The following is a 72,089-nucleotide window of genomic DNA, read 5'->3' on the forward strand; positions in this document are numbered from 1 at the left end:
GTTTATCTTCATTACGATTTCATCTTCTTTTAGATTGCTCGCGAGATGGCAGCTGTTCCTTCATCTTCTCTGATACAATCCCAATTTTGGAGCTGCAGACCTTCCAAATCATGTAAGTTATTCCTTGGTTCTAATTCTCTATACAAGAAACATACAGTGTATACCTCAGGAAAAACGGCTGGTTCCCTACTTCATTCAGACACAATTCACAACAGGCGAATGAAATTGATAGCGGCATCTGTTTCTCAAACTGAAACAGGATCGCCGCCGGCGACTTATCTATTGTGGACGGAATACGGCGGTCCTGTGAATGTTGTCGTCGCGAAGAAGAATGTCAATTATTCTGTATACATTGAACTTTCATCATTACAGATATCAGTTGATAAGAAGAAGGATAAACCATTAATCTGTTGGAGTATATTCAGATCTGATTCATCAGACAAATCTCGAACTATTGAGACTGCGTTTACAGAGAAATCTTTGGGCAAATTTACAGTTGAATTGGAATTTGAACCTAGCTTGGCCCCTTTGTACTTATCCTTCCTAGTGAAACTTCCAACGAATGGAAAATCAGAAACCCTAGAAATAAAAAGCCATAGGAAGACGCATTTCTGTGTGCCTGTAGGCCTTAAATCAGGACATCCTGCTCCTTTAGGGTTTACTGCTTTATATGATGATTCTTCAATCAATTTTGCCCTATTTTCTCCAGCTGCTGAAAGTGTGATTCTGTGTTTATATGATGATACCTCTACAAGAAAACCAACCCTAGAAATTGCTCTTGATCCATATATCAATCGAACAGGCGGAGTTTGGCACGTTTCTTTTGACAGTTCATTTCCCTTCACTAAGTATGGTTATCGGATTTGTAATGGAGATGAAACCCTAACTAGTGGTGTCCTTTTAGATCCATATGCCAAAATCATTGAAACAGTCATTCCATCTAGTTTGCTTCCAATCAGACTTGGAAAGTTAAGCAACGAACTTCCGTTTGATTGGAATGGCGATGTTCCCCTTTCCTTACCAATGGAAACGCTGTTTGTTTATCGTCTAAACGTCAAGAAATTCACAATCGATAAGTCGAGCAACCTTCCGAACGAAATTGCAGGGACTTTTATGGGGATTACAGAGAAGTTGCAACATTTCAAGAGTCTAGGAGTGAATGCGATCTTGTTAGAACCGATTTTCCCATTCGATGAACAACAAGGACCTTATTTCCCACTTCATTTCTTTTCTCCGGAAAACCAATCTTCCATCAACTCTATGAAAGAGATGGTGAAGACGTTGCATGAAAATGGTATCGAAATCCTTCTCGAAGTTGTTTTCACAGAATCAGGGGCGTTACAGGGATTCGATAACGATACATATCTTCGCGATGGAAGACATTTGAATTGCAATCATCCTATAGTTCAGGAATTGATCTTAGACAGTCTTGGTTATTGGGTAACCGAATTTCACATCGATGGATTTTGTTTCATAAACGCCTCGTCGTTATTGATGGGTACGAAAGGTGAAATCCTCCATCGCCCTCCTTTGGTCGAGGCGATCGCGTTTGACCCGTTGTTACATAACACGAAAATCATTGCAGATTATCGGAATCCTTTCGAAACAGAAACAGAGGAGAAATTGAATGTTAGATTTCCGCATTGGAAGAGATGGGCAGAGATGAACGATAGATTCCGCGACGACGTTAGGAAATTCCTGAAACACGACGGTCTAGTGAGTGATCTCGCGACGAGAATATGCGGGAGCGGCGATATCTTTAAGAGTGGTCGAGGTCCGAATTTCTCTTTCAATTTCGTAGCTGGAAATTGGGGGCTCTCGCTGGTAGATTTGGTTAGTTTCAGTAATGGGAGCGGTTTGGTATCCGAAATAAGCTGGAATTGCGGAGAAGAAGGTCCGACAAAGAGCTCGATCATCTTACAAAAACGGCTCAAACAAATCCGTAATTTCCTCTTCATCCAGTTCATTTCGTTGGGGATTCCTGTTCTTAACTCTGGCGACGAGTGTGGACAATCCTCAGGAGGCTCGACAAAGTACGCGGATCGAAGCGCGTTTAACTGGAGTTCATTAAAAACAGGATTCGGAATTCAAACATCTGAATTCATTTCGTTTTTGACTTGTTTAAGGACGAGAAGGAATGATGCTTTTCAAAGGAGTAGTTTCTTGAGTGAAAAGGATATAGAGTGGCGTGGGAAAGATGGTAAAACGCCGATATGGGAGGATCCGATGAGTAGATTTTTGGCTGTGGTTATAAAAGTTAGCAAGGGAGATATGTTTATTGCGTTTAATGGCGGTGATCGGTCGGAAAATGTGGTGTTGCCGACGACTCGGGCTGGGATGGAATGGTTTAGGTTGGTTGATACGGGTTTGTCTTTTCCGGGTTTCTTTATGGAAGATGGAGAAATGGTAATTGATGAAATGGTTGATGAATTAGATGGTTATAAGATGAAATCACATAGTTGTGTTTTGTTTGAAGCCAGGCCTCAGAAAGATGCTGGTCTTGTAAATTCTCTTTGAGCTATCTTAAACTCCAATTACTCTTTGTATAAATAAATAGTCTTATGGAAAAAATTAGTTTCCTCAAATCTTGTGAAAATGGCTTAAAATTTGTTTTTTTTTACTTTGCATTCCATATTAAATGTACTAAATTAAGAACAAGAAAAGAGGAAGTGAAGAGATAGGAAAGTAAAAAAATATAAGTAGAAGAAAAAGAAGAAAGTGGGTCTGATATTGAGTCATTTTCATTAATTCAAGAAACAAATTGAAGCATCATCAAATTTGAGGAAGCAAAATGATTATTTTTTCTAATAAAAATTGGTAATCATTTTGACAATTTTCAGATTTTGAGATATTTTAGTGTATAATATTTAGTAATTTCTTTTAAAATTGTGTTAATGGTTTTTGAATATTGCATCTACCTATCTGATATTTATATATTAAAACGACAATAATGTAAATCTATGTTACTAGTATAACATGACAGGGACATCTGAAAAAAAATAACAAATAGAAGAAAAACATATCAATAATATTACTAGCTTCTTTCTTCACTCTTTTTTCTTGAACGAGGTCTAACTCCAAACATCTCTCATAGAGAGATTTGAAACCTCGAGACTATGGAACTAGTTGAATAAAGGACTTCGGCATACATTCAATGATCGTATTTAACTGATGCGTAAAATTCATATCACTATTACGATGACATTATCTGAAATTCGTTAGGAGTCAGTTGAGGAGATAATCTCCTTTCTAAAAAATCTTCGTGCACGTTAATTATTTGATTGTGCGTACCATTTTTTATTCTCTTTCTCCCTTTTTTTTGTTTTTTATTTTTATTTTTTTAATGTTATACTTTATTTCGTTTTACTTAAAAGAATTCCATTTTAAATTTCAGACACATTTTTAAAAAAAAAATCTAGAAGTGTATCATGTATAAAAAAATTCAGATTTAGTGTTGAAGTCGATATAGTTCAATATTAACGTAAGCTAAAGAATTGATGAAATTCAGATTTAGTGTTGGAGTCATCCACAAAAATGTTTTTAGAATTCTAAGATATTTAATTTGCCGTTTAGAAAGATGTTGAAAATACTATACATGTAATTATTATAAGATAATCAACATTAGAATTAAACAGATTAGTTTAGAGACTCGATTATTCAAACACCATGTTAAGAAGTGAGACAAATGTCGTAAAGTTTCGTATTTAACAACTATCAATGAGTTGTAGTCTATGAGTGCATAAATTAACATGCATGCTTAATAATAAATGTGAGTTTAGTACAAGCAATTGCTTAAATATTAAAGAGATTCATCAATATTATCTATATATATAATGATGCTTAATTTTTAAAGTGTCCGAATTGCCGGGTCGAGAGCTGTGGTTAATTTGGATATATGTGAGAGTAAATGGATATTTGGGTCGGATTGTGGGTTGACCCGCCCATAAACTTAAAACGGTTAAAAATAAAATTAAAAATGTTATATGTATGGTTCGAACTTGTAACCTAACAAAACAAATACAACCTTTTAACCAACTAGGCTAATAACACTTTATATTTTAAATTCAACCCAAAATTTGATAAACGCGTGACATTTTAACAATATAAGTTCAATTTTTTAACTAACTAATATATATATATAATGATGCTTAATTTTTAAAGTGACCGAATTGCCGGGTCGAGAGCTGTGGTTAATTTGGATATATGTGAGAGTAAATGGATATTTGGGTCGGATTGTGGGTTGACCCGCCCATAAAAATTTTACCGTAATATTTTTTTCACGATTTTTTATATTATTACTCGTGCAAATGCACGGGATACATGCTAGTGATATATAAGAGGTCTATAAGAGGATCATTAAACATAACATCTTAACTTTGGTAATAAATGATTGATCAGTTACTATCCAAAGAAGAAAATAACTAGACATGAAAAATATTAGAGAAATTTTTTTCTTAAAATCCACTATTAAAGAAAAGAAATAAAAAACGATTTAGTTTGCCAAAATAAAAATCATCAAAAACATAATGACTCTCCTAATAGAAATATGATCACAAGAAAGGGTGAACAAATTATTGTATTCTTATGATCAAATCTTTAATAATTGAATTTTTAGCTGAAAATATATATTATTTTCTAATAAGTTGAATTGATGGTGAAATAAATGGATCTGTCCATTTATGGGCAATATTAAATTCTTTTGGTTAGGGTAGAGAAGTGCAATAATTACTACTATTTGTTTTAACAACAACATTTATTTTATAATAACAATAATATAGAAAACATAAAATCCTTAAATATGTGCAGCATTTATTTTGGTCACGTATTCACTATGACCATATAATAACATTACAAATTTAAACTTTTAAGAAAATGAATAAAGTCAATAGCATGTTGAATTCTGTATTACATATGAATTGCTCAAATCATTGATTAAACTTTAATGGGCTAAATAAATTAAATATATCTTATTAATAACTTAAACCATATATTAGATTTTAATTCATATTCAATTAACTAACTCTATCAATAAACTATTAATGTATTTGTAGAAAATTAAATAATATATTGAACTATTTTTATTATTCAAATTTTTTCTATATTTTTGTAATGAATTAGTGAAATGGATCGGTCCTTCCAATAAAAGAATATTAAGATATAATAGGTTATATGAGTTTATTGGATATGTTTATTGGACAAAGTGCGTTATTTCAAAGTATAATGAATGAGTTTAATTTTTTTTCTACTAGTTCAATACACTATTTAAGTTTGTTTTGTTAACTAATTACCAAAATCAATCACATTATTAAATTTAAATTTTGGGATAACAATGAATCACACAAATTTTGTAGAAAATCAAGAATAAGATTAGTAGTTAAAACTTAAAACTTAGAAGGGCGCTAATTAATTGATTAATTATTAGATTATAATTAGTTTCTTTATTTGGAAAATATAACAAACAATGTAATAGCAATTAACAATATGACTTTGTAATTTGAGATACAAATTTCATTTCATTTTCTTAATTTCATCAAAATTTGATGTAGATATAAACAAACATCATTGTATATTCATTTTTTTAACTTTATTTTGTTGTAATGACCAAGAGCAACCAAATCAAGGAATAAAAACTCTCTATGTAAACATTTTAGATCTTTTTGAAGACTTTAATGCATATTAGTTGCATCTTTTAATATTTTATTAGTTTTATTTAGGTCTTATTTTCATTTCACAATTTAAGAATTTTATAATAAAATGATCTTGAAATGGGTGAGAGAATATTAGTTATACTTACTCAATCTACAAATTGGGTTGTCCTTTAATGAAATGAAGTATTTTTATTGTACATTGTCATGTGATTTGAATTTCAAGTCTTACTCAACTTATAAAAGAGTTCATGATAATTTGAATTTCTTTTTTAGTATAAAACTACAAATATTTTATTTTAACACAATTAAATCCTAAAGTTGTTGACTTAACAATATGCAATGAACAAGTTGCCAAGATATGCTAATTATTTAAAAAAAAAATGGAGAATATGCATTTTTAGTCACTCTTCAATTTCTATTTAAGAATAAAGAGAGTATATGCATTGGGGAGACCTATTATTCCAGTACATAAATAAAATGGAATGTAAAAACAAGTTGATTTCTTTTTATGAGAAAAAAATAAAGAGGAGAATTTGTTAGATTAAAAAATAGTCTTGCTAAAAAAACACCTCAATTTGAAGCTCAAACTGAATTTAACAATAAAACTTGGACAAATTTAATTGAAAAATCTTTTTCATTTCAATATTAATTTAGACGAAATCATATTTTATAATATCTTAATTATAAATTTATTAACACCTTCTTGTTCATAATAAAGGTTAGCTTAACTATTTATAATATATATTTATAATAGTCTTTCTAAATTACTCTTTTTATGTTTGCTTCTATGTGAGAATTAAATAAAATAAAGTAGAAAGAAATTGTACAATTTAAATGGTTAGGGAAGGTAGATTCAAAACATTGTGGGCTAAACAAAATCGATTGAATCATCAAATTTAAATAAATCGATCAAAACGAATGATTAATAATTTTTTAAACCGATTTTTAATAAAATTACACCAATCAATTATAGGTAAAATTAAAAAAATAGCATATTTCAATTACACAGAAATAGAAAAATTGATACCTAGTCACTTAATAGTTAAATAAATTATAATAAATATTATTATTAATAATAATAATAAAAAGATTATTGTAATTCTTTTATTTATACTAAACTAATTTTTAAATAATTTTATTGTTTCTACTTTTTAAAAGTAATTTTAAGTATATTTTTATTATTGTTGTTATTTGTTTTGTAAATAAATTTTAGACATAATTTGTATTGTTTAACAAAATTTTAATTATTTTTAAATCAAGGACATCACCAGTTTGATTTTACAACTTATCAATAAAAGCCAACCAAAAACAGTTTAAATTATTTTTAAATAGAATTATAGAATCGAACTAAAAGTTACATCATTCCAAAATAAATATCAAACCAACACCACTTTTATCACTATAAAAAATAACATTTATTAAATTTGTTAATATATATTATATATAAATAAGACTTATTATATTCGGATCAATATTTTCAAACTATTTGATAAAAAAAAGTTTGTAAATAAATTTACAGATAAATAATAAAATTTAAATAGATTAAATAATTATTTAAAAATAATAAATTATATTATTAAAAAATTATAAATATTTTATTATTTTCACTAATTTGTTCAATGCTTCTATTTTAAAACCTTGAAAATCCCAAAGTTTCCATTCTTGGCAGCATTAGTTTTTTTATAATTTTATTAACATAGACAAACAAAAAAATTAATATTGTTATTTTTTTCTATTTGAATGAATATGATACAAATTTATGTTTATTATTTTTAAAATTTTTAATAAATTTAAGACACTAGCACAAAATTTAAATAGACCGTTTCTAATGAATGACAATTTATGACTTATTTAGTTAAAATTATTTAAATAATTCAATCTAGTTAAATATTATTTTACTTTTCTTTAAATTTATCACTTAATTTATTAATAAAAATATAAAAATATTTTTAAAATTATTATTTTTATTTTATCATTATCTATTAATACTTTTATAAATATTTTTAAATGAATCTACTTACTTTAGTAACTTAAACAATTGAAATAAAATAAATGGTGGAAACCAAGATAGAAGATTAGGGGAGGGTAATTTGGTAACTTACTAAGAGAGAGAGAGTCGTGAAGAATTTGAAACGCATGGCCGTTGGTCGTCAGAAGAAGACAAAGACAAAACATTGAAGTTTTAAACCAAACCCCTCTTCCCTCATCAACCAAACAACTACTCCTCATATTCAAATCTCATTTCCCCTCTTCTTCTTCAAAACCTAGAAAGAGAAAAAAAAAATGACAGGAATAGTAATGGTTACAAAGGGCTGCGGTGGAATCGGGATGGGTATTGGAAAAGGAAACCAAAACCATGGTAGTAATGAAGAAGAAGAACAAGGAAGAGAACAAAGTCAACAGCTTTCTCTAGTAGCTCTCCTTGTATCTGCTCTTAGAAAATCAATGGTTTCTTGTCGTATAGATCGAAACGACCAAGTCATCTCCACTGTTCATCAAATGGAAATCGGTTGGCCTACAAACGTCCAGCATATAGCTCATGTCACATTCGACCGCTTCCATGGTTTCTTAGGTCTTCCCGTTGAATTCGAAGTTGAAGTCCCTTGCAAACCCCCAAGTGCAAGGTTTTTCCTTTTTTTCTCGTTTTCTTTTATATTAAATTCCAGATCTGAACTGGATCTGAACAGGACAGACAATATTGGGTTTCATTGTTTCCTTCTTTACAGCATCAGTGTGTTTGGAGTTTCAGCAGAATCGATGCAGTGTTGTTTTGATTCAAGAGGAAATAGTGTACCCACCATTCTTTTACTATTGCAAGAGAAGCTCTATACACAGTTAGGATTAAAGGTAACATCTTTCTTGATTATAATCCTCATTTAAGATGGGTTTGAAGTAACCCTAACAGTTTTGGTTTGATTCAGGCTGAAGGGATTTTCAGAATTAATCCGGAGAATAGTAAAGAAGAACAAGTTAGAAGTCAGCTAAACAGAGGTGTGGTTCCAGATGATATTGATGTTCATTGTTTGGCTGGTTTAATCAAGGCTTGGTTCCGGGAACTTCCTTCTGGTATTCTCGATGGTCTTTCGCCGGAGCAAGTCCTGCAATGTAACAATGAGGATGAATTTGTTGATCTTGTGAATCAGCTGAAACCCACTGAGTCTGCATTGCTCAATTGGGCTATTGATCTCATGGCTGATGTTGTTCAACAAGAGGAATTCAACAAGATGAATGCCAGAAATATTGCCATGGTTTTTGCTCCTAACATGACTCAGGTAATGGGATATTATAATTTAAACCAATCTTTAACAGATCGGTTTCAAATTGTGTTTTCTCACAACCTTTTTTTGTTTTGTTTGGTGAATTGATTAGATGTCGGATCCATTAACAGCATTGATGCATGCTGTTCAAGTGATGAATTTGCTGAAGACATTGATTCTTAGAACTCTAAGAGAGCGCGAAGACGAAGATAGAGCTGCTAAAGTGGGTAACTTATCCCCAATGTCTATTCATTCGTATGATGATCGTCAAAGTGAGGAGGAAATGGATACTAGCTGCGAATTGAGAGGACCCATATCAGAATTTGAAGAAGATAATCCTTATTATAGTCAAGATGGAACTGGAGAGGAGAACGAGAAAGATGAAATGGAGTCACTGGCGGGAGAGATTGAAGAATGTTTCTCACAACAATTTGACGAGGATTCGCCCACAAGTGCTATAAGTGATGAAGAAGATAGTTCGATTATTGTTCTTGAAGAAGAGGACTTGAAGATCAGCACATCCAAGAAAATGGAAAGCAGAGATCATGAAGATGGTGAGATTGAAATGGAGAGCAACTATCATACAACCTTTGGTTGATTGATTGTTTGAAATCTAATTAAATTGCAAGTCTTTTGCATATGATTGTTGATCTAGTTAGGTTTAGTATTATTGAAATCTGCTGGTTTCAGTTGTGTCCCATTTTGGAATTTGCTTTCTGTAAATGGTTAATCTTATTGTTATTAGAATTGGGTTGTAGGATATGTGTTTGTTTTGTTGTAAACTTAGTTGTTCATCTCATTTATAAGCTCAAGAAAGACATTTTATGCGACTTTCATTGGGTCCATAACTTGATCGTTATTTATGTTGTAAAAGTGATGCGGTCTTCGTTGTGTAACAATGAATCCTTTGATTATGGTTGTGATTTTTTTAAAATCAGAGTAAATTAGGTAAGAATTTTACCGTCATAGTGTTTTTAGTGGAATTGAACTTAACTTTTTTTTTTTTTTGTTCTCCACCTAATTATTTGTTTTCTTAAATAAAACTCTATATAATGTTATCATGATAATTGACTTTTGAAACTATTGAATATTGTTGAGTGATTGATGTTGAAATAATTGAAATTGCTAATACTTAAGCATATCTTTTGTTGGTAGTTGAGAACATACATATTTAAAATATTAATTTTTTTTGGATTTTTCAATTTGTTGAGATGAGATGATTAGTTTTTCTAGGAAGTTAATCCGATTTAAAGGATTTTGAGTGAAAATTGATTTTGAAAACGAAAACGTTGATTATTTAACATTTCAATTATTCATCGTGTTTGAAAAGTGATGGTTAATATTTGATTATAACTTACCAATTGCAAACATCATTTGCACCATTCTATTGTCAAGACGAGTTTGCAAATGAAATAGAAGAAAAATCGATGAAATTCACTTAACTAATCGATTTAATCCGCTAAAACTATTCTATATCTATAAAAGAATGTGGTTCTAAATTTTCACGAAATGATAAAAGACGGTTCAATTTCAATTTACAATTTCACATAATTGATTATAATTGAACCATTAAAAAATAATACATCATTTTGTAAACTTAAGATAGTCTTTTATTTGACAACAAATGACATAAAAGTAGTAAATAATTAAAAAAATACGCTAATGTAAATGTGAATGACTAAATACCTTTAAAAATAGAGTCAATCACATTTATCCTCATTTTTCGAATGAAATGATCGATAACTTGATCGACTTTTAGGTTATAAAAGTGAAGCAATCAAAAGGAACTTTCAATGGTATGAATTTTGCTTGTTTATTTTATTTATTTAATATTGTTCAATAGTTTATAACTTAGTTGTTGGTTAGTTGGTGGACTAATTTGTTGATGTTATAATGTTAATTGACTTTTGATTCTATTTGTTGAGTTATTGATCCTTTAAATGATTTAAATAACTAATATATTATTTTGTTTGGTACTTGACACTAAGCATATCTTTGTTGGTCAATAAATGATTAAATTATGCAGGAATATTGTTGAAAATTTTGTAAAAAAATAACCTTTCCACATTAATTTTTTTAGCTCAATTATACTTTTTATATTAAACATAGGCAAAATAAAACTTAGAAGGTCGTTGATCATGATTTTTAAAAATAGTTTGGATTATTAGATGAAAATCAGGTATGATGTGAATTATCAAAATAACTTACATTAATTAATAATAAGATGATAAAAATTAAAGTGAATTAATTAAAGAAATGATAGAATATGATTTTTCTTAAAGAATTTTACTATGAACTTTTATTTTTGTTAAAATTAATTGGCTTTATCAATCACACCTACTAGACTTTACACAAATTTGGTCCAAAATGCTTGAAAATGGAATCTGCTTTTCAACATGACTAGAAATGGTATTTTTTTGTCTTCTACTTTTTTATTGTGAACTACAAACTAAAAATAGTAATTTTTTTTTTTCTGGTAAATTGTAAAAGCAAACTAAAAAGGAAAATGATATTTTCAACGAAAGAGTAGCGAAAGCAAGGCCACGAATCCTACGTGGCCTTGCCAGCTAGGAGAGAGAAAAAAAAGAAAAAAAAAAGAAAAAAAAAGAAAACGTTTCAGTTTCCCCCTTCTTCTTTCCTATTTCTTTCTTCTTTTCATTTATTCTTTCCGGCGATTTTTCTCTTCTTTGGCGATTTTTCTCTCCGGCGGCGGCATCCCCGACTTCTTCAACTTTATTCATCTTCTTTCTTTCGATCGAAAATGGTAGGTCTTCTCCTTCGGGTATTTCCGTTCACTTCACTGTCTGCATTCATTCGTGAATATCTTTTCTCTTTTTCAGGCTGGTGGTCCAGGTACATCTCCATGCAAGACTCCAAAATCTCCAAGGACAAGGTAAATAACATCTCCTTTAGAATCCTAAAACATTTTGATGATTTGAAGACCGTTTAGGTTTTTGCGGTTAGAGTTAGGGTTATGGATTTTGATGATTCTGCTGATTCTAATGATTTTAACGATAAAAATGGTTGATTATTTTGTGTTTATTTGCTTCTATGTGATGATTTATGTGATTTTTTGATATGTTTGGCTGTTATGGGTCCCGAAAGTGTTGTTTCGGGGACCCGAAAGTATGATTACATAGTCCAGAAATTTGATTTTGATATGTTATTTGAATGAACGGTCCCGAAAGTGTGGTTTCGGGACCCGAAAGTGTTGTTTCGGGACCCGAAAGTGTTGTTTCGGGACCCGAAATGTGTTGTTTCGGGACCCCAAAATTGAATTTTGATATGTGAGGCTGTTATGAGTCCCGAAATGGGTGGTTTCGGGACCCGAAATGGGTGGTTTCGGGACCCGAAATGGGTGGTTTCGGGACCCATAAATCTGATTTTGTAATGTTTGGCTGTTATGGGTCCCGAAAGTGTGGTTTCAGGACCCGAAATGGGTGGTTTCGGGACCCATAAATCTGATTTTGTAATGTTTGGCTGTTATGGGTCCCGAAAGTGTGGTTTCGGGACCCGAAATGGGTGGTTTCGGGACCCATAAATCTGATTTTGTAATGTTTGGCTGTTATGGGTCCCGAAAGTGTGGTTTCGGGACCCGAAATGGGTGGTTTCGGGACCCGAAATGGGTGGTTTCGAGACCCGAAATGTTGTTTCGGGACCCGAAATGTTGTTTCGGGACCCGAAATAATGTGTTTCGGGACCCGAAATAAGGTGTTTCGGGACCCGAAATTTTGATTTTTAACTTGTTTTCTCTTGGTTTTTAACTTGCTTTAACTTTGTTTCTCTTAGATTATCTGTTTCATGTTTTTTAAATTTTTATCTTTTGTTTTTGTAGGGCAAATAAACGTAAAAAGAATGCCCAAGAAGCAGCATCTCCCAAAGCAGTTCACAAATCCCCAAAAGCTCCCAAATTAGTTCCGAAATCCCCCAGAGCAGCAGCTCCCAAAGCAGCCCCACACAACCTTTTTTTAACTAGGACATCTTCTTTTGGCCTTTTCAATCTTCTGCAACTACTGTCTAATGATCAAAAGGAGGCTGTGAAGTCAATAGGCTTTGGCCATCTACTTTCATTATCACTTTCAAAATGCCCCGGGGAGATATCTCGTTATCTAGTCAGGCAGTTTGACTGTGATAAATGTTCTTTCACTCTAGAGAATGGCGACGAAGTGAAAATCGAAGAAGAAGATGTTGAAATGGTATTGGGTCTCCCCAGAGGGGAGTTGGACATTGTAGAATATCAGAATAACGAGACTGATGACAAGCTGAAGGCATTTAGGACTCGATGGGGTAACCCTATTAATGGCGCTCCTTTAGTGACTGCTATGCCGACGAAAATGATTGAGAACAAAGCTGCTGACAACAATTTTAAGATAGACTTCGTATTATTTGTTGTCAGCTGCTTTCTCTGGTGTGATCACCTAGGTCAACTATCAAGGTACTATCATTTTTGTTATTTCATTTGCATGACAACTTATATGACATGTTAATAAATCCTCAAATATGTTTTTTCCCCTTGCAGGTATAGAATTCTGAAATCTATTTCAGATGTTCATAATATCAAGAAGTTCAATTGGTGCAAATTTGTACTTGAAGGATTAGTTCAATCATGCGCAAAAGTGAAGGAGAATGAAAAACGACATTTCCAAGGACCACAGACGTTCCTTATTGTAAGTTATCCGTTAATTAATTTCTCTGTTTGCAAAAATAATTGGTTTTAATTAACATATGTTTGTTGTTTTCAGTTGTGCTACGTGTATAGGGTGAGCAACCCACAACTGGGAGGAGTTAATGACCGTCGATTTCCAATACTGTCATGTTGGAATGACACGACTTTGAAGTTTAGACTGGATACGGAGTTTGAAAATGGAGGATTCGGACGCGGAAGCGTTTTGGGACGAATTCCACTACCGGGGATGTGGGGGGAGAACGATGAGGAGGATAATGATGTGGGGGATAATGATGAGGAGGATATGAATGAGGGGGTGTCTGAGACCCCAAAGGCGGCGGCGGCAGCAGCAGCAGCAGAACCTAGGAATAGGTCACCACCTAGGAATAGGTCACCACCTCGGATGAGGCCACCAATGAGGAGGTCAGAACCAACGCAATCAACACCTATGAATCAAGGCCTACCACCTATGAATATAACACCTATTAACACGGCAGGTCCGGACGTTGATAAACTGACTTTTACAGAGAATTTGGCGTGGATTGCTAAATGTACGTTGTTCATTGAAAAAGCCACGAGAAGACTGGAAGCTTTAACTTCAGGCTGGGATGCAACGCCAATGTATGACAACGCCATCCACGTAATTTATAGAGCAATGGACAGTAATAATCCTTTTAGGGATGCCATGCACAGATACTTCAAAGATCGAACACCCACTGAGGATGATGGGGTAAACGATCTGGACGCTCACACTGAGGGGGCTCACACTAAGGGGGCTCACACTGAGCGTGCTCACAGTGAGGGGGCTCAAACTGAGGTGGCTCACACTGAGGTGGGTGTTCTCGAAGAGGAAGATGAAGATGAAGTACCTGAAAAAGATGGATCTCCAAGAAAAAGAAGGAGAAATCCAGTGCGACATATGAAAATTCCAGCACGCCTTAAATCTCCATACATGACGTAGAACAAGCCGACGAAGATCATCCAGCCTGCCCCTGCCCCTCAAACTCATGATGTCGTGGGAAAAGAATTGGTTGCTTCCAAAAAACCGAAGAAATATCCCATACATATGATGGAACTTCCAGCACGCCTTCAATCTCAATATATGAAGAAGAACAAGCAAAGAAATCTAGAGTTCTATCATTATGTCAATATGGAATACCGAGATGAAGTCGTTGTGGGATTCATTTATGCAGTTGATTCGAATGCCAGGTAAATCAAGATTTCATAGTTTCTTAAATCATGTTTGTTTGGCTGAATTAATGGTCCCGAAAGTGTGGTTTCGGGACCCGAAAAGGTTGGTTTCGGGACCCGAAATCTTGTTTCGGGACCCGAAAAGGGTGGTTTCAGGACCCGAAATCTGGTTTCAGGACCCGAAAATGGTAGTTTCGGGACCCGAAATAAGGTGTTTCGGGACCCGAAAACGATGGTTTCGGGACCCGAAAATGGTAGTTTCGGGACCCGAAATGAGGTTTCGGGACCCGAAAAGGGTGGTTTCGGGACCCGAAAGTTTGATTTATACTTGTTTTCTTCTTTATCTGGTTTCAGCAAAGAAGTATTCTATGTATCCGAGCTTACCAATATCAACATAGAGCAATTTCAATCAATGAAAAATGAATGCCATGTTGAAAGTGGGATAATTGATGCGTGGGCAAACATGATCACTCTTCACTGCAAATCAACTTCCGACTCGAAAATAGTTTTTTCGACAGTCGTTTCTGTAAGTCTCTTTATCTTTCATTGTTGTTTAAACCAATTATCTCTTATTCTGATGTTGATTTCATTTGCAGGACTTTTGGAGAATGAAAGACCTTTTCATTGAAAGATTGGTTGAAGAAATGAGAATTTTCGAATTAACTCCCGAACACATGAAAACTGCTAAGCTGGTAAGTCCTTTTTTATATTATCTGATTTTTGATTATATGTGTCATCTGAATCTTGGTGATATTCTTGCAGATATTTTTCCCAATTTTATATGAAAATCACTATTATGTGGTTGTCATCAATATGCGAAACCAAGCAATTGAAGTCATCGACAACCTCCCACTGGACCCAGATATTGAATGGGATGATAAATATGTCACAACTCGGCAACTGGTAATGTTGAAGTCTTTTTTACACATAATGTATTGACTTCTTTGAAAGTGTTTATTAACTTCTTTGGTAAAACAGGTACAGAACGTTGTGGACTACTTCCAAACTATCGACCAAGGGATCGCGGATAAAATTGCTCAATTCCCGTTCAATGTTTTGAAACTACCTTGGCAAGACAGTTCAAATAAAACGGATTGCGGAATATACTGTATGAGACATATTCATTGGTACACGGGCGATACAACAAATTGTAATTGTGGTATAACGATAGAAAATGTAAGTTACATATTTTCACATTTCATTTGTTTCACAAATCTTTAATAACTGCTGAATTATAATTTCCTACAGGCAAGGGGAATGCTTGAAGCATTGCGAGTCAAATACACTGCAATGATCATCCGTTCAAACTTAAACAAAAATATCAAGAACATCTTACAGAAGTTTGTAGACATTTTAAAAGTAGAATGTCCTGAAACATATAAGTTGTATGATAACAGCAACTCTTAATTAATTTAGTACATCTTTTGTCTTCAGTTATAATCATGTATAAACTAAGTTAAAACCCAAGTATTAACTAAGTTAAAACAAGTTAAAAACCAAGTATAAACTAAGTTAAAACTCAAGTATAAACTAAGTTAAAACAAGTTAAAAAGGTGTTTCGGGACCCGAAATATGTGGTTTCGGGACCCGAAAGGTGGTTTCGGGACCCGAAATATGTGGTTTCGGGACCCGATATAAGGTGTTTCGGGACCCGAAATATGTGGTTTCGGGACCCGAAAGGTCGTTTCGGGACCCGAAATAAGGTGTTTCGGGACCCGAAATTTAGATCTTTAACTTGTTTTCTCTTGGTTTTTAGCTTGCTTTAACTTGGTTAGACTATCTTCGTTAGAAATGAAAGGACAAGAATGATAAAAATGTAAAAATATTCAAAGTTATAACATGATCAAAATAAGTACTATCTTCGTTGAATGTTATCACCACACGCATGATCTTCGACATATACTTGAGAGGACAAAAGTGATGTGAAGGATAATTGAGTTGAAAGTGGATCATTCCATTGTTGTTGTTGTGTTGAATCCAAAACTGTAGATGTTGTGGCCGTATTTCCCTTCTTTTTTGATCTCGAAGTCTTGGAGATTTTTTCAATTAAAGATTGTTTCCTCTTTGTTGGTGGTCGTCCTCGACTTCTAACTTTCTTAGGAGAGTGTATCAAAATGGATGTAGCGGGAGATTGAAATGGAGATGGAGATGGAGATGCTTCTGTGCTTTGGTCTTTAGATGCTTCAGTGCTTCCATGATTAAGTGACATAAACTGTTCCATCAAGCCTTTTATTCCGTTCATCCAAAAAGAACAAGTTACTTCCGATTTTACTCCAACTTGTTGAACCTCTTGCATCAATCGAGTTAGACTATTGTGACGTTTTTTTTCTTCCACGGACATATCTGAATCATAAATGTTGGTGATATGTTGATACCCACGCTTAATATCTTTACGCCACCGGTCCATTATATAATACATTGGTACCTCATTCACCCTCATTTTTTTCAACACAGCCATGATATGTCTACACAAAATACCTCTGAACTCAAACAATCGACATTCACATTTCACATTGCAATCCTTTTCGGTGTAATGTACTTTGTAAGAAACATCTCTTACATGTTCTCCATGAACCCCCAACATGATTTCCTCAACTCTAAATATAGAAACTGAACCTTCCTCTTCAATGGCTGAGATGTCGCACAACATCAAACCTCTAACTTCTACTTGAACCAATCTAAATATATCTGGAGTGTATAAGTTTTGGTATTGCCTTTCGAAGGCAAATCCACTAACAGTTGGTATCAAAGAATTAAACGATTGGAAATCCAATTTCTTTTCTCTCTCAATATTTCTCAACAGAGCCCTATCATATTGCTCGACAAATTGTTTGAGGGATGTTTTGGACTGCACGTAGTCATCAAAGAAGGCGTTCATACTTTCACTCCGTTGAGATGTTGACATACTGGCCCAAAATTGTCCTTTGACATAAACAGGTATCCATTTAGATCTTTCCAAATACAAAGATTTCAACCAAACATTATCTTCCAACTGATAATCTTCAATTAGTCTATTCCAATCCTCTTCGCATTGTTGAATATTTATGGAATTGTATACAATGTTTTTCAGCCTCTTCTTTATTAGATGGTATTCAGTATGGCTTCCAAGTTTTATAGGAAGTTTCTTCATTATATGCCACAAACAAAATCGATGATGCGTTTTAGGAAATACCTTCTCAATTGCAATCGCCATGGATCGACATTGGTCTGTGATTATGGCATTGGGAGGTCTATCATGCATACATTCCAACCAAGTTCTAAACAACCATGTGAAAGAATCTGAATCTTCACTTGACAATAACCCACATCCAAGCAAAATGGATTGACCATGATGATTAACACCAACAAACGGAGCGAAAGGCATGTCATAGCGATTTGTCAAATATGTTGTATCGAAAAAGATAACATCATGAAAATCTTCAAAGGCAGCCATGCACCTACCATCTGCCCAAAACACGTTTTTAATTCGGGATTCCTCGTCCAAATCAATAAGGTAGAAGAAGTTTGAGTTCCTGGTTTGCATTCTTAAGAAATAATTAGTGAGTGCTTCAGCATCCCCAATCCCTAACCTCAACCGTCGTGCTTCTGTAACGTAATTTCTACATGTCCTCTCATCGAAAGTCATGTTTTCATACCCTCCAGCTTCAACTACAAGTGATTGAAATGTTTTGGCCACAGTTATTCCAGCTTCATCGTTTGTATCCAATCTTCTCTTTACATTTCCGTCAATTACTTTGTAGGATCTAACATGACGTATTCTCTTAGGGCTTAAAGAATGGTTGTGCTCAAGAGAAATACTTGTTATCACATATTCCCCTTCATTTCGAACAACAACATTAATCTTTGCTTTACAATCTGTCTTCGTTATTGGTCTAGGCTGATGAAACTTGTTTTTTGACTTCGATTCTTTCAGAAAACTCTTTGCACAACCAACGCTGAAGTATTTCCTCTTACCACCTACATTTTTGCTCCCTAATTTGGTAATGCCGAATCCCGTTAAGTGGGCATATGATGTGTAGAATTCAAGAAGTTGTTCTTCGGAGGAAAATGTCATTCCAACACTAGGAATGTGACTGCAAAAATTAAGTGAAACCGTAAGAAAAAAGTCCATAAACCACTCATTTCGGGTCCCGAAACCACCCATTTCGGGTCTTGAAACCACCCATTTCGGGTCCCGAAACCACCCATTTCGGGTCCCGAAACCACCTTTCGGGTCCCGAAACAACCCATTTCGGGAAATAAAAGGACCCTTTCGGGTCCCGAAACAACCCATTTCGGGACAAGGAAGGACCCTTTCTTGTCCCGAAACCAACCATTTCGGGACAAGGAAGGACCCTTTCTTGTCCCGAAACCAACCATTTCGGGACAAGGAAGGACCCTTTCTTGTCCCGAAACAACCCATTTCGGGACAAGGAAGGACCCTTTATTGTCCCGAAACAACCCATTTCGGGACAAGGAAGGACCCTTTCTTGTCCCGAAACCTACCATTTCGGGACAAGGAAGGACCCTTTCTTGTCCTGAAACCACTAGATCTGTTCAGGGTACCTTTCGGGTTCAACAGGGGTGGATCTGTTCAGGTTAAGTCTTCATCTACTGAGTTGTTCAAGTTCGGTGCTTCGGTTTCCTGAAAATTCAAACAGTTTAAATCCATAAATACTTATGTAAAATCTAAACCCTAGATCTATAAAATCTAAACCCTAGATCTATAAAATCTAAACCCTAGATCTATTCAAAAAAAAATAAAGATCCTTAAAAAGGATACCATGGAGAAGTAAATGCTACCGTAGAAAGAAATAAATGCAGCCGGAGAAGAGAAATAAGTGCAGTCGGAGCCGGAGAAGAGAAATAAATGATGCGTTTCAGAGAGAGAAAGAAATGCAGAAATATGAAACCCTATTGGGTGAAAGAGGATATGCAGAAATGTAGAATTTTTTTTTTCTTTTTCTCTCTCCTAGCTGGCAAGGCCACGTAGGATTCGTGGCCTTGCTTTCGCTAACCCTTCGTTGGGTTTATCATTCCTCAACTAAAAATATGTTTTTTCTGGTTATGTCTCTCTTTTCTTAATTAAATTTATTTTTGAGTCAATCTTCTCTATATTTATTGTTTAAATCTCTTGGTTTTTTCCAAATTCGTTACAAAGATAATATTTTTTTCTCTTAGTTTTTTCCGAATTCGTTTGACGTGAAGATGATTTTTTTTCTCCTGTGAACTGCAAACTAAAAATGATATTTTTTCTTATGTTTTATCACTTTATCTCTGGAACGCAAAGATGCGTTTCTACTCTTCACAATAAGCGTATTTTTATTTTTATTTGTAAATTCGTCTTTTGTTTTTTTTATGTGTGTTGATATTTGTTGCTTTTATATACAATATATAGTTTTATACTATATTTTTTTATTAATATTTTTTATATATATCATAAATTTATAATATTGAAGAACATTGATAAAAATATTTAAAAAATAACAAAATAATTTCAATAAAAGTAAACACAAAATTAGTATAACCTATTGAAAAATATATTGAGATTCAATTTATAAATTTGTTAAGGATACAGTAGTATTGAAAAAGCTAAAAAATTGGTGCGTAAAAGAATATCTAAAAATATTTTTTTTTTTTGTTTGAAAATGAGTTTTTAGGTTGGAGATAAAATTAGAACAAATTTGATTTTAAGTTTTTTAAAGTTTTGTCTAAAATATTTATTTGATAAAAATTTAAGTTATTTGAGATTTGTTTAAGATAAATTATTAAAATATATTTTTATATTAAAAGTTTAAATTAAATAAAAAAAAGTATGAATATTTTGATATTTTAATTAATAAATTAAATAATTTGATATTTAAATGATATTTATTAATTATATTTTAAATAATTCTTTAAATAATTAAAATCATTTCTTTTAATAAATAAATTAAAATTCTATTATTATTTTAATTATAACCGAACTATAATATAATTATAATTATGAGAGAATAAAAATAAATAATAAATGAGAGGGTGTATATTATAACGATGAGAGAGTAAAAATAAGAAAGTAAATGTGAGAATGTATTAGTTAATCATATAGGTGAAATTAAACCAATTAACTAAACACTTTATGATTTTAAGGGACTAATTTTAGGTATATTATTAAATTATTACTTAGATATTAAATTGTAAGTATTTATAAATTGTTTTGATTTTACAATTTTATGTAAATAATTTATATTTACATATTTAAAAAAACATTATTTATTGATTTATTTTTTATAGAATTAATTTTGTAATTATAAATTGTATGATTTATTTATTATTAATTTTTAAATTATATATATATATATATTTATATTTATATATATATATATATATATATATATATATATATATATATATAATATGATAATATATAATTAGTATTCTTCTAAATAAAGTTGTAACATTTCAAATAAACTTTCTAAATTTAGCAATCAACTAAAATCTAAAATTTAATGCATAAAGTCACCCTTTTAACTTTAAGAGTTAGTTTGGTTTGGATTTATTAAAATAAATTTAAATTATTTAAAAAATTATTAAATGATGGTAATTAGGAAAAAATTATGATTTTTTTTATAAAAAGATTTAAAGTATATTAATATTTAATAATAAAATAAATTATATTTTTTAAATATAGAATGTATTTAATTATTTTAATTAATAAATGATGAAATAAAGTTGAATTATAATTTAATTTAAAACAAGTTTTAACACTCACTAACACTCACAGATAATAAATACATGGTCCATTGCTTTTGTCAGATCTCGATGCTTTCAGCGAACCCTAATCTATCTCCATGTGTTCCAAATTCCCAATTGGTCACCTTCTCCAATTCAGTTGTAAGTAATCGAGCTTTTCTTCACTTAAATGTAACATCTTTTTACACTCATGCTTGTATTACTTGTATGTATATTGCTTTTGTTGAATTAATGTCATGATTTGGCTGTGAATTTGTGAATTTTGAGTACAATTACAGTAAGTTATTGTCTGCAAATCTCCCACTTTTACGTTCTGTTCTCCGATTCTAGAAAATGGATCTGAATGTTTCAGCTTATTGATGTATTTCTAGCTCAAGTTCTGTTTTTTATTTCCAGCAAAACACTCCTCCTTGAATTTCCATTTCTGGATATTATGAAAAATATAGGGAATTGATTGTTATAAGGAGTAAGGATGTCTAAGATGGGTATGAAGAGTGAATCTGGAAGACATTCGAAAAGGGGTTTTAGTTTAAGGTCGAGATCATTAAGGACTTTTGAGGAGATTCCAGTGACTTTGAGAGAAGATGGTTTGAAGGAGAGTAGCTGGGCCAATATTCCTCCTGAGATCTTGAGGGAAGTACTGAAGAAGATTGAGTCATCTCAAACAACATGGCCTCTTCGGCAAAATGTTGTTTCTTGTGCAGGTGTTTGCAAGGGTTGGCGAGATATGATGAAGGATATCGTCAAGATTCCTCAACTTTCGGGCAAATTGACATTCCCAATATCCTTGAAACAGGTATGACAATTCATTGATCTTTTAGTACTAGTCTTTACATTCCTCTTTTCCTTTTCCTCTGTGGTTTTGTGAAAGGTATAACAGTGTCACTTCTTTATATGATCATCACCTGTTTGGATAATGGTCAAATGACAAGTGTGATCAGGTCCAAAAAAGATTTAGTGTGCTTTTTGTTCCTTCATTTGGTATGCAAATCATTTTCTATATTGAATTATAGTGATTTTCTAAACTTGTTTACACACTTAAATTGATTGTTGTAATTGTGAGAGGATCAATGCAATCATAAAGTGAGATTCATCTCTTAATAAGGTCATTTCAACTTATAGTTTGCTATATTTGCAAGATTGTGCTTTCACTTGTAAAATAATTAATACAAACTTTACCTTAAATAGAAGAGAGATAAACTAGGATTCTCTGTTCATCAATTATGTTGTACATTTCTAACTATTAGATAATTTTCCATATCCCCTAGCTCACTTGGATCCTTTCTTCTCCAATCTTGCAGCCTGGTCCAAGGAATAATACTCTTATTCATTGCTATATCAAACGGAACAGTAGCAACCAGACGTATTACCTTTATCTAAATCTTCATGAAGGTTAGCAGCAAATTCTGAAATCTTTTCTTATTTTTGTGACTATTTACTAATGTAAGTAAGTTCCTTTCTGGTCTACCTTATGTATGCTTCAAAGCTCAACCTGATAATCATTTATTTGAAATTTTGTTATGCCACAAACGTTGGGACAGCTTCCAATGAAGATGGGAAGTTTCTCCTAGCTGCAAAGAAGTATCGACGGCCAACATGCAACGATTACATCATCTCCTTAAATTCTACTGGCATCTCGAAGGAGGGAAACTCATATATTGGGAAATTGAGGTAAGTTCTTGTTTTATAGCTCATGCTTTTCATTGCCTTAAGTTTCTCTCCTTTTTCCCTCCATGACAGATCTAATTTTCTGGGTACAAAGTTCACTATTTATGATGCCTTGCCGCCAAATAATGAAGTAAAAGTTGCAAAAAGCCTTTCAACAAGGCTATTGGGCATTAAACGAGTTTCTCCTACAGCGCCGGTTGGGAATTATTCTATAGGCTGCATTTCTTATGGCTTGAATGCCTTAGGTTCCAGGTAAATTATTATTAATTTTTCACATTGGGTCATATCTTTTTAATTATCGTGCTGATTTAACAAATTGATTGTAGAAGGTGTCACCTATATTGATCTAATGTCAGATCAATGAGAATCCTATTATTCTTAAATCCAAATTAAAGTATTTACATAAAACAACATTAACATTATAAAGAGCTATTTTTCAATGAAAAATTACATGTTCTAAACTAGGTTAAATGAAGTCTACTCAAGTTTTTAAATGAAGAATTCATTTAAATCATATTCAATACAGTCACATCTAATATAGTAAAAATATGACCTAGTAAGTGCAAGTCATGATTAAGGATGATCCCTCAAACAACACAGCTTAGTGCGGTGTGATGATTTTGAAAAAAATAAAATATATTCCTAACAAAAATCAAATACCAACAAAATCAGATAACATAAAAGGCTAACATTATTATCCTAACCAACGCATCTCTCTCCGTTCATTCATATTTGTTTTTGAAAGAAACCTAATTATTTCAGATTATTCGTCTGAAATAACCTGTTTAGTGTTAATTTTATCGTTTATACTCAACGATAAAGGCATTTTTACAATCCAAACACAAGTTCCTATTCAAAACAAACCCAAAATCCATACACCCTTGGAACTTTTTTTGTAAAGGAGACATGTATGTTATTTTTTATCACTTTGTCACATATTCTATGATGTGTATCTTCTTTGTAACTGAAAACTGACAATATATATGTATATGAAAACAGAGGTCCAAGAAGTATGCAATGCACCATGGACTCCATCCCAGCATCTTCAATCGAGCCTAGAGGAGTGGCCCCAATTCAAACTGAATTCCCACGTACAAATTTTGAATCCTACCCCTCACCCCTTCCCTTTTTCAGATCAAAATCTACTCGCACAGAAGCAATCCAATCCGAAAAAGAGAAAATGCTTTTCATGAAAAATAAGTCTCCTAAGTGGCACGATCGGCTTCAGTGTTGGTGTTTGAATTTCAATGGTCGTGTTACAGTTGCATCTGTGAAGAACTTTCAGCTTGTTGCTTACTCAGAAGGAGATAGAGATGGAGAAGGAGAAGGAGGAGGAGTTGAGCATGAAGATGTTATTCTTCAGTTTGGTAAGGTTGGAAAGGATCTGTTCACTATGGATTATCAATATCCTATTTCTGCGTTTCAGGCCTTTGCTATCTGCATCAGCAGCTTCGAAACTATGATTGCTTGTGAATGACTAAATGCAGTAAGTTTCTTTGCCTTCTTTCAAGACTAAGATTACTTATTTTTTTCAGTTTGAAATGGGTTGATTTTCATCTTAACTAGCTAATGTTATTGAGTGAAGATTGAATGGGTTGTGTAAGAATGGGAGATGTCTCTTATCATACTGCTGCTTTGAAGGAGTTCTACCTGGTTGGTTTGTTTTCTTTCTTTCTTTATTCTTCTTTTAAATGTATTTGCATTTTAATTATGACAAGTTTAGATCTAATCCTAATGTTCACTCCTTTATGTTATTATTTAAAAATGTTATGGCCTAACTTAATGTACGATTTTGGCTGTAAAAAAATTCCATGACACAACTCACAAGGAAGTTTTAATCTCATGAAAGTTTTTTGGGAAGAATGTCAATTTTACCATTGAACTATAACGGAATATTCACGTATATTACAGAACTAATTTTTGTTCGTTTATACTACTGAAGTTGAGTTTAATGTTCATCTATGTCACTGCTGAACAAAAACATTCAATTTCGTTAAATTTTTCGTTAGATGATGACACGTGTGATTGACATGTTATTTTAAAAAAAAATAATATATATTATATTTTTTTATTCATAATTTTTAAATAATAAAACTTTTATATTTTTAAAGGCATTAACCAAACAATATAGACATTTAGAGACACTAACAATAATTTTTTTTTTTTTTAAATTAATATATTTTTAACATTTATTTTTATTAACGTTATTATTTAGAAATGTTAACAAAAATAAATGTTAAAAATATATTAATTAAAATAAAGTGAATTATTGTAGATGCTTCTCAAAATATATAATTTATTTGATTAATACCTTTGAAAATGTAAATTAAGTTTTATTATTTAAAATATTGAATAAAAATAAAAATATAATATATATTAATTTTAAAAAAATGACATGTAAATCACACGTGTCATCATTTAACGGATTTGAATGTTTTTGTCCAGTAGTGACATAGATGAATATTAAACTTAACTTCAGTGGTATGAACGAACAAAAATTAGTTCAGTGATATACATGAATATTCTGTTATAGTTCGATGATAAAATTGACATTATTCCCCTTTCTAAAATGCTAGGAATAAAATTCAACTAGGTAACACCTATATTTAGTCTAATTTTTTTTTTGAAATATTGTTACCATATTATTTAATTATATTACCATAATAAGAATATCTGTTGAGATAAGTACTTTTTTTTTCTTATATATTGATGTATTTCAGTTATTAATATATTTATATATATATATATATATTATCTATATATATATATATATATATATTATCTATTTTGAAGTGCTTAAAATGTTACATTATTTAAATTAATAGGGACTAATTTTTATTTAGGGACAACACTCCATTTTAGGATAAGGACTACGCATATCTAATAATGGTTAATTTAATTCTCAACAATATAATAATAAACTTCTCTTAATTTTGTTTGCATTTTTTTCCATCTCAATCTACATTTTAATATGTCACATTTCAAATGGTATTAGAGCATAATCCATTAATATAGTCAATTCAAAAACAACTCATTCGATTTTAGCGACTTACTCGACGAATCAAAAGAATATCGTAAACCTAATTTAAACAAGTGCTAGTTCATAGATAATTTATAAATACATTTGGGGGCAATCCTAACTAGTTCATATACCATTTATATATATACATTCCGGGGGAATCCTAAACCAACCAAATATAAAATTAACTCTCAATATGCCGGGTGAATGATGGATGCAATGAATGACTAGAAAATAGAGGAAAGGACTACAGATGTTATAATATATTTAAAAGAAATAATACCAAATTCGTTATGTAACATAATACAAATAACAAAAGTGATTCTTAAGAGATTAAATGTCAAGTGTTCGAAGTGTTCGAAGAGTTATTCAATCAAATCATGACTCAAAATAATTCAAATTCGAATCTGAATCGAAATATTTAAACTCAACAAAAGTGATTCTTAAGAGATTAAATGTCAAGTGTTCGAAGAGTTATTCAATCAAATCATGACTCAAAATAATTCAAATTCGAATCTGAATCGAAATATTTAAACTCTAATCTGAAAATATTTAAATTAATAATATAATATATAATGTGTAATATAATAAAAAATATATATATATCATAATATGGCCTTTAAATGATATTTTCTGAAATTAGGGCCTAACCGACTTCCATCTCTCAATCTATAGGGAAATTTGAGGAAATGACCCTAAAGAGGGGTCAAATTATGTTTGGTGCGGGCCCATGTTTTTTATAGCGCTGGTGACCCTCAAAAAATTTTCTGCCGAAAATACCCCTATTGCGTCACGCACCCTCCAGTTGCGTGACGCACCTGAGGGCATTGTGAAAAGTCCACAATGCCCTTACTATATAATTAAAAAAATTACAGTTTTTCTCAGTTCTTTCTTTCTTGTTCTCTCTCTTCACTTCCCATTCTTCCATTCTCTTCCTTCTCTCTAAAAAGACGACTCCCGACGACGAACTCCGACGACGACCCCCGACGAAGACGTCGGAATCCCAACGAAGGAGATGTCCGCTACTACTGGTATTCTTCCTCCTTCTTTTATTTCTTTCGCATTGTTTTGTTAGGGTTTAGGGATTGGAGATTGATTAGATAAATGTCACCGGCGGCGGCGAAATACGGGTACGTCACGTAGGTGCGTCACGCAGGTGCGTCACGCAGGTGCGTCACGCAGGTGCGTCACGCAGGTGCGTCACGCAGGTGCGTCACGCAGTTTGGATATTTGTTTGGTTTTTCTCCAAAATCAATGGAGCCCAATCTATGATGTAACTGCTATACTTACCTCCATCCAGGTATGAGTTTGTTTGATTTTGAAGTTGGAACTAACTAAACCAAGCTCACACTAAAAAATACAAAAAGTTATACCTAATTAGTTACATTGCTAACAACAACATGAGTCATGGATAGCATCTGATCAAAATTACATCAAAACTTATAAGGGTTCTATTTTTTCTGCAGTCGTTGCTTTGTGACCCGAACTCACTTGGCAACTCAGAAGCGGCAAGGATGTTCAGTGAAAACAAATGCGAGTACAATATGAAAGTAAGGGAGGTTGTTGAGCAGAGTTGGACTGCAGACTACTTCTTTCCGAGGTGGTAGGGTGGTTTGTCCCTATAATAGAGATACTGAAATTTTATTAGAACTTGAAAATGTTTTAACACTTTGTGAACTCTTGAATGGTGAACTACCAACAACATCACATATTTTCTTGGGTTCATTTTAGGGTATTCAGTTTCAGACAAATCTTGTGCATATATTGTTGATGATCCCCTCTGCCTATTAAGGTTGATTGCTTCAATTCTGCTACTCATTATTGTACTGAATTCTGCTTATATCAGTTTTAGTGTTTGTGCCTTTTATGTTGGAATGAGATATTCTACTACAAATTTTAACTTCAAATAATAACAATTTAACTATCTTGGACTCTGTTAAAATTTATTTGTAAACTTTTATATTGTAAAGCATTACATTTACCTCAAATCACAACTTCTGGTTCACAAATCACAATTTATTTGTAACTATCCAGACTTGTTTAACCCTCTATAACTTGAAACTAAACCATTAAATCATTTCGTTCAAAATTCAAAGATTTACCTCAATCATACTTCTCTTATCAAATAACAAATAAAAAAAAATAATTTACTTTTCTGCTATTTCTCCAATTATCGTGACTATGATTGTGATCGAGATAAATAAATTAAATGCTTGAACCAACTTAAATGAAGAATAATCTATAACAAATGTGTTGTATATATACATAGTACAGAGTTTACAGCAAAACTCAAATTGGCACAACATATAAGACAATTCTAACAAAAAAAAAGATTTGTTCATCGTACTCGAGGCTGCTGCCGGTGGGCTGGTGATGGAGAGGCAGCAGAATGTGTCGTATTCATGGGCGAGCAATGATGCGTTTTTGGTGGTAAGTTACTTTTCGAGTCATTAGCAGTTCGAGTTTTGGATGTGTTTTTCAAGGACTGGATCTCTTCTAAGGTGGCTAAAACCAGTGACATTTTTGGGCGTACTTTAGGCTCTGATTTTAGACACTGCAGAGCAAGGTTAGCAGCCATAAAAGCTCCCTTTTGAGGATATTGTCCTTCTAATTTTGTGTCCATAATCCTGAATAGTTTTTGTTTGTCCCCTAAATAAGGAATAGCCCACTCCACTAGATTCTGTTCTACACCCATTCTTGACTTGTCAACACCTAGACGACCAGATAGCAATTCGAGTAACACTACTCCAAAACTATACACATCACTTTTTGTCGTCAACCCGACCTGTTTGTTTATTGACAAAATCACAAAAATAATGTATGAAAGTTGATTCTATATATAAGAAAAAAACAGAATCTTGCAAAAGTTCTAATCTATACCCGTGGCAACATATTCCGGTGCTGCATAACCGTGGGTACCCATCACTTTAGTCGATACGTGTGTCCTATCTCCAGTTGGTCCTGCCTTGGCCAACCCAAAATCCGACAGTTTTGCATTGAAATCCTACACAACACATTCTCTAAGTAATAATTTTCTAAGTGAAAAGTAAAAAATTCAAAATTTTATTGGCATATGTTGAAAACTAACTCACTTTTGAAAAGATGATTCTACAAGCTCCATTTTGGCAAAAACTCATAAACCAAGAGCTTATCCTTATCACCTATCACCTTCTGAACAATACCCAATAAGCTTAACCAGATTCAGATGAAAAAGTTGGCCAAGATAGTTAACTTCCGTCTGTATATAATAATACTTGGAAAAAGTCAAAAACAGAGCAAAATAATTACAACCTGAAAAAAAAGAAAAAAAAAAAACATACCAATCACTCCTTGTGACCTTGGAAGCCTTCAGGTTTAAGTTTCTTGACAGCAACAACGATGCCAGAACCTGGCCTGAAGTAGTGAACAATTGTTCATCAATCCAACCTTTGAATACATAACTGAATCCACCTTCGCCAAAAAGACTGTCAGGGCGAAAGTTTCTGGTGGCGTTCCTTAGCTCGTTATATGAGAATGCCTTAGCATGAGTTGATGAAAGGATTTCACTCTCTGATCTTGGAGATGGGATAATCATATCATTGTTTTCTCTACAACAAGATGAGACTGTAATATTGTTCATAAAAACAAACAAACAAACCAATTGATTAAACCTCAAAAACAAATTATTATTATTATTTGGATCCTAAAAACAAACAAACAAACAAATAAATTTCCTTTCTTGGACGCTGTTAGAGGTTATACCAAATCAAGAAACTACATAAAAGATTTCCAGATAACTAAAGATATCAAATCGAACTGGATGGATTAACTAACTCTACAAGAAACACATTTGTTTGTTACCTGAATTGTTGGAAGGGATTTGAGCTGAATCCTGCGTGACGCACCCTGCGTGACGCACCCTGCGTGACGCACCCTGCGTGACGCACCCTGCGTGACGCACCCTGCGTGACGCACCCTGCGTGACGCACCCTGCGTGACGCACCCTGCGTGACGCATCCAACCAACCAACCTGCATTCAACGAATCAGGGCGAATCAATGATGTTCTGTAAAAGAAATCAACACAAACAATCACATGTAAATGAAATCAATACAAACAATTATATGTAAACGAAATCAACACAAAATATAAACGAATATAGTGGAAATTTTATCTTCGGTCGTCGTCGTTCGCCGTTGGAAGTTCTTCGCAGCTATAGGCCATTGAATATGGTGGAATGGTCCACGGTGCCTCTTCGATTGGTTCTTCAGCGATGAAAAAGAGAGAAAGTCTTCTCCGCCACCATTAGGGTTCACGGCGGAGAAGAAATGGAAGAATGGATGAGAGAGAAAATGAAACGAAAATGAAAAAAAATTAAGTCTTTATAGGGTTCAGGGTGCGTCACGCATCTGGAGGGTGCGTGACGCATGAGTAAAATGGTCATTAAAAAATTTGGGGGTCACCAGCGCTATAAAAATTAGTGGCCCGCACCATCGGCTATTAGCCCCCTTTTTTGGGTCATTTCCTCAAATTTCCCGTGAATCTATACTATACCCCCTTCCTTCCCCTTGTAACCCTCCCTATCAGAAATCGCGCTATCGAAGATCTATCTATACCCATCTTGCTTGCTTGCTTGCCGGCCGGCCGCTGGTTTATTCGAGTCGTCAAACAAAATTTTTTCGTCTTCAATCCGGTAAGGTCTTCTCGTCACATGTGATTTTAGACGCGATCTCGCTCAATATTGTATTGGAGGAGGATCAGGGTATATATCGTTGATTGATTACCTACGATTGATTGATTGTCGTTAGTTAGATCTTATTTGTTATCTCCCGAATTAATTGTCCTCCTATAGGTAGGTGGTGTCTATAAATAAATCTATCAATTGTTGTTTGACTGAAAATGGAAGAAGAGAAAGGGGCAATAACGGCCGCCGTCAAAACCACGCAGCAGGAGCTAGCAATTGAGGGGCAAAACCAATTGGAGCAGACAATCGATGCTGCTTACCAGATCTTGTTTTCCATGAACGACGAGCTCTGCAACCCGGCTCTCTGGACCACGCCAACTCCTTCTTCTACTTTGAATCATACTCCCTCCAATGGCGGCGACGCTTCCTTGGAATCTGGACACCACTTTGAGATGGGTGGCGGTGCCCTAGACATAGCTCGCCTCCGTTATAAGTCCTCCCTCGTCGCTCTCCGTGCACTTCTTACTGCTATCCCTACTTCACACAAGGTAAAAATCACGGTTTCGTTGTAATTTGTTGCTTTTGTTGATTCTCTAGGATTTACCTTAGCAGGTGGGTAAGTATTATTAGTATATAAGAATAGAAGGTAGAGAGGATAAGTCATGTAAATATTGTGTAAACACTATGTATTCCCTTCTTTTGATCAACCCTAGTCGCACATTTGTTCTTCTAATGTCTCAACACCTCTTTATATTATGTTTCTTATCTTGATTTTTGTGATCTTATTGTGTGTTCTTTATTTGGTTGAATATTATTGCTTTTTGTTATTACGGATTCTCATGAATAAGCTAGTTCTACTCTTATTTTTTCATCTGATAGGCAAAACCATATGATTCATGGGCAAAAACAGGCTCATTGTCCCCACCTGACCAAGCGGAAATAGAGACATTGGAAGATCGAGCTTCTGTATTAAGAGAGGTAATACATGTTCTCCATCTGGAAACACTTCTTGTTTCTGTATTTGGAACTAGATATAGAGCATGAAAAAAAAAATCAGAGTCTCTTACTAAATTTAGTTTACGAATGTTTATGTATCTGAAAACAGATTCATGTTCGGAAACAATAAGTGTTTCAAAATAGGGACAATGTTTCAAATTCTTTTTGAAAGTTGAAACAAAATGAAACTCATGATGGAAAGAAATCAGAAGCTTAGGTGAATAATAATCATTTATGTGTTGTTTCATACAAATTGTAGGAACTTGGAAACAAAGACAAACAGCTGAAGCTTCTGATTGATCAACTACGGGAACTCATCATTGACATTTCTACATGGCAAACTCCTTGCACTGTTTAAAATTTCTTAAAGTGAATGGTTGAACTAGTTCATGTTAGGTAGGGTTAGATCATGAAGTGAATTTGGTTTAGTCAGATGGGTTTCAGCAATGGATTCATTTTTATTAGAAATCATTCTGTAGACTTTAACCGTGGTAGAATCAATCATGTATGTTTCTAGTTAAACCCTCTTGATGTAAATTAACATTAGCTTCCAATTTATATCAAAGATGAACAATCTCATGATTGGATGGATAACTAGGCAAAAGGGCAGCAAAAGAATAGCATTTTGGGTTAGTTTAGATCGTGCCACATGGCACACGTATGCGAGTTGAATTCGATTCACTCGACAAAAACTTTGACCTGATTTTGTTTATTTTGTTATGGATTTTCTTACTTTGACCGGCCGCTCGTTTATTCGAGTCGTCTTCTCCAGTCAAACAAACTTTTTTCGCCATCGTCGGCGAATACCATCTTCAATCCGGTAAGGTCTTCTCGTCACATGTGATTTTAGGCGTGATCGCGCTCAATATTGGAGGATCAGGGTATCGTTGATTACCTACGATTGTTGTTAGATCTTATTTGTTAAATCTATCAATTGTTGTTTGTTCGTTGAATTCGTGGAATTAATTGAATCTATTCCATAACCTAGGGTTTGTTTTTGTTACCGGTAATCTGAATTGTTGATATTCGTAAGGGTGCGTGTATACTGGTCGGTCGTCTAGGTTTTTTCTAGGGTTTCTTGTTTTCTGTTTGATCATAAGAGTAGTTCGTGTTTATCCTAATGGCGACAGGGAAATATGATGTCTCACGTAAGAGAGACTTCAGTTACCCCGAGAAAAAAGAGAATAGTTACTCGTACACAACTTCTTACCATGCTGGTGATAGGAGGAGCTGGTCCAGAAATATGGAAGATGAGAAAGAAGAGTCATGAAAGGCACACTAGCTTTAGGAAACTCCATACCTGCAAGACGTCTCCAGAAAAGAAAAGGAAGTTATCACCTAACTCGGTGGACGGGGACCTGAAGAAAGGAAGAGCAGACTCTTCTGGTATATTTAACAAAAATGTTGACCTCAATAATCTGCTATCTTTACCAAAATCTTTCCGCAATTCGGAAAGTGTTGTTTTGAACAGGGAGAAGAGATGCTTAACTTCCACATTCCAGGGCATACAGGAATCTCCTATCAAGTCTTATGTTGCAGGTGGATCAACAGGGACAGGTGAATCTGGCTTGACAGGTTCGCCTGCCGTGTCACCTCTCAGAGACAGCTGGAGTGAAAAGGAGGTTGCACATGAAGGTGATGAGGTACATAATATTTGCACGTCAAGGTGGGCTAATCTTGATAATTCACCTGCTGAATTATTATGTTCTAATGATACTTCAATCTCTGGTGTGATTGATTCCCTTGAACCATTACAAAATGTCAAACTGACTTCTGAAATTAGGGAGTTCTGTAGAGAAGGGTCAGATGGAAACTCGGATAGTTCATTCTTTGATGATCTAGTCAGGAACAACACAGACCTTCAAACAGATGACGATGATCACAAGGATGATGAAGGAAACAATCATGCTGACATGGAGATGGATGAGATTCATTGTGCGCACATTGGTGATGTAAATGTACTTCCAGGTTGTAAAGAAGTTTCTAATTTTGAGAAACTTAATCGAATAGGTGAAGGAACTTATGGTGTTGTTTACAAGGCCAGGAACAGAAGTACAGGAGAAATCGTTGCACTCAAGAAAGTAAAGAAGGAAGTGGAAAAGGAAGGTTTCCCTGTTTCATTTCTACGTGAAATAAGCCTTCTTTTGGCTCTTCATCACCCGTCCATAGTGCATGTTAAAGAAGTTGCCATGACCGGTCTTGATGATGTTCTTATGGATGATGTCTTTATGGTTATGGAGTATGTAGAACATGACCTCAAGGGACTGATGAAGAAGATGAAGAAACCTTTTAGTGAAAAGGAAGTTAAATGTTTGATGCTACAATTATTGGAAGGTGTGAAGTATCTTCATGATAATTGGGTTTTGCATCGGGACCTGAAGACATCAAATCTTCTTTTGAGTACAAATGGGAAGTTGAAGATTTGTGACCTTGGAATATCTCGCCGTTATGGAAGCCAGTTGAAGCCATATACACCTGGCATGGTGACATTATGGTACAGGTTAGTTGTCTGATTTTTTTAACAAGTTTCCTCTTTTATTCGTAATGGATTAATTCATAGATTGCAGGCATGCTAATCCATATTCCATGTAGGTATCATGATATCCTTCTTTCTTCCAATCTTTTTGCATGTCCCTTGACTAAAATTATCTAATAACCAAACACGAGCCTGGGATCTTCTTTCAATTTGTTTGCCATGTTTGATCAGGGTTATTTGAATAACCAATGCCTTGTTTGATGAGGGTTATTTGAGATTTTTTTCAAATAACCCACTATTGAATCACATAATTTAAATAGTCAATCAAAATACCCTCTTATCGAAATGAACAAAATTTATAAATATCAACAAGGCCATATAATAGTGTTTGATAATATATCTAAATGAGAGTGCTATTAATGAAGCACTAAGAATATTTGACTTTCTATTATATCAACTTCTTGGCATTCAATGTACTTTTCCTTGCAATGAAAGTTGAACATTGAAGAATGATGATCAAGAAGCGCTAGTTCGTAGATCATTTATATATACATTTGGGTACAATTCTAACTAGTTCATAATAGATTAAATATTACAAGTTCATACATTTAATTATTTGATCGAATCATTGACTCGAAATAATTTAAATTTGAGTCTGAATCGAACTCCAATATGAGAATATTTGAATTAATAACATAATATAATATATAACTTGTAATATAATAAAATATATATAAATATTAAATAAAAATTGACGAGCACCTTATGAACAATATATTAAACTATTTTGAGTTTGAATTCGGCTTTAAAAATTATAACATTCAGGTCAGTTTCGATTGCAATTGTTACTTTAGTTTTCAACAATTAAAAAAAATAAAATAATAAATAGAATGGTCTAGAAGCATGAATAAAAAATGAAAAGTTGTTAGAGTAACTAATTATTCGAAAGTAGAGATAAACTCTTAAAAGGCATAATTGCATATTGGGAATGAGAGAGAGTTGTGCAATAATATAAACTCTTATTGGAGTGCTTTATTATTTAATTATATTTTTTATTTTTCAAGTTAATTTTTTATGTTTAAATAATATTTTATAATAAAAAATTAATTCTTTTATATAATTTAATTTTTAAAAATAATAATAATTATATATATTAGTTGTATATTAGCAAAGATATATAATAAATCTCTTATAGTAATTGAATAAAAGAATAATAATAACTGCACTGACCTATAAGTGTTTAAAACACACCTCATGAAAATGGAAAAAAAAAATATTTTTTGGTTAATTTTGTATACACAACCCTACTATTTTTAGTTAATAAATTTGATATCGGTTATGTACTTTTGTTTTATTGCCTTAAACATGTCATGAACTATATACATATTTATGACTTTGTACCCATTAAAGATAATGAAAATGGAAACAACCCTATTCCAGTATAACCCAACATGAAATGAAATTATAAATTTAGAAATTATGGAAAAGAATATTCAATTGTGTGTTTCTTTTTTCCCCTAAAGTAATGACTTTATTTTAGACCTTTTAAATGTGTAGTTGTTAAATAGCACCCAAAATATTAATAAAAGTTTTGTGCCTGTTTAAACTATATATATATATATATATATATATATATATATATATATATATATATATATATATATATATATATATATATATATATATATAATAATAATAATAATAATAATAATAATAATAATAATAATAATCTTGGTTAAAAAGAAGAAGATGCACAAATAAATAACTCAACCCGTACACATATTATAGTTAATTGACCATAAACTCAAACTCATTAAGATTTCTTTATTTAATAATAGAACCACACTTGAAATTATTTCATCATAATTGTTCATTATTATCAATACAATAATAAAAGTTTCTACTTCTTCATATCGAGGACCTTCTTCCAAGCTGGCCGAGCCAAGAGCTGGTTGCACCACGCAGCAACCTTAGGGCGCGACTCTATGAGCTTCTTAGCCACCGCTGTCTCCATCAACGTCTGCAAATTAGGGATGTGAAGCAAATCGGCAATAATAAATCTATTTCCAGCTAGATAAGAGAACTTCCCAAGACGAGTTTCGTACACATCCAAAACCATACCAAATTTAAATATGACATTTTCTTCATTGGGTAGCTTGGAAGAGATCGTGATAATAAGTTCGCGTGTTGCAGGTTAAAAGTGATGACCCATGGATCTTAAGATTGACCTTGCTCCTATAGAATGACTTCAATTATGCTATCTTTGGTGTGGACAAAGGAAAAACTTATCATTTATAGGTACTACTACTTACCTATAAAGATCAGTTCTGTTTGGTCGGTTATAAAATCGGTTCGGTTGATTTATCAGTTTAATCGTTTCAAAAATAACAAATATATAATATAATATAAAGAATGAAAAAGTTTGTTGAGTTTTAAAAAATTTAGGAAGATTTTCGTGCGATACACACGGATAAAAATATAAATAAAATAAATTTGATAAAAAAATAATAATGTTTATTCAATGTTAATTTTATTTTAATAAATCACGAATAATATATTAAAATAAAAAATAGAACACTTTCATTCCACGTTTTATTCACTTTGGTAAAATAACTTATCTTCTCACATATCTCATCACATATTTTTTTTCGAATGAACCTCTCATCTCGTGACCTTACACTTTCACTTTGGTCAATCAAATATTTGATTAATATTTTTTAATATCTAACATCGTAATCTCACACTTTTGGATAATCAAATATTTGATTCATATTTTTTTAACCACTTTCAATTGATACCGGCCTATTATCCATCGGCAAATCACATCCCAATCACACTTGGTTAAAGGGTTGTACTTGTTTTGTTAGGTTGCAAGTTCGAAACATACAAATAACATTTTAAATATTTTTAACCGTTTTAAGATTTTTGGCGGGTCAATCCACAATCTGACCCAAATATCCATTTACTCTCATATATATATATATATATATCCAAATTAACCACAACTCTCGACCCGGCAATCCAGACACTTTAAAAATTAAGCATCATTCTATATATATAGATTAGTTAGTTAAGAAGTTGAACTTATATTGTTAAAATGTCTTGCGTTTATCTAATTTGGTGTTGAATTTAAAATATAAAGTGTTATTAGTTTAGTTGGTTAAAGGGTTGCACTTGTTTTGTTATGTTACAAGTTCAAAACATACATATACCATTTTTAATTTTATTTTTAACCATTTTAAGTTTATGGACGGGTCAACTCACAATCCGGCCCAAGTATTCATTTACTCTCACATATATATCCAAATTAACCACAGCTCTCGACCCGCCAATCTGGACACTTTAAAAATTAAGCATCATTATATATATATAACAAATATAATAAATTAAAGAATGAAAAATTAGTTAAGGGGGTGCTTGGTTCAAATAAAGGAATTAGAATAGAATTGAGATTGATAGTTGTGTGGAATGGGAATGGGTATGATTGATAGAAGTGTAGTGTTTGGTTAAGAGTTTTAATCATTCTCATTACCATTGATAACCTTTGGATTTATAAGAGAAAAGTTATAAATATAATTTTGTTATTAAAATTATGATTAATTTTATTTTTATTTTATTAAATTAAAAATATAAAATATTATTATTTTTATATATATAAAATATTTAAGTGACATAATTTAATAAAATATAAACATTTAATATTTTTTCATATTAATTATATTTTTTCAAAATAAAAATACTTATAACAAAAAAAATATTGAATATTTCAATTTTTTATTAATTATAAATAAATAATTATCTATTAAATATAAATAATATAAGATAAAGTCTTTCAAATATTATATAATTTAAATTAAATATAATATTTTATTTAATAATGTATTATAACATGGTATAATTTTTTTAATAATAATTTTTATTAAAATATTTCATATTTAATTTTTTAATATAAAATTGTTATTTTATTTTTAGTTTTATATTTTTATATTTTAATTAATTAATTAATTTTATTATTAATATATAATATTTAAAATTAATTATATAAAATTAATTATATTGTTATTAGTTATTGTAATTATTACTAAAATTTTATTTTAAATGATTTCTTAATATTATTTAAATAATTGAAATTATTTATTTATAAATAAATAAAATTTATTATTATGTTAATTATAAAATAACGTATAATGTAATTATAAAATAACGTATAATATAATTATAAAATATATATGCTATTATAATTATAAGAGAGAAAATAAGAGAGTGGAGATAATGGGAGAGAAAGTGTATGAGAGAAAGTGTATGCTCGGAATGGGATTTATTCTCCCAATTTATAGAGGATTGGATGATTCCTAAATATCCGGTAATCAAATCAATATCTTGAAATCAAAACCATCAACCAAACATCTCATTTCATTCCCTTTCCCATTCCTGGGTACAAAAATCATGTACCAAGCATGCCCTAAGTTTTATTATAAAATTAGATAATAAAATAATTTAACTTAAAAGAAAATATATTAGAATATTAATTAAATCAAAATGAGTTTAAAAAGAAAAAACTTGAATAACCATTCACTTAGTGAACAATAGAGATTGAGGGGGCTTGAAGCCGCTTCTTGTCGCCGCCTCCGCCCTCAACTTGCATTTCAAGACGATCGACACGATCGGCACAATTGGCACAATCGACACGAACGACATGGTATCGACTCTAATAACTAGGTCATTCATTCATCTGCAAAACTTGGTTGGAAGGTTAGAGTTTCTAGTTTACCATATTCTATAATAATTAGGGTTTCTAGTGTACCATATTCTGTTATTGCTCTGTTTTGTTGTTGTGTTATGCTATTCATTAAAATGGGAAGAAAAAAAAGCAACAATAGTAAGGAAGTCAGAGAATTTGTGATGGAAGGAGTAAGGGAGGTAGCTAAAAAAGAAATTGATAGGATTGCTAAAGAAATTATCCATGAAAAGCAGGAATGAAGCAAAGGTAAATAACCAATTACTGATATAAATTCTGAAGAAAGTGCAATAGGAAAATAGGAGGAAAATGAAGGAACATGGAAGGTTGAGTATAATGAAAGAGCAAACCTCTTTGAACTTAAAAATCAAATCACAAAGCTACTAATGCATGCAAAGAAATGAGAGATTGCTCTAAACAAAGAGAAAATACAATAAACAACCGTCTAATTGAATATACATTATCTTCAAGATTGGAACCTACTGAAGAAGGAAGAATACGAAAAGATAGTAAACTGGTCAGTGGAAACAATGAGGGAGCTAATGAAGTCCCCCAAATCAAAGAACTATACTATCAGGAGCAATTCCAACCGGAAGGTAAATGAAGTATGGAAAAAGAATGCAGAAAAGAAAATAGAAGATCATGCATACAAAGGTCAAATCTACTTGGGTGAGTTTAAAATAAAAGTTGAGATTCTCAACTCTCATTTTGAATTTAAATTCCCCACTGAAGTGGAGGAAAAATGCGTTAAAGAATGGGAAAATGTAGTTGTTGGGAACTACATAGGAAAGAAATGTGTATTTTTCTCAAACACTAATGAATCACTAATGAAACAATGGAAGCAGAAAGGACTAAAGAAGGGTTTTGCAAGCACCCATGATCTCTATTTTCTACAATTCAAAAAGGGAATGAACTTGGATGATATTCTGAAAATTGGGCATACTTATATTAGATCCAACTATATGAAGTTTGAGAGATGGTCTGAAGAATTGAGTCTTCTAAGCAAGTCAAAGGAAACAACCCAAATTTGGTTCAAACTTAGGAACATCCCAACACACATGTAAAATGCAGAAGTTTTAAGTCACTTTTCTAGTCTATTGGGGAAACCATTATATATGGACCCAATTACAAAAGGAGGAGAGCACCTTATTTTTGCTAGAATAAGCATTGAAGTGCATCCTCAAAATACACTACCAAAGAACATGACAGTTGTTGATAGGAAGAGAAAGACCACAATAATAGAAATCTCATATGAATGGAGATCAAACAAGTGTGCTTTCTACAATACTTTCCAACATGTTGGTACTAAATGTGCAAAAACAATTGAGGAAGAACAAAAAAAATTACGAAAGCCTAGGAAGCAAAAAGTAGGAAAATGAAACGGAAGAATCAAGAATGGAATAGCATATTGTGGAAGTCAAGGATAGTGATAAAAAAGACAAAAATGCAGAGAGGAGGAAAGTAGGAAGGATTCTGGGAAAAATGAAAGCAGTGAAGGAAAGAATGTGAAGAGGATTTTTTTTTTCTATAATGCGAAGGATCAGAATGGAAATGAAAGATGAACCTCGAGTTGTTATTGAGGAAACTCAAGAGGAAGATACCCAAAATTTCAAAGCTGAAATAGAGAATTCTAAAGACGATAAAGAAGATTCTAAAACTAATGTGGAGTCTGAAGCTGAAGTCGAAGATAATGAAGACAATAACACATAAATTCAAGTTGAAGATAACAAAGATAAAATCCTTAAAATTCTCAAAAATAATTCTTTCTATCAAATCAAAACGGGCTCATACAAAGAGAGAATTTAAAATGAGAAACAACAATACTCATCATCATTTTCAATACAACCTCCTTTCATCGTCAAAGGAACGGGAAAATGAAGAAGAAGAGGAAGGGGAAGAAGGCCTCTCAATGAAAACGGATGACATAGGAAAATGCTAGGCTGAAATAGTTAAGTTTGAATGTATTATTTTCTGTTTGTAATCTCTAGTTTTTTTAGAATTTATGAATGTTACCAATTAGTTTTTTTAGGGTTTTTTGATTGTCATCCTTAATCATAGCTAGGGTTTGTCTAGCTTTGATTTCTAACTTTCCCACTTTTGAGATTTTAATGAAATGATTTTAACCGTTTCCCTCCCCTCCAAAAAAAAAGAGAAAAAACATCAATGTGTGTGCCAAGATTTGAATCTTGAACAAAAAAATATTTATCATTTATAAATATATCAAAACACGTATATATACGGTCGGTACAAGAAATTATGAACCGACGAGAATTCGAATCGGTCAATTTTTTCATTAGTACAATTTTTTCGATTTTGCTCATCCAAAATTGACACTTGTCTCATAAACATATTTGATGATACTACTTTGAAGGAAACTACATATTTTGAGCTAAAACAACATTTCAAGATAAATAAAAATGATAGTTCAGTAGCTGGAATTCAAACTTTAATTTGAGTATGAAATGCAAACATTATATCCATCCATTTATTTTATTTGGAACCGTTGTTTTCAATTATTTGGCATAAAAACAAACATGTGTGTCACAAATATTAATTATTAAACATGAATGACAGGTGAATTTAAAAGGTGGGTGGAATAGATCTAACAAGTAGGTTAGGTCAATTTGAACGGTTGACTGCAAAATGGTTTCCAGGCTAATTAGCTAAAAACAACACAAATAAATGATTTATTATATAAAATTAATATGTTCAATTTTTCATATATATACATTAAAAGTATAATTTTTATCTTACACAAGTTACACTCAATTTTGACTATGATTTCATGAATAAGTAAAAATAAATTTATTTTGAGAAATAAATTAAGTAGATAATCATATCTATAAAATTTACATTCGATCATTTTTAAAGACCGATCTTTTACAAGTAATATTTTATTACTAAATTCATCATCGTAATCATTTTTACCGGTAAACAAGTGATAAATTTTCCACTAACCCTATCAAAATTTTGTTTGAAACATGTTTCATTGAGATATTTTTCCACCTTATTTGTTGCAACTAAATTTCAATGCATATTTTGACTATAAGTCTAATTTGTTCAAATACTTCTCTTCCTTTTTTTTTTCATTCAAAAGGATTTTCCACTTCATATTGAGATTGCGATGAAATTTCCATCATCATTTGCTATGGCAATTCAAATCATATCACAAGTAGGGATGACAATAGAGCGGTTCGGGGCGGGAAATGCATTTATCATTTTCGTATCATTTTTACTTAGAGGTTTTTTTACTTCTATCCCCGTCCCGTTCGGTTTCAAAAAATCTCCGCAGGACAACGTTTATATCATATTCTCTAAAAATTTTTTATAATATAAAATTATATAGAAAGATTTTTTAATATAATATATATAGTTATATTTTGAAAATTTATATTATTATAATAATTTAACTTAAAACTCTTATAAAATATAATGAATAAATAAATATATTTGTGATTTTATATATTTAATTATGTTTATAGTGTTCGAGATATAATCACGGTGAAATCGGGGTGGGAGACACAAATACCATCCCCGATCAAATTGAAAAAACCCTATCCCAAACGGGGCAATTTGGTTCGGTTATCACGGGACGGTTTAAAATTGTCATCCTTAATCGCGACTATTTTTCACATAATTTTGCTTTTCCATCTTCATTTTACTCTTTCTTTCTAGTATGCCTAATGTCAACATGAGAAATACACCCCATAGGGATGAAACGAGGGATTCTATTGAACAATACGAAGGAATACAATTTTCGTTTTCATTCATATTTAGCCGCAAGCAATCTACATTTGTGAACTCGTATATTTCGCTTCTCCAACATCTTCTAGATTTTCCACTTCATCTTTTAAAAAAAATACCGCTCCAATGTGGTAAAGTCTCATTTTCTGTGTTGGCTGAAGTAACAATAGTACCTCTCCTTCTTACCCGAACCCTTATTTTTCAATCCAATTTTTATATGAATAGGAACTCCTGCCTACATTTTTCAAACTCATATTCTTGGGTCTTTTAATTTTTATTAAAACATAATAGATGAGCTATTAATTATTTAGCTAAAATTATATAAATATTATATATATATATTATGATATATCATACCTATTAATTAGGTTATTTGAATATTCCTTATTTCTAGAGTTATAATTTTAGCTTTCTAGAAAAAATATTTAGAAAAGTTGAAAAATAATATTGTTAATGGCACTTTCGGTAATTTTTTACATCGGGGAGTGCTTTGTTTTTCTTTCCACTACTCAGATTTGAGTTGACTTTGTGTTTTGTTCTGTACGACAATCTATTTAACTAGATCGGATTTGTCATCTCAGATTTTTATAATCCGAATAATACTCTTAATCCTTGGTGGTTCATGTACTTCTTATACCCTTCAATCATGTTGGTGACAATTTTTCGAGTCCGTATTCATCTCATTCTTTGCAGCAAAGGAGATGATGCTGTCAAATGTGAAGTTCTTTTTTATTTTTCTTATAAGGAAATTTTGGAAATTATCTATCATTTGGAGACCCTTTTACAACTATATGTCTTCTAATTATTTATATAGGTTCTTCACTATTTTGACCATATTTGTAGATGGTCAGTTGTTATTTGACATAACTTTTTTCGGCGTTGCTTACCAACTCTCAGGTAAAAATCAATTTTACTGTTGCTCAGAATTCTAGGTAGAGATTTTTCCGACACCGTTTAATTGGTTTGTTCGGCTTTCTCGTCTTCATTCCTCATTGTTATTTGATTCAAATGAGTTCGTCTCTAGAGTTACCCTGAAAAAATTGCGTGATTTGTGAATCAGTTCCATTATAATTTTTGTAAATCTATATTATGTAACATCTAGATTTGATTTTTTAGAAGTTATTTTTTATTATTTGTAAATTAATAATTTTTATGTAATTCCTAATTTGATTTAATGAAAATTAATTCTTTATAAAAAAAAAGTTATTCCATTATGAAGATAAGTAAGACAAGTGAAGCGGGTAGACTCTAGATTAAGCCTGACAAACCCTCATGCTATGCTATGCTAGGGCAGCCCATTTATTAAAAATAATGAGGTATTTAATTATATTTATTGTAATTTTAAACCTAAAATGTTAAAGTTTAATAGTTGAAGATAAAATTTCAAAACTTTTTTTTTGATATGGGTTCAAATCTCATAAAAAACACTATTTTTTTTAATAAAATTTTAAACTAGATCTAGGACAACATAAAAAAAAATATTGACATTTTATTCTATGGGGAGCTCGGACAGCCCAAAACTCGGGACCGTAACTGAAGTGAAGAGCTTTTGAATTTTTGTTTAAAAAAAATAATAACTTATGAATATATAAACTCTTGTTTCAAATAATGATAAAACTATGTGAATATTTCACATAAAACTTACTAGCACAGATGGATCTGTGATCCCAAATAAAAAAAAATCAATAATATCTGTTTGTTAAATTGTATATATCAATATTTTTGAATATTTCTCTATTTATTATAAATAAGGAAAAGAAAAATCATTTACAAAAAGTGAAAAAGTCAATACATTAATTAACCTAAATAAATAATTTGTATAAATACAAATTCTTCTTAAACTCTCATTACTTTTCTGCATAAGTGATTACGGGATTTCACCAATGAAACAATAATGTAGTATTATTTATAGAAGAATTAGAAAACTGAAATGTGGGAAAACTATGATAAATTAAGTTATTTTCAAAACATGTGATCATGGGATAGATGATACCACATGAGTAGGTTTTTTCACAGTATTAACCAAAGAAACTAACAAAACCATTGCAATTGTCATCGCAATCATAATTCTCACTTTCGACCAATTTTTTCTCATAAGAATCTCGCTCTCACTCGAGCCCGTGTCACCCCCCATCATGACTTCGTTAAGATTATCGTCGATTCGATTTCCTCTTCCCTTTCTTTTGAGTAACTTATGATCATCGGTTAAGCCCATATGGGTGCTTTTCAAATGAAGACACATTTCCTCAACATTTGAGTTTGAGCCACTAGAAGAATCCCCTGTTTCCCCTGTTTCCCCTGATTCCTCTGTTTCATCTCCATCTTTTTCTTGAGTTTCTTTCTCGGATTCAGTTTTAACTTCATTCCTCATTTCTCCTTCCATTCCACTTGTGAATTTGGTTACCCTTTTAGATTCAGAATTATCACTATTTTCTCCATCTTCTTCTTCTGTTGAATCATCCTCTGCTGCACCATATTCCTCCATTGTTATCTCATCAACATCCTCCTCATCACAAGCTCCTCTCTTAGTTTCTTCCTCAACATTATCTGCAATCTCCTTTCCATCTTCTCCATTCTCTTGATCATCACTCTGTACCTCTGTTTGAGTATTCGTCTCATGATATTCTTCGTGGTCCTCCAATATTGGATTCTTTTTTATCTGAACATCTATGGAATCTGTTTCCTTTATTCCAGTAACCTCTGTTGGCTCTGTTTTCCCCTTCAAATCACTGCATGCATGAGGAAAAAAACTAATAATTTAGTGTGTTAAGACACTTAACATGATTCCATGAACATGTTTAACCTTAGAATAAGATCGTGTAAGCCTTTGCCTAGGCATTCAGATTCCTCTTGTTTGATATCGGTCTTGTAATTGAAAACAGGCGGCAGTGGAGGTGGCGGTGGAGGATGGGTTTTGCGTCGCCTTAGTTTGATAGCAGAGGAAATAGATACAATGGTGGCGATGGCCATTACACCTCCCCATATAACAATTGATCCAAAACCGATACTATTAACTGATCTGAGTATAGGTTCTTGTTTTTCTCTTCGACGAGTGATGGCCATTTTAAATATCGATCACTATTTGATACTTTTTTTCTTACAGTTTTGATCCCATGAAACAATGGTTCTATGTTTCTAGGTAGTAGAAAAAGAATGTTATAGTATTATTGTATTGTAATTGAATGGATTATGATCAAGTGATGAGAGGGAAAATAGGGAGAGATTCTTGAATAGAATGACCAACAGTTGGAGGTTGAATAGGGCTTCCTTTTACTCTATTTTTTATCCTCATCTAACAGTTTTATTTTATTATTTGGGTATCTAACGAAATTATTAATCAAATGATAACACAATAATATGTTGGAATTAATATTATTGAAATGATTAGTCATATTAATCAAACATCGGTCTATCAACCTCTCATTCAAATATATTTTTAACAAATAATCACAATCAATCTCTAATCTCGTCGTCTTACCATCATTTCTTGCTAGTCTGATATATTTTATCAAATTAAACATCAATCTCAATTTTACCGGCCTTTTATCGATTGACCAACCATCTCGTGACTTCATTCTTTCACATGTTTCTAATCTCCCGACAAACAAACTACCAATCACAATTAACTTCTAATTTCGTTACCTTATGATCCTTTGTTACCGGTCTCTTATCCCTCGACAAACCAACTACCAATTCGAATTGACCTCTCATATCGCGACTTCATTACTTTCACACAAATCTTATCTCTCGCCAAACCAACCATTAATCTTAATGAATTTTCCATCTCGTGACATTACGTTTTCCCACACCTCTTATCACTCGGAAGACCAACCACCAACCACTAATCTCAATCACACTTTAACACGTTTTTTTTATTTCTCGGCAAACCAACCACCAACCTGAATCAACCAACCTCTTATTTCTCGACAAACTAACCACAAATTCTAATGTTATCGGACTCTTATTCATCGGTAAACAAATTACCAATTCTAATCAACGTCTCATCTCTTAACCTCACACTTTCAAACTTACATGCAACAAAATGTAATTTCTTTTTACACTCATGCTTGTATTACTTGTATGTATATTGCTTTTGTTGAATTAATGTCATGATTTGGCTGTGAATTTGTGAATTTTGAGTACAATTACAGTAAGTTATTGTCTGCAAATCTCCCACTTTTACGTTCTGCTTCTCCTATTCTAGAAAATGGATCTGAATGTTTCAGCTTATTGATGTATTTCTAGCTCAAGTTCTGTTTTTTATTTCCAGCAAAACACTCCTCCTTGAATTTCCATTTCTGGATATGAAGAAAAATATAGGGAATTGATTGTTATAAGGAAGTAAGGATGTCTAAGATGGGTATGAAGAGTGAATCTGGAAGACATTCGAAAAGGGGTTTTAGTTTAAGGTCGAGATCATTAAGGGCTTTTGAGGAGATTCCAGTGACTTTGAGAGAAGATGGTTTGAAGGAGAGTAGCTGGGCCAATATTCCTCCTGAGATCTTGAGGGAAGTACTGAAGAAGATTGAGTCATCTCAAACAACATGGCCTCTTCGGCAAAATGTTGTTTCTTGTGCAGGTGTTTGCAAAGGTTGGCGAGATATGATGAAGGATTGTTTTGTAAAGGAGACATGTATGTTACTTTTATCTCTTTGTCACATATTCTATGATGTGTAACTTCTTTATAACTGAAAACTGACAATATATGTATATGAAAACAGAGGTCCAAGAAGTATGCAATGCACCATGAACTCCATCCCAGCATCTTCAATCGAGCCTAGAGGAGTGGCCCCATTTCAAACTGAATTCCCACGTACAAATTTCGAATCCTACCCCTCACCCCTTCCCTTTTTCAGATCAAAATCTACTCGCACAGAAGCAATCCAATCCGAAAAAGAGAAAATGCTTTTCATGAAAAATAAGTCTCCTAAGTGGCACGATCGGCTTCAGTGTTGGTGTTTGAATTTCAATGGTCGTGTTACAGTTGCATCTGTGAAGAACTTTCAGCTTGTTGCTTACTCAGAAGGAGATGGAGATGGAGAAGGAGAAGGAGGAGGAGTTGAGCATGAAGATGTTATTCTTCAGTTTGGTAAGGTTGGAAAGGATCTGTTCACTATGGATTATCAATATCCTATTTCCGCGTTTCAGGCCTTTGCTATCTGCATCAGCAGCTTCGAAACTATGATTGCTTGTGAATGACTAAATGCAGTAAGTTTCTTTGCCTTCTTTCGAGACTAAGATTACTTCTTTTTTTTCAGTTTGAAATGGGTTGATTTTCATCTTAACTAGCTAATGTTATTGAGTGAAGATTGAATGGGTTGTGTAAGAATGGGAGATGTCTCTTAAAATACTGCTGCTTTGAAGGAGTTCTACCTGGTTTGTTTGTTTGTTTGTTTTCTTTCTTTCTTTATTCTTCTTTTAAATGTATTTGCATCTTAATTATGACAAGTTTAGATCTAATCCTAATGTTCACTCCTTTATGTTATTATTTAAAAATGTTATGGCCTAACTTAATGTACGGTTTTGGCTGTAAAAAGAATTCTATGACACAACTCACAAGGAAGTTTTGATCTCATGGAAAGTTTTCACTTTCTAAAATGCTGGGAATAACACCCATATTTAGTCTATTTTTTTTTTAAAAGTATTGTTACCATATTATTTAATTATACTACCATAATAAAATATCTATTAGATAAGTACTTATTCTTTTCTTATATATGGATGTGTTTCAGTTATTAATATATATATATATATATATATATATATATATATATATATATATATATATATATATATATATATATATATATATATATATATATATATATATATATATATATATATTTATTTATTTATTTATTTTGAAGTATTTTAAACGTTACATTATTTCAATTAATAGGGACTAATTTATATTTAGGGACAACACTTCATTGTGGAGTTAATTATGGTTATGCATATCTAATATCTATATATCTATATATATATATATATATATATATATATATATATATATATATAATGATACTTAATTTTTAAAGTGTCCGAATTGCCGGGTCGAGAGCTGTGGTAATTTGAATATATATGTGAAAGTAAATAGATACTTGGGTCAGATTGTGGGTTGACCCGCCCATAAACTGAAAACGGTTAAAAATGCTATAGGTATGGTTTAAACCTGCAACCTAACAAAACAAGTACAACCCTTTAACCAATTAGGCTAATAACACTTTATATTATAAATTCAACACCAAATTTGATGAACGCGGAACATTTTAACGATATAAGTTTAACTTTTTAACTAACTAATATATATATATATAATTAATGATGCTTAATTTTTAAAGTGTTCGGATTAGCGTGTCGAGAGTTGTGGTTAATTTGAATATATATGTGAGAGTAAGGTACATTCTTCATTTCATCTTTCTCTTTCTCACTTGTAGAACATTGTTTAGAACTCAACTTGAAATGACCTGCAAGTGGAACTGAAACCGGTTTTTCATTTTTCATTACAAACCTCTCAAGTACCTTTTCAATGTACTTCTCCTGTGATAGCCAAAGTGTTCTGTTCTTTCTGTCTCTTATGATTTCCATGCCTAGGATCTGCTTCACTGAACCCAAATCCTTCACCGCAAAAGACTTATTCAAATCCCTTTTGAGCTTCTCAATTTTCGTAATATCTTGCCCAACAATCAGCAAATCATCAACATAGAGCAGAAGAATAACATAATCATCAACACCGTATCTCTTGATGAAAACACAATGATCAGAAGTAGTCTTACTGTATCCATTTGCTTCTATGAAGGAGTCAAATTTCTTGTACCATTGTCTAGGCGCTTGCTTGAGCCCATACAAGCTTTTCCTCAACCTGCAGACAAGATCTTCTTTACCTTTAACTTTGAAACCCATGGGTTGTTCCATATAGATCTCTTTCTCCAAGTCACAATGGAGAAATGCAGTCTTCACATCTAGTTGTTCAATTTCCAAATCTTGACTAGCAGCCAATGCTAACACAACTCTGATGGATGACCTCTTCACAACCGATGAGAAGATCTCTTCAAAATCAATCCACTTTTTCTGTCCAAAGCCCTTCACAACCAGTCTTGCTTTGTATCGAAGTTGTGAGCTATTCTCTTGGTGCTTCAACTTGAATACCCACTTGTTATTCAAAGTCTTCTTTCCTTTCGGAAGTTTCACCAAGTCATAAGTCTCGTTCTCTTGCAAGGAATTTATCTCTTCTTGCATTGCCACCGACCACTTGTTCTTGTTTTCATGAGACAATACTTTTTGATAGGTTTCTAGTTCTCCTCCGTCAGTCAATATCACATACTCATTGGGAGGATACCTACTAGAAGGTTGTCGCTGCCTACTAGATCTTCTAATATGCTGATCATCGGATGGCTCTAGAGAACTATCATCATCTTGTTCAGCTTCCTCTATTGACTCATCATCAACTAGAGGAGTCTCATCAACCTCAACTTGGGCATTTTCCACATCATTGGGCTGTGATTGTGGTATACGAATCCTACCATTGTCAGACAATTCATTCTCCGTAGACTTAGACTTTTCTTTTTTCTCAAAGTCTTCAATGGTTTGATATTCAAAAAATACCACATCTCTGCTTCTAATTAGTTTCTTGTTAACCGGATTCCAACATCGGTACCCAAATTCTCCGCGTCCATACCCAATAAAGATACACTGTCTCGTCTTGCTATCAAGCTTAGCTCTCTCATCTCGAGGAACATGAACAAATACTTTACAACCGAAACTCTCAAGTGATCATAAGAGACGTCTTTACCTCTCCAAACTCTTTCTAGAACGTCACCATCTAAAGGAGTTGAGGGTGAAAGGTTTATCAGATCAACCGCTGTCTTCATTGCCTCTCCCCAAAAGGATTTTGGCAACTTAGCATGAGACAACATACACAAAATTCTCCCATTGATAGACCTGTTCATCCTCTCTGCAACTCCATTCTGTTGAGGTGTTTTTGGCACAGTCTTCAAAAGCTTGATCCCATGACTTTTACAGTATTCCACAAATGGTCCTCTGTATTCGCCACCATTGTCCGAACGAACACATTTCAACTTCTTCCCAATTTCTCTCTCCACTTCAGCATGAAACAACTTGAAGTAATCCAATGCTTGATCCTTAGTCTTCAAGCAATATGCCCACACCTTCCTTGAGCAATCGTCGATAAAAGTGATGTAATAATGAGCACCACCTAAAGTCAAGGAATCCATAGAATATATGTCTGTGTGAACCATATCTAGGATATTGGGCTTCTTAGATTGAGAGAAACTTTTGAAGGAAACTCTTGCTTACCAACTAAGCAATCTGTGCATGTCTTCAAATCCGTGGACTTTAAGCCCTGAAGATCGACTGTCTTGGAGAGAACTCGCATGTCATTCTGACTTAAGTGACCAAGTCGCTTATGCCAAAGCTGTGCTGAACAATCATTACCTGCATTTGCTTCTCCCCCGTAAGACTTAGTCTCTGTCACATAAAGAGAATCGACCTTCTTTCCTTTAGCTATCACCAAAGACCCCTTAGTGAGTTTCCATTTTCCTTCACCAAAGTAACTATGATAGCTCTCATCATAAAGAATACCAGTAGAGATTAAATTCATCCGAATATCGGGAAACATGTCGAACATTCTTCAAAAATAGCTCGCACGAAGTGTTAGTATCCAAACAGACATCTCCTTTTCCAACAATCTTACATGTAACATGATTTCCCAACGTTACTGAACCAAACTGTCCACTAGTGTAAGAAGCAAATATATCACAACGATTGGTGACATGATAAGAAGCACCCAAGTCTACCAGCCATTGTGTATCTTGAGAAACAAGGTTGATACTATCATTGTCGTAAATAATATCGATGTCGTTACCACCCACATCTACAACCTTACTACTTCCATCTTGCTTATTCTCCTTTTGTTCCCGCTTCAAAGATCTGCACTGATACTTATTGTGTCTTGGCTTGCCACAATGATAACATGTAATCTCTTTTCTCGAGCTGGATGTTCCCCGTGACCTGTCTGAACTGCCACTACGATGCTTTGGAGTTTTACTTTTACTTCTACCCCTTTTCTCAGTCACGAACACCTGACTTGGAGTCGAGAAGCCCTGTTCTTTTCTTCTAGCCTCTTCATTCAGCACACTCTCTTTCATCATTTTCAAAGTGAGCTTACCTTGTGGAACAGAATTGGTAGTTGAAACCACAAGTGTCTCCCAAATATCAGGCAGGGAATTAATCAAACACATAGTATGAAGCTCATCATCAAATTTCATTCTTATCGTAGCCAACTCATTTAAAATCCCCTGAAAAGCATTTAGATGCTCAAACATAGAAGACCCATCTTGATATTTCAACGAGCAAAGCTTCCTAAATAGAAATGCTCTGTTTTGAGTGTTGTTCTTCTCATACAGCTCACTCAAAATAGTCCACACTTTATGAGTATTAACTTCAGTAGCCACATGCTGATACACACTGTTGTCAACCCATTGCCTGATTTTATCAACTGCCTTTCTGTTCAGCTTCTTCCAATCTGCATCTGTCATAGCCTCTGGTTTTCCTTTATCACCCAAAATAGTGTCTTCATAATCATAATTACACAATAAGTCCTCCATCCGTGACTTCCAGATTATGTAATTGGTATCTGTGAGTTTGATCATCGTGCCATTACTACTCAACGATTCTTCCATTTGAATTATACAAGAATCACCACCAAACGAACTCAGCTCTGATACCACTTGTTGTAGAAATCGAATAATAGCACCTGTTTAGCAATTCAGAAATAGACAAGCTACAACAATGCCTAACAATTCTTTTTCCCTTTTGTGTAATCAAATAGACAGTCAAAACAATTGAGCATTAAACAATCAAAGAAACAGAGAGCAGGACACCAAGATTTTACGTGGAAAACCCAAATTAGGTAAAAACCACGGGACACTTCGGCCACTTAAATCATCCACTATATCAAATGGGTATACAATGTTGTTCAATACAAGCCTAGAGGTAATCTAATCAAAATTATCAATTAACCTCATTCTAACTTGTCATTCACATACATTATCATCATCACTAAAGATGGCTAACCAAATGGAGAAGAGATAAAGGAAATCAGAAGAAGAACCTACTGTTTCAATGGAGGAATTGCTACTTCAATGGAGGAAGAACTGCTGAAAGAGGGAGAGAGAAAAACAACTAAAAAAAAACTTGTGTTTTTTTCCTTAATTAAATATGCTCTAATGAGTTTTATTAATTTGTTAGGCACAACTGCCAAATGAGCTGACCCAACACAAATCAACCTTTAATCTCGTGATATTATTATCCTTTCTTACTAGTCTCATATATTTCAGCAAATTAACCGTCAATCTCAATTTTACCGATCTTTTATTTATTGACAAACTAATCACTAATCCATTGACCTTTCATCTCGTGACCTCATACTTTCACATGCTTCTAATCCCCCAACAAATCAACTACCAATCACAATTGACCTCTAATTTCGTGACCTTACGATCTTCTGTTACCGGTCTCTTATTCATCAACAAATCAATTACCAATTCCAATTGACCTCTCATATCGAGACCTCATTACTTTGACACGAGCATTATCTCTCGCCAAGCCAACCACTAATCTCAATAAATCTTCCATCTCGTGGCATCACGCTTTCACACATCTCTTATCACTCGGAAGATCAACCATCAACCATTAATCTCAATCACACTTTCACACGTTTTTTTATCTCTCAGTAAATCAACCACCAACCTGAATCAACCTCTTATCTTTCGACAAACTAATCACAAATTCTAATGTTATCCGACTCTTATTGATCGGTAAAAAAATTATCAATTCTAATCAACGTCTCATCTCTTAACCTCACACTTTCACACTTACGTGCAACAAAATGTAATTTCTTTTTACACTCATGCTTGTATAACTTGTATGTATATTGCTTTTGTTACATTAATGTCATGATTTGGCTGTGAATTGAGTACAATTATAGTTAGTTATTGTCTGCAAATTTCCCACTTTTACGTTCTGTTTTCCGATTAGAAAATGGATCTGAATGTTTCAGCTTGATGATGCATTTCCGTTATTTCTTATGAATTCTGATTTTCATTTTCAGCAAAACGATTTGTTTTAACAACTTCTCCTTGAACTTCCATTTCTGGATATGAAGAAAAATATAGGGAATTGATTGTTATAAGGAAGTAAGGATGTCTAAGATGGGCATGAAGAGTGAATCTGGCTGGAAGACATTCGAAAAGGGGTTTTAGTTTAGGGTCGAGATCATTAAGGGCCTTTGAGGAGATTCCAGTGACCTTGAGAGAAGATGGTTTGAAGGAGAGTAGCTGGGCCAACATTCCTCCTGAGATCTCGAGGGAAGTACTGAAGAAGATTGAGTCATCTCAAACAACACGGCCTCTTTGGCAAAATGTTGTTTCTTGTGCAGGTGTTTGCAAAGGTTGGCGAGATATGATGAAGGATATCCTTGAAACATGTATGACAATTCATTGATCTTTTAGTACTAGTCTTTTCATTCCTCTTTTCCTCTGTGGTTTTGTGAAAGGTATAACAGTGTCACTTCTTTAAGATTCCTCTTTTATATGATCATCACCTGTTTGGATAATGGTCAAATGACAAGTGTGATCAGGGCCGGCCCTGGGGTAAGCCCGACAAACCCTCGGGCTAGGGCAAGGGCAGCCCATTTGTTAAAAACATCAATGTATTTAGATATATTTATTACAATTTTAAACATAAATGCTAGTAGCTTAGTAGTTCAAACTATACATTTAAAGTTTCAATGTGGTTATGGGTTCAAGTCTTACCAAAAACAAATTTTTTTTATCGATTTTTAAAACTAGACTTAGGGCTTTTTCTACCGAGGCTAGGGCAGCCCAAACCTCGGGGCCTGCTCTGAGTGTGATCAAGTCCAAAAAAGATTTAGTTTGCTTTTTGTTCTTTCATTTGGTATACAAATCATTTTCTATATTGAATTATAGTGATTTTCTAAACTTGTTTAGACACTTGAATTGATTGTTGTAATTGTGAGAGGATCAATGCAATTATTCATATTCTTTTAAAATCATAAAGTGAGATTCACCTCTTAATAAGGTCATTTCAACTTATAGTTTGCTATAAATATTTGCAAGATTGTGCAATGCACCATGGACTCCATCCCAGCATCTTCAATCGAGCCTAGAGGAGTGGCCCCAATTAAAACTGAATTCCCACGTACAAATTTCGAATCCTATTCCCAACCCTTCCCTTTTTTAGATCAAAATCTACTCGCACAGAAGCAATCCAATTCGAAAAAGAGAAAATGCTTTTCATGAAAAATAAGTCTCCTAAGTGGAACGATTGGCTTCAGTGTTGGTGTTTGAATTTCAATGGACGTGTTACATCTGTGAAGAACTTTCAGCTTGTTGCTTACTCAGATGGAGATGGAGATGGAGATGGAGATGGAGATGGAGATGGAGATGGAGATGGAGATGAAGATGGAGAAGGAGAAGGAGAAGGAGTTGAGCATGAAGATGTTATTCTTTCAGTTTGGTAAGGTTGGAAATGATTTGTTCACTATGGATTATCAATATCCTATTTCCGCGTTTCAGGCCTTTGCCATTTGCATCAGCAGCTTTAAAACTATGATTGCTTTTGAATGACTAAATGCAGTAAGTTTCTTTGCCTTCTTTCGAGATTAAGATTAATTCTTCTTCTTTTTTGACTGTCAAAAAACACACATGAATCTCAAGGGAATGTTTTCACTTTAAATGTTCGGACAACTCAGTTGTACTTATGAAAAAAAATGTTACATATTATTAAATTATATTACCATAATAAAATATTTATTGAGATAAGTACTTATTTAGAAAGCTCATTTAGACGTACGTATATACTTGTACAACTAGCTCACTTAGACGTACATACTAATAAAAAGTTATTTAAACATATGTACTATAAAAAATTGGCTCATTTAGCCTGTTTTAATAACCATGATTAATTTTTATTTTTAAATTTATATATTTATTAATTAAATATTAATATATTTTCTCTCTCTTTTCTTTTCATTAATTAAACTAAATAATTTATTTTATTTTTAAATTTTTTATTATTTTAATATTAATTTCATTTTTATATTTCATTTTTTTTATTAGTTTTTATTTCTCATATTTCTTAAATTCTCATTTTTTAAAAAAAATTTAACAACTTATTTATGAATTTTATGTTTTATTGTATTATTTTTGAAAGGTTTTTTCTTATTTAATTTAATATAATAAAAATGAAAAAGGGTTTTTTCTTATTTAGTTTAATATAAATAAAAATGAAATTAATAATTTTTTATTTAATTTTTATTCACGACTTATATTAGTAGTAAATAAATTGTTTTGTCTAATATTTGATTATTACTCTTTTAGTGTTTGATGAATGAGTTTTTATTATTATTCAATTATTAATTCTTAATTAATTTATTTTTGTGTTTAAGGAATTTTATTCCTGAAAGAATTTTTATTATTATATTTAATTATTGGGATCAAACAATTTTAAAATAATTAATAATTAATGTGAATATAAAAAAATATATAAAAAAGAAGAAGAAATATAGAGTTAAAATAATTAATGATGAATGCTCATATATATATAAAATAAAATTAAAATAATCAATCATAAATATTTATATAGAAATAATAAAAAATTATAAAAAAGATAAAAATAGAGGGTTCATTTATTAGTAATAAATGAAATAATAAATGAAAAAAAAAAGAGAGAGAAAATATATTAATATTTAATTAATAAATATATAAATTTAAAAATAAAAGTTAACCACGGTTATTAAAAGAGGCTAAATGAACTAATTTTTGATAGTATGTACGTTTAAATGACATTTTATTAGTACATACGTTCAAGTAAGCTAGACGTTTAAGTGAGTTAGGTGTAAAGTACATACGTCTAAGTAAGGTTTTTTTCCTTTTTCTTTATATATTAATGTGTTTTAGTTATTAATATATATATATATATATATATATATTTTAATGTTATATTATTTAAATTAATAGGGACTAGTTTATATTTAGGGACAACACTCCATTTTAGGATAAGGACTATGCATATCTAATTATAGTTATTTAATTCTCAACAATATAATAATAAAACTTCTCTTTCATTTTAAATTTCTCTTAGTTCTGTTTGCAATTTTTTCATCCCAATCTACATTTTAATATCTCCCAATCTCAAATGGTATTATAACATAATACAATGCAGTCAACTCGAAAATAACTGAATCTAATAAATTTCGTAAACCTAACTTAAACAACTAAAGCGAATTATCATACAATTCAATTCAAGAACATTCCTAAATAAAAATATATAAATATTAAATAAAAATTCATGAACGGATTATGAACCATAGATCCAAATATTTTGAGTTTGATAATTCCTAACTTGCATGTCAACATTAAAAATAAAATAATAATATTGAGTGGTGTAGAAACATGAACAAAAAAAATGAAAAGTTTGGTGAAACAAATATCCAAAAGTAGAGATAATCTATTAAAGGCATAATTGCTGGGGATGAGAGAGTTGTACAATAACATAATAACATAATAGACTACCCTAATAATTACATTTTTTTTTGGAAATTACCAAAACATGATAAAATTTGTAAAATGATCTTTTCGACATGTTCGAAGACGAAAATACATCTTCACGTCACGAATAACATCGTGTGACGCGACGCACTCATTCGCATAACGCGACACACTCATTCGCATAACGCGACACACTCATTCGCGTCACGCGACGCACCTTTTCGCGTCACACGAGTTCATTTTTACAAACATTATCAGGTCATTCCTTCGCGTCACGCGATATATGCGCCCCTTGACGCGAATGGGTATTTTCGTCCGAAAGAGTCATATTTGCAAACTTTAACAAGCATGAATCATTTCCCAAACTAATGTCATTATTATGGTCATTTTGTCAAATTTCCGGGTTGGATTAGATTATTTAAAAAACGTAGAGAGAGAAAAAAATAATGATGGTCGATGATTTTGAGAAGATAATGATTATTATTTATAAAAAGACTTAAAGGGTATTTATATATATATATATATAATTAATAATTTAAAATAAATAGTATTTTAGTATTTTGGTTAATAATTTGAGTAATGTGATGGGTGCGACGAGACTGAAGTAAAATAATATTGAAGTAAAATAATATTTGATTTTGTTTGAGTTTTTTAAAAACCCAAACCTTTATAATTTATTTATATTTTTATTTTTCAAGTAATTTTTTTTATGTTTAAATAATATTTTATAATAAATAATTAATTCTTTCAAATAATTAACATCAAACTAACATGTAATTTAATTTCAAAAATAATAATAATTATATTAGTGGTATATTAGCTAAGATATATAATAAATCTGTTATAGTAATTGAATAAAAGAATAATAATAACTACACTGACCTATACGTGTTTAAAACACACCTTATGAAAATGAAAAAAGTTTATTTTTTTGGTTAAGTTTGTATACACAACCATACTATTTTTAGTTAATAAATTTGATATCGGTTATGTACTTTTATTTAGGCATGGCAGCTGTGTCCCGACGGTTCGGGTACCTGAAGAAACTGAACCGAACGGTTCGGTTTTTTTTTTTCATTTCGGTTCGGGGCTATTTCGGGTTAGAATCGTTCGGTTCCGGGTACCGACAGAAGAATCGAGACCCGAACCGAGACCCGATAATTAAAAGAAACTGTTTTGGTTCCTCCTGTATCGTTTCGATTCCGACGACTTCTGTTTCGGTTCTTCTAGCTTAAAGAAGACAGAGACTGCCATTGTGGAAGAAAAATGCTATGTTCAAGTTTAGAGCCTATAGAGAGTAGGTCGGTAGAAAAATTGACCAATTTCTATATTTATTCATTTGAAAATGTTTGTTTATTAGATTGACCAATTTTTTTATTAGATTTACAACTTTATAATTAAATAAAATTATATTTAATTTTGTATTTTTTTCAATCCTTTAATAATTCAAAATTTAAGTTTGATAGTAATATTATTTTTATTACTCTTTAAAAATAATATAATTTTAATATTATAGATATAATTCTCCTTATTTAAACATTTTATGAAATTAATTTAATTTTTTTTAATAATATCAAATATTATAATAATTATATTTTATTTATTAAAAAATAATTATTTATTAAAGGGTTAAAAATAATATTTAAGAAGTGAACAATTCTAAACTTTATAAAGTATACAAATTTAGTTCAAAATTATAAAATATATCTTTTTAAGCAAATTATTTTTTATAAATATTTGGTTCTTAAATTAGGCCGGGTATCAGTCGGACGAAAAATACGAATTATTTGAATACTCAATTTTCAAGGCGATACCGGGTCCAATTTGGTTCCGATTAAAATAATTATTTCGTCATAGATAACAATATAGATAGAATTTGTCATGATAAACTGAAATTTAAAAATATATCGAGTAAAAGTAAAATATTCTCTCATACATGTACCATAAAAAAAAAAACAATTTAAAACTTTAAAATTGTTTTTTGTACTGATAAACAAAAATAAATATTAAATTATTAATTATATAAAAGAAATTAAAAAAGATTTAAAAAAATCAAAAAATTCTGGAATTATTTTTTAAACGGGTCCGGGTCGGGTCGGGAGCGGCCAGATTCGGGTAAATCGTGGAACCATTTTTTTGGGACAGAATCGGATCCGGTATACATTTTTATTCCATGCATCTCATTCAAGGGGAAAACATCAGATTATGACTTTGTACCCATTAAAGATAATGAAAATGGAAACAATTTTATTTTTATTTTTATATGTAATGACTTTATTTAAAACATTTAAAATGAAAATCAATCCCATGACCCTGTAATTGTGTAGTCGTTAAATAGCATACAAAATAATAATAAGAGTTTTATGGCTGTTTAAACTAAATATTTATATATATATAATAATCTTTGTTACAAAGAAGAAGATGCACAAATAAATAACTCAACCGAACATATATATATATATATAGTTAATTGACCATAAACTCAAACTCATTAAGATTTCTTTATTTAATAATAGAACCACACTTGAAATTATTTCATCATAATTGATGATTATTATCAATACAATAATATAAGTTTCTACTTCTTCATATCGAGGACCTTCTTCCAAGCTGGCCGAGCCAAGAGCTGGTTGCACCACGCAGCAACCTTAGGGCGCGACTCTATGAGCTTCTTAGTCACCGCTGTCTCCATCAATGTATGCAAATTAGGGATGTGGAGCAAATCGGCGATAGTAAATCTCTTTGCAGCCAGATAAGGGGACTTCCCAAGACGAGTTTCGTACTCATCCAAAACCATACCAAATTTAAATATGACATTTTCATCATTGGGTAGCTTGGAAGAGATCATGGTAATAAGTTCGCGTGCTGCGGGTTCAAAGTGATCGTCTTCTACGTCGATCCAATTAGACACAATGGCTTGTTCTTTTCCATTGTGGAAAATTAGTGGCTCACTGACGTTCTTCGCGTATTGGTGACCCATGGCTCTTAAGATTGACCTTGCTCCTATAGAATGACTTCAATTATGTTATCTTTGGTGTGGACAAATGAAAAGTTTATCATTTGTAAATACTACTACTTACCGAATTGACTGAAGTCTTTGTCTTGAAAGACCGGACCTTTACCAAATGGCTGCATGTATGAAGATATATTCATTCAACAAGGGAAGTGTTATAAAAGAAACTAAAAAAAAACACTGTATACTTATAACTCATTGTGTTAGAGTACATTAACTCATGTCCTCAATATCATAAGTTCAAATCTTCTTACTCGTACCATTTAAAAATAAATAAAAGGATCAAGATTATTACATTCATGGAAAGAAAGGGTTTGAGTAGATTTTCCCCATTAAGGAAATCGATGGAGATGAAGTCGAAATCGAGGTTGTGCTCAAAGAGGCTTGTTATCACCTTCAAGGTGTCTGGGCAGTTCATGCTTCCATACACTTTTCTCACAGACATTTTGATGATGGATGGGTTCATACAACTTTGAAGAAAGGTATATATATATATATTGAGATATAACTAATTTATTAAAATAATATCTAAACAACATTTCAAGATAAATAAAATATAAATCAAATGATCAGTGGTTGGAATTCAAACTTTAATTTTGAGTGTAAAATGTAAACATTATATCTATCAATTTATTTTATTTTATTTTATTTGGAACAGTTGTTTTCAATTATTTGACATAAAAACAAACATGTGTGTCATAAATATTGAAAGGTGGGTGGAATAGATCTAACAAGTTGGTTAGGTCAATTTGAAAGGTTGGCAGCAAAATGTTTTCCTGGCTAACTAACTAAAAACACAGATAAATGATCAACTATATATATAATTAATATGTGCAAATTTTCACATATATATATAAAATAAAAGTATAACTTTTATCTTAAACAAGCTACACTCAATTTTGACTATGATTTCATGAATAAGCAAAAGATAATTTGACTTTGAGAAATCAATTAAGTAGATAATTGGATCTATAAATTTCACATAGACTATTTTTCAAAACTGGTCTTTTGCAGCTAATATTTCATTTTTATCGTTGCAATCATATAAGTGATAAATTTTCCTAACCATGTCAAAATTTCCTTTGAGACATGTTTCATTGAGATATTTTTCCACCTTATTTGTTGTAACTACGTTTCAATGCATATTTTGACTATTAAGTCTAATTTGTTCAAATGCATTTCACTCTTTTCTTTTTCTGCCAAAGGATTTCCCCTTTATATTATGATTGCAATGAATTTCCATCATCATTTGTTATGGCAATTCAAATTATATCGCGAGTAGGGTGAAAATGAAGCAATTCGGGGCAGGGAATGCATTTATCATTTTTGTCCGTTTTTATTTTGAGAATATTTTTTACCATCATTCTCGTCCCGTTCGGTTTCGAGGAATCCCCACGGGACAACGTTTATACCATATTCTCTATTTTTTTTATATATAATTAAATTATATAAACATATTTTTTAATATAATATATATTGTTATATATTGAAAATGTATATTATTATAAATAAATAACTTAAAATTTTATAAAATATAATGAATAAATAAATATATTTGTGATTATATATATTTAATTGTGTTTATAGTGTTCGAGAATGGATCGAGGTGAAATCAGTACGAAACGGGGCAGGAGACACAAATACCATCCGTGCCCCATCCGGTCAAACCATAAAAAAAAACCAAACATGGCAATTTGGTTTGATCACCGCATCACATATACATATTGTTATCCTTAATTGTGACTATATTTCATCTCATTTTATTTCTCCATCTTCATTTAATTATATATTTCAAACTCATATGTTTTTTATATATTTCAAACTCATATGTTTTTTCTTTCATTTTATAATAAAAGGTAATAGATTAACTATTAATTATTTAACTAAAATTATATTAAACATGTATATTTATATATATATATATATGTATATTATTCAAATATATCTCATTTTTAGAGTTACAATTTTCTTTCTCTAGATAAATTTTAGAGAACTTGAAAAATAATCTTGTTCAAGGTCTTTTTGTTGACATTTTTTTTTAACATTGAAGTGTGTCTTATTTATCTTTCCATAACTCAGATTTGAGTTGATGCAGTGTTTTGTTCGGTACGATAATCTATTTAGTTGGATCAAATTTGTATATCGAATTTTTGTAATCTGACTAATACATTTAATCTTTGGTGGGTTATCTGCTGTTTATATCCTCCAAACGTGTTGGTGACAATTTATTGAGTCTGTATTCATTTCATTATTTGTAGCAAGAGATGATGCTGTCAGATTATTTGGAGTTTTATTTATTTATTTTTCTTATAAGGAGATTTTACATGTATCTTCTAATTATTTATATAGGCTCCTCGCTATTTTGACCATATTTTGTTAGATGACCAGTTATTTGGTAGAACTTTTTACCAACCCTTGGATAAAAATCAATTTTATTGCTGCTTAGAATTCTGGGTAGAGATTTTTCCAACACTACTTAATTGGTTTGCTCGACTTTATCGTCTTCATAATAATTGTTATTGAATTCAAATAAGTTCATCACTAAAGTTACTTTGAAAAAATTGCTTGATTGGTGAATCTGTTCCATTATAATTTTTACAAATATATAATTTTTGCAAATATATATTATAATGTAACATCTAGATTTGATTGTTTTTAGATGTTATTTTTTATTATTTATAATTTAATGATTATTATGTAACTCCTTATTTAATTTAATAAAAAATAATTCTTTATAAAAAAATAAGTTAATCCATTATGAAGATAAGTTAAGGACTTTTGAATTCTGATTTAAAAAAAATAACTTCTGAATATATTATATAAACTCTTGTTTCAAATAATAATAAAACTATGTGAATATATCACATAAAACTTACTAGCACAAATGGATCTGTGAGCCCAAACCAAAAAAAATAATAATATATGTTTGTTAAATTGTATATATCAATACTTTTTAATATTCTCTTTTTTATGAATAAAGAAAAGAAAATCATTTAAGAAAAGTGAAAAAGTCAATACATTAATTAACATAAATGAATAATTTGTATAAATACAAATTCTTCTTAAACTCTCCTTACTTTTCTGCATAAGAGATTGAGGGATTTTACCAATGAAACAATAATGTTCTATTATTTATAGAAGAATTAGAAAATTGAAATGTGGGAAAACTATGATAAATTAAGTTATTTTTAAAACTTGTGATCACGAGAAAGATGATACCACAAGAGTAGGTTTTTTAACACTATTAACCAAATAAACTAACAAAATCATTGCGATGACAATTCTAATCGCAATCATAATTCTCACTTACAACCATTTTTTTCTCATAAGAATCCCCCGCGTCACCCCATCATGACTTCGTTAAGATTATAGTGGATTCGATTTTCTCTCCCCTTTCTCTTGATTAACTTATAATCATCGGTCAAGCCCATATGTGTGCTTTTCAAATTCAGACACATTTTTTCAACATTTGAGTTTGAGCCACTAGAAGAATCCCCTGTTTCCCCTAACTCCTCTGTTTCTTCCTCTGTTTCATCTTCATCTTTTTCTTGGTTTTCTTTCTTAAATTCAGTTTTAACTTCATCCATCATTTGTCCTTCAATTCTACTTGTGAATTTTATTACCTTTTTATATTCAGAATGATCACTATTTTCACCATCTTCTTCTGTTGAATCATCCTCTGTTGCACCAAATTCCTTAATGGTTATCTCATCCACATCCTCCTCACCACAAGCTTCTCTCTTAGTTTCTTCCTCAACATTATCTGCAATCTCCTTTCCATCTTCTCCCTTATCTTGATCATCACTATGTACCTCCGTTTGAATATTCGTCTCATGATATTCTACACGGTCCTCCAAGATTGGATTTTTTTATCTACACATCTATGGAATCTGTTTCTCTTATTCCAACAACCTCTGTTGGCTTTGCTTTCCCCTTCAAATCACTGCATGCATGAGGAAAAAAAACTAGTAATTTAGTGGGTTAAGACAGTTAACATGATTCCATGAATAAGATAGTGTAAGCCTTTGCCTAGGCATTCAGATTCCTCTGGTTTGTTATCGGTCTTGTAATTGAAAACAGGCGGCAATGGAGGCGGCTGTGGAGGATGTTTTTTGCGCCGCCTTAGTTTGATAGAAGAGGAAATGGATACAATGGTGGCGATGGCCATTACACCTCCCCATATAACAATTGATCCAAAACCGATACTATTAACTGATCCGAGTATAGGTTATTGTTTTTCTCTCCTGCGAGTGATGGCCATTTTGAATATCGATCACTATTTGATATTTTTTTCTTACACTTTTGATCCCATAAAACTATGGTTCTAAGTTTCTAGGTAGTAGACAAAGAATGTTATAGTATTATTGTATTGTAATTGAATGGATTATGATCAAGTGATGAGGGGGAAAACAGGGTGAGATTCTTGAATAGAATGACCAACGGTTGGAGGTTGATCAGTTTTTTATTCTCATCTAACAGTTTTATTTTACTTTTCATTATTACGTGGGTGTCCAATGAAATTGTTAATCAAATGATAACACAATAATATGTTTGGAATGAATATAGTTGAAATGATTAGTCATATTAATCAAACTTCGGTCTATCTGTTGGGGAAAAACCCTGACAGAACCACAAAAGAAGAAAAAACCAAACGAAAGAACACTAACAGAATTTGATAACGGAGTTCGGCCAAAATATTGCCTACGTCTCCGAGCACTAAGGCTATCAATTAATAAGGAAGAAGATATACAAATTTGGGTGCGATAAACCAAAGAGGAGAGAGTTTCTTTTATACACTAAGAAACTTCCCCAACTCCCATCATCTTCCGATGTGAGATTTCTGCTAATTGTGAATATAGTTTCTTTTATATACTAAGAAACTTCTTTCACTCCTATCATCTTCCGATGTGGGATTCTAATTGTGCCAAAAACAACAAATCTCCACCTTGGCACAATATCCAAATACTAATCTTCAATATTAAAAAATAAACCTTCAGTGCTTCCAATTGGCGCTCTTCAGCGCCGACTCAAACGCGGAATGTGTTTACCAAATCTAAACAATTAGATTTGGTTTTCCCAATGTCTTTGATCTTGAACTCTCTACCCAATTGAGCCTTCAATTTGTCAACTTCATATTGGCTCTTTGATGCTATCAACATATCATCATCGTAAAAGAGTAATATGCAGTAGAACCAAAAATATGCAAAGAATCATAATCAGTTGCAGGTTTTCCAGACCATACCTCTAATGGAGTCTTGCCACCAATTGCAGATGATGGTAGGCGATTTACCAAATGTTGAGCGTATGACACAGCTTCTGCCCAAAATTTCCTGTCTAACCCAGCATTAGACAACATACATCGAACTTTCTCCACCAATGTCCTGTTCATACGTTCCGATACTCCATTTTGCTGTGGTGTTTTTCTAACTGTGAAGTGTCGAACTATGCCACACTCTTGGCATAACTTCTGGAATGGATCATTCTTGTATTCTCCACCGTTATCAGTCCGGAGAACTTTGATCTTTCTTCCTGTCTCGTCTTCAACTTGAGTTTTCCATTTAAGAAAAATCTCAAACACTTCACCTTTGTTCTTCATAGTAAACACCCAAACTCTTCTGGAAAAATCATCAATAAAAGTAACAAAATAATGTCTACCTCCAAGAGAAGGAGTCTTGGCAGGTCCCCAGACATCTGAGTGCACATAATCCAAAATACCCTTGGTTGATAAATGTAGATTTCCTCATTCAAATGACCGTGTATGTCTGCGGTCTTCACATCTGGTTGATCTAGCTCCAAATTCATCTGCGCTATCAAGGCCAACAAAATTCTAATGGAAGAGTGTTTAACAACAGGAGAAAGTACCTCATTATAATCACCTCCTTCCTTCTGAGCGTAGTCTTTAACTACCAATTTTTCCTTGTAACCAACATCAAATTTTTCAGGAAATCCTTCTTTCTTAGCAAATATCCATTTACAACCAATAGCCTTCTTCTCTTTTCGTAGATGACTCAACTTGCATGTCTCATTCTTCTGAATAGATTGCATCACATCTTCCATAACACCTCTCCTTTTCCCATTTTCAGTACTTCGACTGACATCTGAAAAAGTGGATGAAACATCATCTACGACTAGAAGTGCATAGGCCTCCATGTCAACAAACCGACCTGGTTTTTGAATAACTCGTCTTGGCCTATTAACAACAATTGATTCACTTTGTTCTGAAGGTTCTTGGGTTGGAACCTCTTCCTCATTCAACTCTTCGTCTGTCGTCGGAGAGTCACTTCTAGTTGGGCTTATCTTTATCTGCTCAAACTCCACCTGTTGCGGAGTACAATCAATCTTGTCTGGTGTTACCTTATTCAACATTGAATAATCATCAAAAGTAACATCTCTTCTGATAATGGTTTTCTTTGCATCCAAACACCAGAGACGATACTCTTTAACTCCTGTAGTAAATCCCATAAAAAGAGCCTTCTTTCCTCGTGGATCCAAATTTGATTCAACTCCATGATAATATGCAGTAGAACCAAAAATATGCAAAGAATCATAATCAGTTGCAGGTTTTCCAGACCATACCTCTAATGGAGTCTTGCCACCAATTGCAGATGATGGTAGGCGATTTACCAAATGTTGAGCGTATGACACAGCTTCTGCCCAAAATTTCCTGTCTAACCCAGCATTAGACAACATACATCGAACTTTCTCCACCAATGTCCTGTTCATACGTTCCGATACTCCATTTTGCTGTGGTGTTTTTCTAACTGTGAAGTGTCGAACTATGCCACACTCTTGGCATAACTTCTGGAATGGATCATTCTTGTATTCTCCACCGTTATCAGTCCGGAGAACTTTGATCTTTCTTCCTGTCTCGTCTTCAACTTGAGTTTTCCATTTAAGAAAAATCTCAAACACTTCACCTTTGTTCTTCATAGTAAACACCCAAACTCTTCTGGAAAAATCATCAATAAAAGTAACAAAATAATGTCTACCTCCAAGAGAAGGAGTCTTGGCAGGTCCCCAGACATCTGAGTGCACATAATCCAAAATACCCTTGGTATTATGCATAGCAGTGCCAAATTTTACTCGCCTTTGTTTTCCCAGAATACAATGTTCACAAAAATCTAACTTACAAACTTTTGTACCTTTCAATAATCCTTGCTTGACAAGAGTTTGCATAGATTTCTCACCAGCGTGCCCCAATCGCATATGCCATAGCTTTGTTGCCTCTAACTCCTTACTGCTCCCGGAAGTTGATACACATGATGTCCCATTAACTGTACTACCTTGATAATAATACAAATTATTACTCTTCCTGATAGCTTTCAACATCACTAGCGCTCCAGATATTACCCTAAGAACTCCATTTTCCAATTTCACATGTAAGCCTTTCGACTCCAAGGCCCCCAAAGAAATGAGATTCTTTTTCATATTCGGTATGTACCGAACATCTCTAATAATTCTGGTGGAACCGTCTTCATTCCTCAGCTTGATTGAACCTATCCCCTTTATTTTACATGTATTAGCATCTCCCATGTAAACAACTCCACCATCTAGCTCCTTAAAGTCAAAGAACCACTTTCGAACTGGTGTCATATGATAAGTGCAGGCTGAGTCCAATATCCACGCATCAGGATGTGATGTTGTGTGTGACATCGATAAAGAGTATTCTGAATCTGCATCACCTTTGTTTTCTGCAACATTCGCATCTTCAGAATCTTTCTCTTTCTTCTTCAACTTTGGGCAGTTAATCTTCCAATGTCCTTTCTCACGACAGAAAGCACATTCATCTTTGGCAACTCTACTTTCAGATCTTCTTCCTTTCCCTTTTGATTTGCTCTGCTGACGGCCCCTGACCATCAATGCTTCATCTGATGCATCTACTTTGCTTTTCCTTTTATCCTGCTTTCTCAATTCATGACTATATAAAGCAGAACTTACAGCATCAAGAGAAACATTTCCCTTCCCATGAAGTAACGTTGTTTCTAAGTGTTCAAATTCATCAGGAAGGGACGATAGCAACATCAAAGCCAAATCTTCATCCTCAAACCTAACGTCAAGGTTTAACAAATCCGCTACTAACTGATTAAACTTAGTTATATGCTCATTCATCGTAGTACCTGATTGGTATTCAAACCGGAACAGTCGCTTCTTCATAAGGAGCTTATTCTGACCACTCTTCTTCAGAAACTTGTCCTCCAATGCTTGCCACAGCTTCTGTGCAGAAGTTTCATTCTTCACAGCATACTTCTGCTCTCTAGACAGGCACGACCGAATTGTTCCGCACGCCAACCGATTCATGATACTCCACTCTTTTTCTTCTATACCATCTGGCTTTCCAACCTCAATAGCAACATCTAGACCCTGCTGAAAAAGACAATCTAGAACCTCACCTTGCCACATGCCGAAATTCCCAGTTCCATCAAAGATCTCCACCGCAAACTTCAAATTCGACATCGGTGTCCTCATCCAGGATGACGAAGGAGTTGACGCCCCTTTTGAAGACTCCACCATGCCAAGGACGAACCTTCGGCTCTGATACCACTTGTTGGGGAAAAACCCTGACAGAACCACAAAAGAAGAAAAAACCAAACGAAAGAACACTAACAGAATTTGATAACGGAGTTCGGCCAAAATATTGCCTACGTCTCCGAGCACTAAGGCTATCAATTAATAAGGAAGAAGAGATACAAATTTGGGTGCGATAAACCAAAGAGGGGAGAGTTTCTTTTATACACTAAGAAACTTCCCCAACTCCCATCATCTTCCGATGTGGGATTTCTGCTAATTGTGAATATAGTTTCTTTTATATACTAAGAAACTTCTTTCACTCCCATCATCTTCCGATGTGGGATTCTAATTGTGCCAAAAACAACACTATCAACATCTTATTTGCACATATTTTTAATCAACAATCACAATCACAATCGACCTCTAATCTCGTGATTTTACAATTCTTTCTACTAGTCTCTTATCTCTCAGCAAACCAACCACCAATCACAATTTATCGGTCTCTTATTCATTGACAAATCAACCACTAATCCTATTGATATTTCATCTCGTGACCTCATACTTTCACATACTTTTAAATCCCCGACAAACTTGTTGATTAAAAGAACCTAACATGGAACAAACTCCTTTTAGTTTTAGTGCCTTGTTTATAAGCTATCAATCTTTATTCAACCAAGAAGACAATGAAAAGAAAGAGACACGAGCTTTAACGTGGAAAACTCTTTAACAAGAGTATAAAACCACTAGACACTTAGGCCTCTTAAACCATCCACTATAATATCGTTTATAATGGGTATTATAGAGTTCTTACAAAATAAGATTTACAATCTAAGAGATTACCTAAACATTTAAGAACTATCTAGAAAGAGAATTGAAAGTAGTTGAAGAAAAACTCATTTTTTCTTCTTAACGCCTGCCTTCGTCTTGCTTTCTTTTCTTGTTTCCCTCAAACTTGTGTGTTGTGATTGAAAACATTAATGTTTATTATATAGTATAGAATACTATATAATAATATATAATATAATAATATAGAATATATTATTATAATATAATATATCATTATAATATATAATATATATTATTAGTCCAAGCACAATGGGCCGGACACCCTAACAAACTCCCCCTCCGGCTCATAAGGTGGGCTCCAACAGGCCTGCTCTTCGCCGACAAGTTTCAAGCTTTTCACTCGACAAAGTCTTCGTCAACATGTCCGATTCATTCTTACTGGTCTTCACTTTTGCCAAGTGCAATTGCATTGTTTCAAGCATGTCTCGAATTCAGTGGTATCGCACATCAATATGCTTCGATCTAAAATGAAATGACGAGTTCTTGGAGAGGTGTATAGCGCTCTAGCTATCTCTAAACACAACAAATTTCTCTTGGTTACAACCCAACTCTTCGAGAAATTTCTTCATCCATAAAGCTTCTTTACAACCCTCAGTGATTTCAATGTACTCAGCTTCTGTGGTGGACAACGCAAGGTATTTTTGCAACTTTGATTGCCATGAAACAACTCCCCTACAAAAGTCATCAGAAATCCTGAAATAGACTTTCTGAAATCAACCTCACCTGCCATATCTGAATCTGTATACCCAACTAGCATAGGAACACTACCACCCAAACACAAACACACTCTGGAAGTACCTCTCAAATATATTAATATCCACTTCTCAGCTTCCCAATGCTCTTTACTAGGATTTGAGAGAAACCGACTAACTACTTCAACAGAATAAACAATATCAGGCCGAGTGCAAATCATGACGTACATCAAACTACTGATAGCAGACGGATAAGGAACTCTGCTCATTTCTTCTTCCTCCTTCTCATTCTTAGAACATTGCTCAGAAGTGAGCATGAAATTACCTACAAGTGGAGAACAAACCGTCTTGGCCTTATTCATGTTGAATCTTTCAACAACTTTCTCGATATAGTCTTTTTGAGATAATCAAAGTTTCCCAACTTTTCTATCACGATAAATATTCACGCCGAGTATCTTCTTCGCCAGTCCCAAATCTTTCATCGCAAAAGATTTGCTCAACTCTCTCTTCAGTATATCAATCTTGCTAGTATCATGACCGATGATTAACATGTCGTCAACATATAAAAGAAGAATAATGAAGTCATTTTTCGAGTAACTTTTGAAAAATACGTAGTGATTTGATGATGTCTTGTTGTACCCATGACTCATCATAAAAGAGTCAAACTTCTTGTACCATTGCCTTGGAGCTTGTTTAAACCATACAAACTCTTTTTTAATTTGTACACAAGGTGCTATTTTCCCTTGACTTTGAATCCCTCTAGATGCTCCATATAAATTTTTTCTTCCAAATTACCATGAAGAAATGTTGTTTTCACATCAAGTTGTTCAATTTCTAGGTTCAAGCATGCTGTTATACCAAGAGCAACTCAAATCGAGAACATCTTCACAACCGAAGAGGATATCTCTTCAAAATTGTAAACATGAAAATTTGACTTACCCTATTTTTAAATAATATTATTATTTTTAATAATATTAAAATAATATTTTGGATTTTTATATTCAAAATAACTTAATGAAGGAATTAAAACCTAGTTAAGGGTTAATTATTGTGGTAATTAAACCCTAATTAATGAAATTATTTAAAATTCTAAAAATAATTTGAGGATAAAATATTGTATTTATTTTACCCAAATTAGAACAAAAAATAGGTTGAAAATATTTAATTGTGATTTAATCATGATTTATGTTTAATCCATGACTTAAACCAATTAAATAAAATACCCCAAAATTCAAAAAGAAAATACCAAAAAAGTAAATTATAATCATAATTTTTTATTATGATTCCAAAAATATTTTTTTGTGAAGAAAAGAATTTAAAAGGATTAAAAATCGATTTTTAATAACATTTTAAATAAAAATAAAATTGTATAATCCTGTGTAGTAGAAATTTTGTTAAATCTTTGTAGCTGGATTCTGGACCATCAGATGAGCGCCCAGATCTCATCAAATATCCCAAACGCTCCCACATAACCGAATGTAGCAAAGTCATACGCGCGCACCCGTAATTGATCAACTAACGGGACTGACTAACCCCGTTATTCAAGTCGCTGACCACCAACAAAACGTAGGATGTCGTTAGTCGAAACAACGTCGTAGCAGCGTCTTCTTCGTTGGGACGCAGGCCTCGCCGGAAACGCAACCTCGCCAGCGTGTGATCTTTC

At 32.5% G+C, this 72,089-nt stretch overlaps 7 protein-coding genes and 2 pseudogenes across 11 annotated transcripts in view; 7 read left to right on the top strand and 2 right to left on the bottom strand.

Annotated features, from left to right (window-relative positions):
- The window catches only part of LOC124937986 (isoamylase 2, chloroplastic), a 2,729-nt gene extending 139 nt beyond the window's left edge, over positions 1-2,590 (top strand). The window contains exon 1 of the mRNA XM_047478333.1: positions 1-2,590. This exon is cut by the window's left edge and continues 139 nt beyond it. Within this exon, the coding sequence (XP_047334289.1) occupies positions 46-2,517 (2,472 nt within the window). The 5' untranslated portion in view covers positions 1-45 and the 3' untranslated portion in view covers positions 2,518-2,590.
- A 5,282-nt stretch (positions 2,591-7,872) lies between these two features.
- Positions 7,873-9,733, top strand: LOC124938437 (rho GTPase-activating protein 2-like). The gene is made up of 4 exons (XM_047478878.1): positions 7,873-8,272; positions 8,375-8,495; positions 8,570-8,920; positions 9,018-9,733. Exons 1-4 carry the CDS (start codon positions 7,932-7,934, stop codon positions 9,501-9,503), a joined length of 1,299 nt encoding a protein of 432 aa, XP_047334834.1. The 5' UTR covers positions 7,873-7,931; the 3' UTR covers positions 9,504-9,733.
- Positions 9,734-21,505: 11,772 nt separating this feature from the next.
- LOC124938255 (tubby-like F-box protein 3) lies at positions 21,506-24,811 on the top strand. Of its 3 annotated transcripts, XM_047478669.1 has the most exons (7): positions 21,510-21,614; positions 21,870-22,269; positions 22,775-22,865; positions 23,015-23,144; positions 23,214-23,393; positions 24,141-24,627; positions 24,708-24,811. In XM_047478669.1, the coding sequence occupies exons 2-6, from the start codon at positions 21,946-21,948 to the stop codon at positions 24,616-24,618; spliced, it is 1,203 nt and encodes a 400-aa protein (XP_047334625.1). In that variant the 5' UTR covers positions 21,510-21,614; positions 21,870-21,945; the 3' UTR covers positions 24,619-24,627; positions 24,708-24,811. The 3 variants fall into 3 exon arrangements, with proteins under 3 accessions (XP_047334624.1, XP_047334625.1, XP_047334623.1); XM_047478668.1 differs by having other exon boundaries at positions 21,506-21,614; positions 21,920-22,269; positions 24,141-24,811; XM_047478667.1 differs by having other exon boundaries at positions 24,141-24,811.
- On the top strand, positions 21,518-48,178 carry LOC124939247 (tubby-like F-box protein 3). Its single transcript, XM_047479739.1, has 3 exons — positions 21,518-21,614; positions 47,047-47,396; positions 47,469-48,178. Exons 2-3 carry the CDS (start codon positions 47,124-47,126, stop codon positions 47,973-47,975), a joined length of 780 nt encoding a protein of 259 aa, XP_047335695.1. The 5' UTR covers positions 21,518-21,614; positions 47,047-47,123; the 3' UTR covers positions 47,976-48,178.
- On the bottom strand, positions 28,499-29,754 carry LOC124938256 (annotated as a pseudogene).
- On the top strand, positions 30,682-32,398 carry LOC124938257 (mediator of RNA polymerase II transcription subunit 30-like). Of its 3 annotated transcripts, none has more exons than XM_047478672.1 (4): positions 30,682-30,831; positions 30,991-31,370; positions 31,702-31,800; positions 32,078-32,398. In XM_047478672.1, the coding sequence occupies exons 2-4, from the start codon at positions 31,038-31,040 to the stop codon at positions 32,174-32,176; spliced, it is 531 nt and encodes a 176-aa protein (XP_047334628.1). In that variant the 5' UTR covers positions 30,682-30,831; positions 30,991-31,037; the 3' UTR covers positions 32,177-32,398. The 3 variants fall into 3 exon arrangements, with proteins under 3 accessions (XP_047334628.1, XP_047334627.1, XP_047334626.1); XM_047478671.1 differs by having other exon boundaries at positions 30,690-30,900; XM_047478670.1 differs by having other exon boundaries at positions 30,690-31,370.
- On the top strand, positions 33,015-34,486 carry LOC124938254 (cyclin-dependent kinase G-2-like). Its single transcript, XM_047478666.1, has 2 exons — positions 33,015-34,318; positions 34,411-34,486. Exons 1-2 carry the CDS (start codon positions 33,030-33,032, stop codon positions 34,469-34,471), a joined length of 1,350 nt encoding a protein of 449 aa, XP_047334622.1. The 5' UTR covers positions 33,015-33,029; the 3' UTR covers positions 34,472-34,486.
- A 5,829-nt stretch (positions 48,179-54,007) lies between the features above and the next one.
- On the top strand, positions 54,008-55,454 carry LOC124939248 (annotated as a pseudogene).
- A 4,390-nt stretch (positions 55,455-59,844) lies between these two features.
- Positions 59,845-60,845, bottom strand: LOC124940540 (glutathione S-transferase APIC-like). Its single transcript, XM_047481065.1, has 3 exons — positions 60,676-60,845; positions 60,448-60,496; positions 59,845-60,370 (listed from the first exon to the last, which is right to left on the bottom strand). The coding sequence occupies exons 1-3, from the start codon at positions 60,823-60,825 to the stop codon at positions 59,946-59,948; spliced, it is 624 nt and encodes a 207-aa protein (XP_047337021.1). The 5' UTR covers positions 60,826-60,845; the 3' UTR covers positions 59,845-59,945.
- Between the last annotated feature and the right edge of the window lie 11,244 nt (positions 60,846-72,089).

Source organism: Impatiens glandulifera, chromosome 5 (genome assembly GCF_907164915.1).
Source record: "Impatiens glandulifera chromosome 5, dImpGla2.1, whole genome shotgun sequence".
NCBI classification, from domain to species: Eukaryota; Viridiplantae; Streptophyta; class Magnoliopsida; order Ericales; family Balsaminaceae; genus Impatiens; species Impatiens glandulifera.

What these genes read in the sequence shown, in the direction of transcription:
- LOC124938255 (XM_047478668.1), top strand. Translation starts at nt 21,946, where the DNA reads ATGTCTAAGATGGGTATGAAGAGTGAATCTGGAAGACATTCGAAAAGG. An exon ending in TTATCTAAATCTTCATGAAG is followed by an intron (nt 22,866 to 23,014) that starts GTTAGCAGCAAA and finishes ACGTTGGGACAG; the next exon opens with CTTCCAATGAAGATGGGAAG. An exon ending in TCATATATTGGGAAATTGAG is followed by an intron (nt 23,145 to 23,213) that starts GTAAGTTCTTGT and finishes CCTCCATGACAG; the next exon opens with ATCTAATTTTCTGGGTACAA.
- LOC124938437 (XM_047478878.1), top strand. Translation starts at nt 7,932, where the DNA reads ATGACAGGAATAGTAATGGTTACAAAGGGCTGCGGTGGAATCGGGATG. An exon ending in ATACACAGTTAGGATTAAAG is followed by an intron (nt 8,496 to 8,569) that starts GTAACATCTTTC and finishes GGTTTGATTCAG; the next exon opens with GCTGAAGGGATTTTCAGAAT. An exon ending in TTGCTCCTAACATGACTCAG is followed by an intron (nt 8,921 to 9,017) that starts GTAATGGGATAT and finishes TGAATTGATTAG; the next exon opens with ATGTCGGATCCATTAACAGC.
- LOC124940540 (XM_047481065.1), bottom strand. Translation starts at nt 60,825, where the DNA reads ATGTCTGTGAGAAAAGTGTATGGAAGCATGAACTGCCCAGACACCTTG. An exon ending in AACCCTTTCTTTCCATGAAT is followed by an intron (nt 60,497 to 60,675) that starts GTAATAATCTTG and finishes TCATACATGCAG; the next exon opens with CCATTTGGTAAAGGTCCGGT. An exon ending in CAAAGACTTCAGTCAATTCG is followed by an intron (nt 60,371 to 60,447) that starts GTAAGTAGTAGT and finishes GTCATTCTATAG; the next exon opens with GAGCAAGGTCAATCTTAAGA.
- LOC124938254 (XM_047478666.1), top strand. Translation starts at nt 33,030, where the DNA reads ATGCTGGTGATAGGAGGAGCTGGTCCAGAAATATGGAAGATGAGAAAG. An exon ending in ATGGTGACATTATGGTACAG is followed by an intron (nt 34,319 to 34,410) that starts GTTAGTTGTCTG and finishes TATTCCATGTAG; the next exon opens with GTATCATGATATCCTTCTTT.
- LOC124939247 (XM_047479739.1), top strand. Translation starts at nt 47,124, where the DNA reads ATGTCTAAGATGGGTATGAAGAGTGAATCTGGAAGACATTCGAAAAGG. An exon ending in ATATGATGAAGGATTGTTTT is followed by an intron (nt 47,397 to 47,468) that starts GTAAAGGAGACA and finishes CTTTATAACTGA; the next exon opens with AAACTGACAATATATGTATA.
- LOC124938257 (XM_047478672.1), top strand. Translation starts at nt 31,038, where the DNA reads ATGGAAGAAGAGAAAGGGGCAATAACGGCCGCCGTCAAAACCACGCAG. An exon ending in CTATCCCTACTTCACACAAG is followed by an intron (nt 31,371 to 31,701) that starts GTAAAAATCACG and finishes TTCATCTGATAG; the next exon opens with GCAAAACCATATGATTCATG. An exon ending in GAGCTTCTGTATTAAGAGAG is followed by an intron (nt 31,801 to 32,077) that starts GTAATACATGTT and finishes TACAAATTGTAG; the next exon opens with GAACTTGGAAACAAAGACAA.